We start from the raw sequence: 71,461 nt of genomic DNA on the forward strand, positions 1-71,461 counted from the left end.
TAAAATGGGTCATTTTAGAGCTAACTTAGGTAAAATGGATCGTTTATGAGCTAACTAAGCTAATTATGCAATTTTTGACATAAGTAAGCTAAGTACAGATCGTTTTCGAGCTAACTTAGGTAAAATGGATGGTTTTGGAGGTCAGTAAGCTTATTAAGTCATTTTGGAGGAGAAGAAGCTAAGTCTAGGTCATTATGGTAAGCATTGGAGGAAATAAAGCTAAGTCTAGGTCTTTATGCATGTGTTAAGCAAAACACTAGATAAACTTACCATGATCCAGGAGGTGTAGGAGCGGGCTGGCTCGTGTCGGTAGCTGGAGAAGGATCGTGCGATGCTTGTCTGGAGTTACGCTGCACCAAAGATCATTTCCAATGTCTTTTTAGCATGATGACACTCAAATGTTAAGACTAGCAAGTAATGTCCTTTCCTTTTTCCTCTTCTTCTTCTCCTCCTCTCCTCTTTTTTCTTCTTCTTCTTCCTCTTCTTCTTTTTTCTTCCCCTCCTCCTCTTCTTCTTCTTCCTTTCTTTTTTCCTCTTCTTCTTCTCCTCCTCTCCTCTTTTTTTCTTCTTCTTCTTCTTTCCTCAAACTAAACTAAACCTAAAACTAAACCTAAATCTAAAACTAAAACTAAAACTAAATCTAAACTAAACATAAACCTAAAACTAAAAAAACGGAAAAAAGGAAAAAACTAAATTTAAACCTAAAACTAAACTAAACCTACAACTAAAACGAAAACTAAATCTAAACTAAACATAAACCTAAAACTAAAAAAACAGAAAAAAGGAAAAAAAGAGGAGGTAGAGCTCACCTGGGGCAGGGCCGGTGGAGGAGGTGGCCGGTGGAGGAGGGGGGCGGGGCGGCATGGGGCGGCGGCGCCGGGCCCGGGGCGGTGGGGCGCGGGGGGGCCGGGGCGCGGCGGCGCCGAGACGGTAGGGCGGCGGGGGCGACGGGGCGGGGGGCCGGTGGGGCTACGGGGTGGTGGGGCGACCGGGCGGCAGCGAGTGGTGGGGGCGGCGGCGCGCGTGTGAAGAGCAGGGAGAGAAACAGGGGAGGTGGGGCGCGGCCGTTAGATATGTTAAATCTTTGCCGTCCGCCTCCTTTGTCGTCCGCTTTTTTGCTCTTTGCCGTCTGCTAGCAGACGGCAAAGAGGGCGGCCGTTAAGTTTTTCTTAAGCAGCTCGTCAGTGGGGCCCCCTCCCTCTTTGCCGTCAGCTAGCCAACGGCAAAGAATCTTTGCCGTTAGCTAGCGGACGGCAAAGAACTGGCTGATGGCAAAGAAAGTCTTTGCCATCAGCCAGTTCTTTGCCGTCAGCTTTTGGGTAGCTGATGGCAAAGAGCTTCTTTGCCGTTTGCTAGCTGACGGCAAAGAGGTGGCAGATGGCAAAGTAGCTGATTCCAGTAGTGTCATTATGATCATGATGACTTATTATATAAGTAGGTGAAAGAAATGCAGATTATATTTAAATGGATGGATCCAAAGAGGCCAAGTTGGGTTAGTAGGATGACCCGTTTTTCTTCCACTCAATGATATAATAGCTCATCATGATCATAATAACAACTCATCATCATCATCATAATAATAACTCATCATCATCATCATCATCATCATAACAAGTCCTCGTCCTCATCATCATAGTCATATAACAACTCATCGTTCTAGCACATTCTAGCACATAACTCATCATCATCACCATAATAAGAACTCCTCCTCATCATCATCATAGTCATAATCAACACTAGCTAATAGTTCTTAGCACATGTACTAGTTAGGATCTACTTCTCTCTCTAAAGTAAAATAGCATAAAATAGAGATAAACCTGTCTCCAATTTGTGGGTTGTTCACCATGTTGCCTCCATGTAGTTCCCTGCGATCATTCTTAACTTTTCTCCATCCTTTGATTGTGAGCTCTTCACCTCTTCGAGAAATCAGGTATGGACGGCGTGAATCGTAGGCAGACTTGGCCATAAGCTAATAATATCCATGTCACCTTTCGTATACATCAGATGAGGCACACAATCCTTCGTGAGTTTCTGTTGAAGAACATAATAATAACATAGTTAGCAATGTAGTTTAGCTTAAGAAGAATGTATGCAAAATATGCACTGGTGACATAGTAGTAAAAAAATCGTACCATGCTATTTCCATGGATGTTACCGTAGTTCAATACGTGGACTAGTGGCACGTGTTGAGCATAATTTGGGTTAATTACTAAATTAAAGTCTCAACATCAATAATAAACGAGACAAGATGATTTTCCTCCTCGCAAGTTAGTTCAGAGCCATAACTGTAGTAGGTATTGTCTACTACCTTCCATACATTTCTTGAGGAATGAAAAGAAGTTGTGAACTATTTTAAAAAATAATATAAATTACTTAACAAATTTATTTGACAAAATCAAATAGTGGTAGAACTAGAAGCATATCCACATCCGCCCAAATGTCGATATTATCGTCAATATCATCTTCAAGACGAATATCGAAGGTTATTTGCATATCCTCCTGAAATCCATAGGCCTTGCATAAAGCTCTCCAATTTGAGCAACCAAAATATAAGTGATTAACTGTATTGTAGAGGTTAACCCGAAAAGCATAACCATATTGAGTCCTAAGGTGAGCTTTCCTCGTCTTCATATTCTCACTATCTTGGAAACCGAGCTTCTCCAAGACATACCGTCTTGCATGGCAGGTGATGGACAAGTCGAATTGTAAAAAAAACGGAAATTACATGTTGAAGAAAAGAAGCACAAGTCATGATTAATTACGAAAAAATACTAGTCGTTGTTAGATACCGTAAAAACATCAAAGGCCTCGTCCATCTTGATGGTGAAGAACCTACTATTTTCCAGGTGAGGCCGGTCGCACATACCTTGGTCATCGCTGCAGCAATCGCACTCAAGGATCCTATCATCGTCAGACATTTCCTGTGTTCATGATTCAAAGATTATAAACGGACGACAATTTCCAGGAACTCAACACACATATCACTATTCTGCATGGGTTGACTTTCGGTCTGTCGAGTGTTCCTTGAAAACTCTCATCTCAGGTGGTGTATATGGTAGGCACTACCTATTTGAAACATTCGACCATCGGTGAGGGTCACTCCTCCCTTCGTTCCCGAGTGCATTACACCAAAAATGTCTAATACACAGAATGAAGGAGAAGCGACCCCACGACAACAGTCGGGATTCTTCCTCTCTGATATTTTGATAATAATATGGTGGATACTCCCTCATAGATATTTCGACTGTCAGTGCTGGTCGCTTCCCCTCCTCTCGTGCATTACGAAGGTATATCACGCGAATGAGGAGAGGAACCGACCCCCACAAAAAATGTTGACATCCTTCCTTCGAGAACAGACAGAAAGTCACATAAGGAGCCCTGACAGAATGACTGTCAGCCTGTTACATGTATCGAGTAATGTGATACGTCTCCATCGTATCTACTTTTCCAAACACTTTTGCCCTTGTTTTGGACTCTAACTTGCATGATTTGAATGGAACTAACCCGGACTGATGCTGTTTTCAACAGAACTGCCATGGTGTTATTTTTGTGCAGAAATAGAAGTTCTCGGAATGACCTGAAACTTCACGGAGAATATTTTTGGAATTTATAAAAAATACTGGCGAAAGAATCAAGACCAGGGGGCCCACACCCTGTCCACGAGGGTGGGGGCGCGCCTACCCCCCTGGGCGCGCCCCCTGTCTCGTGGGCCCCCTGAGGCTCCACCGACCTCAACTCCAACTCTATATATTCACTTTCGGGGAGAAATAAATCAGAGAGAAGGATTCATCGCGTTTTACCAAACGGAGCCGCCACCAAGCCCTAAACTCTCTCGGGAGGGCTAATCTGGAGTCCATTCGGGGCTCCGGAGAGGGGAATCCGTCGCCGTCGTCATCATCAACAATCCTCCATCACCAATTTCATGATGCTCACCAACGTGCATGAGTAATTCCATCGTAGGCTTGCTGGACAGTGATGGGTTGGATGATATTTATCATGTAATCGAGTTAGTTTTGTTAGGGTTTGATCCCTAGTATCAACTATGTTCTGAGATTGATGTTGCTATGACTTTGCTATGCTTAATGCTTGTCAGTAGTGCCCGAGTGACATGATTTCAGATCTGAACCTATTATGTTTTCATCAATATGTGTGAGTTCTTGATCCTATCTTGCAAGTCAACAGTCACCTATTATGTGTTATGATCCGGTAACCCCGAAGTGACAATAATAGGGACCACTTCCGGTGATGACCCTAGTTTGAGGAGTTCATGTATTCACTAAGTGTTAATGCTTTGGTCCGGTACTCTACTAAAAGGAGGCCTTAATATCGCTTAGTTTCCAATAGGACCCCGCTGCCACGGTTGGGTAGGACAAAAGATGTCATGCAAGTTCTTTTCCATAAGCACGTATGACTATATTCAGAATACGTGCCTACATTACATTGATGAACTGGAGCTAGTTCTGTGTCACCCTATGTTATAACTGTTGCATGAGGAATCGCATCCGACATAATTATCCATCACTGATCCAATCCCTACGAGCTTTTCACATATTGATTTTTGCTTAGTTACTTTTCTGTTGCCACTCTTACAATTACTACAAAACTGCTACTATTACCTTTGCCACTGTTACCGTTACTTCCATAGTACTTTGCTACTGAGTACTTTGGTACAGATATTAAGTCTTACAGGTGTGGTTGAATTGACAACTCAACTTCTAATACTTGAGAATATTCTTTCGCTCCCCTTGTGTCGAACGAATAAATTTGGGTTGAATACTCTACCCTCAAAAACTGTTGCGATCCCCTATCCTTGTTGCTTATCAAGACTATTTTCCGGCACCGTTGCTGGGGAGCATAGCTCTATTCTTTGAGTCACTTGGGATTTATATCTGTTGATCACTATGAGGAACATGAAAGACGATAAAACCAAAATTTATCCCTCAACTACGAGGGGAGGTAAGGAACTGCCATCTAGCTCTGCACTTGATTCTCCTTCTGTTTTGAGTAAACTCGCGACACCTAAACCTGCTTCTGCTATTAATTCTGATATGTTGCATGTTATTGATGATGCCACTTCTGCTATGCATGATACTTATGATGAAACTACTTTTATGCTTGATAATACTATGCCACTACGTGAATTTCTTGATGAAAAACTTGCTAGGGCTAGAGAGAATGAAATTATTGAAACTGATAATATTGATGAAAGTGATGATGAAGATTCTCCCCCTAGATATGAATTGCCTGTTGTGCCTGAGGGTTATGTTATGGATGAAGAAACTGCTAGAGATTTTCTTGCTTGCAATGATAGATATGATCTTAAGAAATTATTAGCTAAGCTGAAAGAAAAATCTTTGAATGGTAGAATGAAATATGACCCTGCTTTTGCTACTTCACCTATTTGTATTACTGATGAGGTTTATGATTTCTCTGTCGATCCTGAGATAATTACTTTGGTTGAATCTGATCCTTTTTATGCTATCAATCTGAAACTGTTGTGGCACATCTTACTAAATTAAATGATATAGCCACCCCATTCACTCATGAGGAAAAAATTCGTTACTACTATATCCTTAAGCTATTTCCGTTCTCACTAAAGGGTGATGCTAAAACATGGTTTAATTCTCTTGATCCTGGTTGTGTGCGTAGTCCCTTGGATATGATTTATTACTTCTCTGCTAAATATTTCCCTGCTCATAAGAAACAAGCTGCTTTAAGGGAAATATATAATTTTGTGCAAATTGAAGAAGAGAGTCTCCCACAAGCTTGGGGGAGGCTTCTCCAATTACTTAATGCTTTGCCTGATCATCCTCTCAAGAAAAATGAAATACTTGATATCTTTTATAATGGACAAACCGATGCTTCCAGAGACCACCTGGATAGTTGTGCTGGTTGTGTTTTCAGGGAAAGAACTGTTGATCAAGCTGAATTGCTATTGAATAATATGTTGAGTAATGAAAATAGTTGGACGCTTCCTGAACCAATTCCTAAGCCAACTCCGAAGAAAAGGGGTATTCTATTTCTCGGTCCTGAAGATATGCAAGAGGCAAAGAAATATATGAAAGAAAAGGGTATTAAAGCTGAAGATGTCAAGAATTTACCACCTATTGAAGAAATACATGGTCTTGATAACCCGACACAGGTTGTAAAGGTAAATTCTCTCTATAGATATGATAAAGCGGAAATCCCGTCTACTAAGTTTGCTAGACAATGCTTGGATGAGTTTGATGACTTTATGGTTAAAGAAGAAAACTTCAATGCTTATGTTGGTAGACAATTGAAACGTAATTCTTATATGATCGAACACTTGAGTGATTATATGTCTAGAGTTAAAGGTGAACTCAAACTTATTAGTAAACATGCTTCTATGGTCACCACTCAAGTTGAACAAGTGCTTAAAGCTCAAAATGATTTGCTCAATGAATTAAATAATAAGAAAAATGATAATGTTGTTAGAGTTATGACTAGACGGGGTAAAATGACTCAGGAACCTTTGTATCCTGAGGGCCACCCTAAGAGAATTGAGCAAGATTCTCAGAGAACTAATGTTGATGCACCTGGTCCTTCTAAGAGGAAGAAAAAGAAAAATTATAGGACTTTGCATGCTTCTAGTGAACCTGTTGTTGACACACCTGAGAATCCCAATGATATTTCTATTTCTGATGCTGAAACACAATCTGGTAATGAACATGAATCTAGTGATAATGTTAATGATGATGTTCGTGTTGATGCTCAACCTAGCTATAATAATGATATAGAGATTGAACCTGCTGTTGATCTTGATAATCCACAATCAAAGAATCAACGTTATGATAAGAGAGACTTTGTTTCTAGGAAGCATAGTAAAGGAAGAGAACCATGGGTTCAGAAACCCATGCCTTTTCCTCCTACACCATCCAAGAAAAAGGATGATGAGGATTTTGAACACTTTGCTGAAATGATTAGACCTATCTTCTTGCGTCTGCGTTGACTGATATGCTTAAAATGAATCCTTATGCTAAGTATATGAAAGATATTGTTACAAATAAAAGAAAGATACCGGAAGCTGAAATTTTCACCATGCTTGCTAATTATACTTTTAAGGGTGGAATACCTAAGAAACTAGGAGATCCAGGAGTACCAACTATACCATGCTCCATAAAAAGAAACTATGTTAAAACTGCTTTATGTGATCTTGGAGCCGGTGTTAGTGTTATGCCTCTCTCTTTATATCGTAGACTTGATTTGAATAAGTTGACACCTACTGAAATATCTTTGCAAATGGCCGATAAATCAACTGCTATACCTGTCGGTATTTGTGAGGATGTGCATGTTGTGGTTACAAACGTTACTATTTTAATGGACTTTGTTATTCTTGATATTCCCGAGGATGATAGTATGTCGATTATCCTTGGTAGACCCTTTTTGAATACGGCAGGGGCTGTTGTTGATTGCAAAAAAGGCAATGTCACCTTTCATGTTAATGGTAATGAGCATACGATACACTTTCCGAGGAAACAACCTCAAGGCCATAGTATCAATTCTATTGGAAAAACTCCAACGATTACTATTGGTGGTTTCGAATTTCCTCTTCCTATTGTCAAGAAGAAATATGATATTCTTATTATTAGGAACGTGCATATCCCCGTTGAGGTAACCTAGTGCTATTAGAAAATTCTTTGGTTTCATGCAATTCGGAATGAGTTTGTTAACAGGACTTGATCAACCTTGCTAGTGGATTCCTTTTGATGAGCATGAGATGGATGAAGTTAGAAATCACAACTTTCTGTACCCTCCTTTTACTTTCTGTTATTTAGATTAAATAAAGCAAAAATAGTATTTTCTGTCAGTTTTCTAAATTATCCGTGCAATAAAAAATACCCCAAAAATAAAAGTTCTCCAAATGCCCTGAAATTGAAATATGATTTTTTCTAGAATATTTAAGAATATCTGGCACTGAGAACACAACAGAGGGGGCAACCACCTGGCCACGAGGGTCCAGGGCGCGCCCACCCCCTTGGGTGCGCCCCCTGCCTCATGGGCCCCACGTGGCTCCCTCCACTTATTCCAGCACCCACACACTTCTTCTTCCTTCAGAAAAAACCCCACATACCTCAAACCCGTGTTCTAGCTTGTTTTGCTGTGATTTTTCATCTCCTTGCTCAAAGCTCCATTCACAAAACTGCTTTGGGGGATTGTTCTTCGGTATGTGACTCCTCCAATGGTCCAATTAGTTTTTGTTCTAGTGCTTTATTTATTGCAAATTTTTGCTGCTTAGGTGACCCTGTTCTTGAGCTTGCATGTCAAATTTATTTGGTCCCAAGTAGTTCTAATGCATGATATAGTCTCTAGGCACTTGTGGGAGTAGTTGCTATCAATTTTGTTGAGTTTAGTTCACTTTTATTTTGAGTGACTAAAAATTTCAGAAATTTTCAGAGAAAGAAAATGATGAAGAGATTGTTAAGAGGCTCTTCGAGCCGAAGCTCGAAGGATAAGTAAAGTGAAGAGAATAAGAAGCCCAAATATAATCTTCCTCGCACCGCGGAAGTTTGTCTGTGTGAATGGCCTTGCGATGAGTTCTTGAAGGCAGCTGGGATTCATGATGATTTTTATTATTTGGCTGAGAATGTAGGCCTCACTGACTTCCTCTGTGACCAGCGTGAATAGTATCTCTGACTCACTAATATTTTTGTACAAAACTTTCATTTCCATGCTAGGAGATCACCATCTTCAATGGAGTTTCATTTATATGATGAAGTTAAGGAGATGTCCATATATGATTTTTGTCGGGTATGCAAGATACCTTTTGAGGGCAGCATAGAGGAACCACACCGTAATGATGTGGAGGGATTTATTAATGAAATTGCTGCATGGGAAACGAGGAAAGTTTCAGGTGCAAGAATTACTAGCGTACATTTTCCTATTCTACGTCACTTTGCAATATTTTCTAGTAGATGCTTAATTGGTCGTGGGAACAGTGGAAACCTTAGTGCTCCTGATATTCTTATGTTGCTCCATGCCTTGTTTCGTGATACTACTTTCAGTTTACGCGCTATTGTTGCTGAACGGTTAAATCTGAACCATACAAAGGTCCCATCTTTGGAGGCATCTTTGCTTCGCGCCTTGCTGCACATTTTAACATACCTATTAGGCATTATGAGAAAGAGGAAAAGTTGTTGCCTCCTATTTTTCTGGACTATAAGAGTATGGTAGCACATGATTTTATTGTTAAAGATAAGAAGAAGATGCTTAAGTATAAATTGATATTTGATAAAAATTACTGTGAGATTATTACCTTGCCTGCACCCTCTCTGTTTAACATACTTTCAGGCACATACCTCATCTTGCCGGAGGCCATTTATGCCTACTGGAACCTGATCCAGAGCCTGATCCCGAGCCACCACTTGACCCTTATCGGCAGTCTGTTTATCAGTGGGATCCGGTGGAGATCACCAACCAATGGCACCCCGAGGATCCTTCTCAGTACCCCGGAGAGAGCAGCTTTGATCCATGGGCATAGACCAACTTAGGCCAAAAGCCTAAGCTTGGGGGAGTACGTATTCCTCACCGATATTACATTCATGTTCACACACTCATTCTAGTTATTGGTGCTCATACTTTTTCATTGTACTATCCATGCTAGTTTATTTTCTGTTTTAAGCTTCTTCTTGTGTGTTTGAAAAACCTTAAGAAAAACCAAAAAATTAGTTGTAGCTTTTAGCTAGTTTAGTTTCCATGCCTGTAGTAGTAGTAATTAAAAAGAAAACCCAAAAAGATTTCTTGTTCTTCTTTTGCTGGTTGGAGCTTTCCCATGTAAATAGTTTTATTTCTTTTCTTTTCTTTGGGGGTCGAGAGGAGAAGACCATAATGAAAATGTTGAAGTGGCTCTTATATGCGTTGTTGTTGATTTAACCAAGAGCCCATATTACCTTCTCTCCTCCCTTGAATTAAATGCTTGTAGATTCCAGCTTAGTCCAATGCACGTGCACTATTATTATTATCCACACCGTTCGGTCGTGCAAGTGAAAGGCAATAATGACGATATATGGTGGACTGATTGAGATGAGAGAAGCTGGTATGAACTCGACCTCCCATGTTTTTGTAAATATGATTAGTTCATCGTTCCTGATTCAGCCTATTATGAATGAAACAAGTTTGCCATGACAATTAGAGATTATAGTTACTTATGCCATGCTTAATTAGCTAGGAGTTTATAATGGTTAACCTTGCGTGCCAACATGCTATTAAAATGGTTGTGATGTGGTATGATAGGATGGTATCCTCCTTTGAATGATTCGAGTGGCTTGACTTGGCACATGTTCACGCATGTAGTTGAAACAAAATCAACATAGCATCCACGATATTGATGTTCATGGTGAATTATATCCTCCTCATGCTTGCACTCATTGTTGATTAATTTTAATGCATGTTCATGACTATTGTCCCTCTCTAGCCTTCACTTGTACTAAGCGGGAATACTACTTGTGCATCCAGTTCCATAAACCCCAAAGTTATTCCATATCAGTCCACCATACCTTCCTATATGTGGTATCTACCCGCCGTTCCAAGTAAATTTGTATGTGCCAAACTCTAAACCTTCAAATGAAATTCTATTTTGTATGCTCGAATAGCTCAGGTATCAACTAGGGTTGTCTGTATCTTCCATGCTAGGCAGGTTATTCTCAAGAGGAGTGGACTCCACTCCTCACTCACGAGAAAATGGCTGGTCACCGGGATGCCCAGTCCCATGCTCAATCCAAATCAAAATAATTGCAAACAAAACTTCCCCAGGACTGTTGTTAGTTGGAGGCACCCGTTGTTTCGGGCAAGCCATGGATTGATGCTTGTTGGTGGTGGGGGAGTATAAACTTTACCATTCTGCTTGGGAACCGCCTATAATGTGTGTAGCATGGAAGATATCGAGATCTCTCGGTTGTTATGTTGACAATGAAAGTACGCCACTCAAAATATTATTTATCTCTATTTCAAAATCGAGCTCTGGCACCTTACAAATCCCTGCTTCCCTCTGCGATGGGCCTATCTATTTACTTTTCTGCTGAGTCATCATCCTCTTATTAAAAAGCACCAGTTGGAGAGCACCGCTGTCATTTGCATCCATTACTATTAGTTTATATTGAGTATGACTATGAATGTATCTCTTTTACCATGAATTACAATGTCTAGTCAGTCCTAGATCTTTAAAGGTGCTCTGCATTTATGTTTTGCGATCTTAGAAAGGACTAGCGAGATACCATCTTGTTATATCATATTATGATTGTTTTGAGAAAGTGTTGTTATCCGAGATTTATTATTATTGCTCGCTAGTTGATTATGCCATTGATATGAGTAAATATGAGACCTAAATGTTATTGTGAAAATGGTTAGTTCATAATTCTTGCTAAACACTTGAATGCTGGCTTAACATATTTACAACAACAAGAGCAAACAGAGTTTGGAAAAGTTTTTCTTTATCAATTTTAGTTTGTCAACTAAATTGCTTGAGGACAAGCAAAGGTTTAAGCTTGGGGGAGTTGATACGTCTCCATCGTATCTACTTTTCCAAACACTTTTGCCCTTGTTTTGGACTCTAACTTGCATGATTTGAATGGAACTAACCCGGACTAACGCTGTTTTCAGCAGAATTGCCATGGTGTTATTTTTGTGCAGAAATAAAAGTTCTCGGAATAACCTGAAACTTCACGGAGAATATTTTTGGAATTTACAAAAATACTAGCGAAAGAATCAAGACCGGGGGGCCCACACCCTATCCACGAGGGTGGGAGGCGCGCCTGCCCCCTGGGCGCGCCCCCCTATATCGTGGCCTCCTGAGGCTCCACCGACCTCAACTCCAACTCTATATATTCACGTTTGGTGAGAAAAAAATCAGAGAGAAGGATTCATCGCATTTTACGATACGGAGCCGCCGCCAGGCCCTAAACTCTCTCGGGAGGGCTGATCTGGAGTCCGTTTGGGGCTCCGGAGAGGGGAATCCATCGCCGTCGTCATCATCAACCATCATCCATCACCATTTTCATGATGCTCACCACCGTGCATGAGTAATTCCATCGTAGGCTTGCTGGACGGTGATGGGTTGGATGAGATATCATGTAATCGAGTTAGTTTTGTTAGGGTTTGATCCCTAGTATCCACTATGTTCTGAGATTGATGTTGCTATGACTTTGCTATGCTTAATGCTTGTCACTAGGGCCTGAGTGCCATGATTTCAGATCTGAACCTATTATGTTTTGTTGAATATATGTGAGTTCTTGATCCTATCTTGCAAGTCAACAGTCACCTATTATGTGTTATGATCCGGTAACCCCAAAGTGACAATAATCGGGACCACTCCCGGTGACGACCGTAGTTTGAGGAGTTCATGTATTCACTAAGTGTTAATGCTTTGGTCCGGTACTCTACTAAAAAGAGGCCTTAATATCCCTTAGTTTCCAATAGGACCCCGCTGCCACGGGAGGGTAGGACAAAAGATGTCATGCAAGTTCTTTTCCATAAGCACATATGACTATATTCAGAATACGTGCCTACATTACATTGATGAACTGGAGCTAGTTCTGTGTCACCCTATGTTATAACTGTTGCATGAGGAATCGCATCTGAAATAATTATCCATCACTGATCCAATGCCTACGAGCTTTTCACATATTGATCTTTGCTTAGTTACTTTTCCGTTGCCACTGTTACAATTACTACAAAACTGCTACTGTTACCTTTGCCACTGTTACCATTACTTTCATACTACTTTCCTACTAAATACTTTGCTGCAGATATTAAGTCTTACATGTGTGGTTGAATTGACAACTCAACTTCTAATACTTGAGAATATTCTTTGGCTGCCCTTGTGTCGAATCAATAAATTTGGGTTGAATACTCTACCCTTGAAAACTGTTGCGATCCCTTATACTTGTGGGTTATCGTAATGACATAAAAAATGGCCCATGGTTTGTAGGAATGTCGTTTAATTCATGTTCTGATAAATCACGGGACTCGATGTTTCCTACTTTATAGCACAAGTCATGCTGAAATCCATGGGAAATTCCATCATGACCTTTGGTAAAATAGGACATATCGGGCACCTGAAATTTGCCGGAACACAAAGGAATCAACATTCTGGCAAAACTGTCACATCCCTAGCTCAGTCATTGCTTTTCATTGCATAATCATACATGCATCATGTCTAAATTTAATTGAAGTTGGAATGGGGATGATAAAAACCCTAGAACTAAATCAACTCAAATAGGTTCAATTCCAAATAATTTTCAATGAACCCAAAATGCCTTCAAAAATGTTCATGATTTATTGAAAAAGGTGTAAACCTATACCAGAGATGATGCATATTTTTTTAGGATATATTGGGATTGGAATTAACTCACTAAGTATTTGGATTGGAGCAAATAAATGGCCATAAAATTATTCTTAGCTCCAATAATTCTGAAACTTTTTGTGGGGTTTTGGAACAATCCATATTGCATCCATAATTATTTTCAGAAGCAACAAAAAAATATTTGGTTAGCTAACCAAATTCAAAGATACTCCAGAAAATAGCAAAACAGAAACAAAAGAGAAATAAAAAAAGAAAGAGAGAGAGAGATAGAATACCTAGCGGCCCACTTACCTGGTGGCCCAGCCGAGCCGGCCCAGTCCACCTCCTCAGCACCAGTCGTCCTCAACGTCATGCCAGAAGGCACGGGGGTGCGTGTTGGACGTGCGCGGCCATGCGCGAGGCCACCTCCTACCTCTCTGCTAGTTCCCTGACACCCTGGACACTTCTATGCATGCCACACAACCCCTGGAACCCCTTTGACCTCCCCCTCGTGCTCCCCCCATCCTCGGCTCTCTCCCTCGCACACAGGCGAGCGCACTCGTCGCCACCGCTCACTTTCCTCGTAGCCACCGACCACCCCTAGCGACACCGCCGTGTCCAGGCGCTTCGGCTCCGTCGCCCATATCGTCCCCACCGAGTCCCGCGACTGGACGAGCCCCGAAGCGCCGTCCACGATGTTTTCTTACTCCTCGGGTCACCGAGATTGCCACCGCCGCTCCGCTCGATCCGGCCCTTCCCCGAGCCCGCTACGATGCCCACTGCAACCACCATGAGCCCGTGCCCCGAACCCCCCTCTCCTCTGCCTCGATTGCTCGCCGTAGCCATTGATTCACCGAAGACGAAAACGTGCCGCCGCCTGCACTTGTCGCCGACGACGCTCCGGTGACCATTTGGTACCGGGCGTGCGTTCATTGAGCTCGCCGCAACGCATAGTGCCCGCTAGCGCTCTAGTTCGTGCCTTTTGCACGCCGTAGCAGCCTTCCTGCACGCACTCGAACACCGGCCACCACTTTCGATCTCGCCACCGTCAGGTCCGTCCACCACCACCGTTCGAAGCGCGCCGGTGAGAGCTCTCCAACTAGCCAAGTCGCGCCTCGAACCATGCCCCATAGCCGGTTTTCGCGGCTCGCCGCCACGTCTGACCCCGCCGGTGGCTAAACACCGGTGGGTTTGACCCCATTTGACCGGGGGTTTGACTCCCCTGGGTCACTGACGTGTGGGCCTAGGGCCCTAACTAAATTACATTATGATTAAGTTTAGTGTTAATTAACACTATTAATTAGTCTAGACACTGACGTGCGGGTCCCTCTGGTTAGTTTGACCTGGACGTCCCAGTTGACTTAGTGACGTCATAGTGACGCAATGTTGAGGCATTAAATCATTTTCTAGATTTAGATTAACTTAAATAACGAGGAAATTCCAAAAAATGATATAAACTTGAAAAATTCATAATAAATCAACCATTGGTCAGATGGAAATGATTTATATATGACAATTATCAGAAAAATATGTGTTTGTGGCATTTTCATGCATGTCAGAACAACTTATACTCCTTGGTTAGGACAAATCAAATAAATGGCATTTGATTAACCATAGTAATCGGTGTGTTGAGGTACTCCGGTGCCTCGACATATATGTTGAAGTTATTAGGACTCGAGGGTATCTTATAGAACCACCAAGTAACCCAACCTTGTGTTGTGTTCTTAGTGTGATGATTCTGGCCACCCTTGTGGAAAGCATCTTGTGATGCCATTTAGTTAGTATGTATTCTATTTCTGGGTTATTGAACCCAAGATTCATTCTGTCCATTCTTGTTGATAGTATTTGCTCGTCCCATTAGAATATTAATTAGTAACCTTGTGATAGTCTTCGAGGTCTGTGGTATATCATTCTTCCAATACCATGAACCGTCATGGAGGAAGTTCTCGTTCTCGTGAACCAAAAGAACACAACTAGAATGCTCCTGAGGAGTTCTCCATTATACAGTGTGACTCTGCCAATCCTACCTTTTTGCATGGGTAATACAAAATAAATATGTTGAGCCATGTTCAACATGCTAATCTTGAAGGAAATATGCCCTAGAGGCAATAATAAAGTTGTTATTTATATTTCCTTATATCATGATAAATGTTTATTATTCATGCTAGAATTGTATTAACCGGAAACTTGATACATGTCTGGATACATAGACAAAACACAGTGTCCCTAGTAAGCCTCTACTAGACTAGCTTGTTAATCAAAGGTGGTTAAGTTTCCTAACCATAGACATGTATTGTCATTTGATGAACGGGATCACATCATTAGGAGAATGACGTGATGGACAAGACCCATCTGTTAGCTTAGCATAATGATCATTATGTTTTATTGCTATTTCTTTCTTCATGTCATATACATATTCCTTTGACTATGAGATTATGCAACTCCCCGGATACCGGAGGAATACCTTTTGTGCTATCAAACGTCACAACGTAACTGGGTGATTATAAAGATGCTCTATAGGTATCTCCAAAGGTGTTTGTTGGGTTGGAATAGATCGAAATTAGGATTTGTCACTCTGAGTATCAGAGAGGTATCTCTGGGCCCTCTCGGTAATGCACATCATAATAAGCCCTGCAAGCAATGTGACTAATGAGTTAGTTGTGGGATGATGTATTACGGAACGAGTAAAGAGACTTGCTGGTAACGAGATTGAACTAGGTATGAAGATACCGATGATCGAATCTCGGGCAAGTACATACCAATGACAAAGGGAATTGCGTATGTTGTCATTGCGGTACGACCGATAAAGATCTTCATAGAATATGTAGGAACCAATATGAGCATCCAGGTTCCGCTGTTGGTTATTGACTAGAGAGGTGTCTCAGTCATGTCTACATAGTTCTCGAACCCGTATGGTCCGCACGCTTAACGTTCGATGACGATTTTGTATTATATGAGTTATATGATTTGGTGACCGAATGTTGTTTGGAGTCTCGGATGAGATCAACGGACATGACGAGGAGTCTCGAAATGGTCGAGATGTAAAGATTCATATATAGGATGATAGTATTCGGACACCGGAAGTGTTCTGGGGGTACCAGGTACGTATCGGGTCACCGGAAGGGGTTCAGGGCATCCCCCTGACAACTGCATGGGCCTAATGGGCCAAGAAGGGGACAGACCAGCCCCTAGGGGGCTGGTGCGCCCCATGTAGGCCGAAATAAGGGGGAAGGAAAGAGGAGAAGAGGGAAAGGAAGGTGAGGAATTCGACCTCCCCCTTCGTTCTCTCCTCCCTCCTCCTTCCTTCCTCCTCCGGATGAATATGGAAGGGGGGGTGCGAATTGGGAGGTGCCCAAGTAGGATTCCTCCTACTTGGGGCGCCCCCTTGGCTGCCTCTCCTTCCCTCCGACCTATATATATGAGGGGGGGACACCTCTAGAACACACACCATTGATTCCTAGCAGTGTGCGGCGCCCCCTCACTACTAGGGAAAACCTTATACACAGAATCTTAGCAGCAGCGCTGCACAAAAAGAGGCGCTATTGCTAATTAGCAGCAGCGAGGTTAGTAAAAGCGCGCTACTGATGTAAATTTAGCAGTAGCGCGTGATGTGTAAACCGCGCTGCTACAAAAATCCACCGACAGTACACAACAACCTAAGTTTACCAGCAGCGTGGCGTCATGAAGCACGCTATTGCTAATGCAATAGGAGTAGCGCGCTTTTTAGTCACGTCGCTCCTGCTAATTTTGAAATTGTCCACACGGTTGGCCCCGTTTAGCAGTAGCGCGTGTGAGAAAACCGCGCTGCTGCTATACGCTATTATCAGTAGCGCGTTTTTCCTCCCGCGCTACTGCTAAGACGCGGGACCCCACCACCTTTTTCCACCCTCCCCCATATCCTCTCCTTTCCCCTACCTCCCACATCCTCCCTCTCTCACTCTTCTTCTTCCTCAATACTTCTCCCCCCATTACTCTCCCTCTTCTACCTAACTTTCTCTCTCTTCATTACTCCTAGCTAACTACACCACCTCCATTAATGCATCTACTTTCTCTTTTGCCTTCCCCCTCCACTAGTTGAAGTTGTCTCCTGCCAAATTAGCTAGCTAGGTAGATGTAGCATTTAGTTAAGGGACCTATTTGCCCCGTAACTAGATCTATCTTTGTCAAGAAGATCTTTGTGCACTTTTGATCTCCCTACATCATCACCTCCACCGTGTGCTCGATCTCGAGATAGAGGTGATTAAAATTTCATGCTTTTGCAAAATGGAAATATGTGTATGTGTGTGTGATATGATAATTGGGCAATATGATGGAAATTCTGTGTGTGGCATGTGTTGATGCAAAATTGTGCTTTCGAGTTGCCTATGTTTTGCCGAAATGTCGATTTATTTCCGTTTCAGCGAATTCCGGGCAAACTTTGGATCTATATATGTCCTATTTTTAGGGAAGGTCATGACGAATTTTTGTATGACTTTGATGCATGCACGCATTTTTATAATCAATTTTTTTATTATTACCGTGCAGACGTTTATGATGGTCAGTGGAATGATGGTGGATAGCTGGTTGCGGTCGGCGGTGCAGGACATGAAAGAAAATAACCGGACAGAGGTTTTATGTCCGTGTCGAAAATGCAAAGGAATAGTTTGGCTCGACCCCTATGACGATGGTCTTGTCGAAGCGCACCTGCTCATGACTGGTTTCATGGATGGCTATACTCGGTGCATAATTGAAGATGAGGATGACGATGTTGAGGATGCCGATGGGGCAGGCAATGACGACACGGGGCAAGACGAAGAGATGATCGATAATGGCGGCGGGGAGGAGGCCGGACATGGCGGCGGAGAAGGGGCCGGACATGGCAGAGTAGAAGGGCCGGACATGGCAGCAGAGAGAACGTGGACTCCACGCAGCAGAGTTCGTCGGTACTAAGTTCAAATGTGTGGGACCCTCATGTTTAAGCACTGCTTCACAAGGAGATGAATACTGAGAGAGCTGCTTCTAGAGAGGAGGCTAAGCTGGAGCAACTGGTGGTAGACTCGAACACTCCATTGTATGATGGTTGCAATCCTGAGGTGACCCGCTTGAGTTTCACGCTCCAACTCCTGAAGCCAAAGGCTAAAAACAAATGGACCGACACTAGCCTCGATGAGCATCTCAAGTACCTACAGGATGTTCTTCTCGTGGGGAATCTATGTCCTACTAGTGTTGATGAGGCCAAGAAGATCGTGTGCCCTCTTGATCTGCCGCATGTTAGATACCATGCATGCATCAACGATTGCATAATTTATCGAATGGAGCATGCGGAGAAAACAAGTTGTCCGGTGTGCAATGCTTCTCGATACAAGTAGGCCGGGAAGAAATGTCCCCAGAAAGTTGTATGGTACTTACCGATCACTCCCCGTCTCTAGCGGTATTTCGTAGATCCCAAGCAAGCAAAGCTATTGCGCTGGCACGCGGAGAGGAAGAAGCCCAACGATGGAGATGATCCGAAGCTGAGACACGTCAAGGATGGAAGCCAGTGGAGAGCGTTGAACAACTTCTATCGGTATTTCGAATGTGATGCAAGGAACATCGTGCTCGGCGCGTGTACTGATGGCATGAATCCGTTTGGCAACCTGAACACCAACCATAGCACATGGCCCGTGTTTGTATGGATGTACAACCTCCCCCCTGGTTGTGCATGAAGTCGAAGTACATTCACATGAGCATGCTTATTCAAGGGCCGAAACAATCAGGAAATAATATTAATTTGTATCTGGGGCTACTTCAAGAGGAGTTAGAAACTTTATGGAAAACACCGGCCAAGACATGGGACGCCAGCAAAGGCGAGTATTTCTACATGAGAGCCGCGCTGATCACGACGGTGCACGACTATCTTGGTTACGGATATGTTGCAGGCCAGGTGTGCCATGGATATTACGGATGCATGCAGTGCATGGATGATACGACGTCTCAGCAGCTAACGTCAAGGAAAGATGGCGGGTCAGGGAAAATTGTGTACATGGGGCATCGAAGATGGCTCGAACAGGACGACCCGTGGAGAAACCGTGGAGATCTATTCAATGGTCACGCTGAGCATCGAGGACCTCCACGTAAGCGGAGCGGTGCCAAAATCGATGAGCTGTTGAAAAACTGGAAGGATTGCCCCGTGCCGGGAAAGACGATGAAAAATGCGCCGGAGCCGCTGCTGAAGGTATGGGAACAAGGTCTGTGTTCTGGGACTTGGACTACTGGCACAAACTCGATACACCTCATTGCCTTGATCGAATGCACATCTGTAAGAATGTCCTTGAGAGTTTGCTCGCGACACTGATGAACATGCCGGATAAGACCAAGGATGGGCCGAAGGCAAGAAAAGACTTGCAAGATTTGAAAATCAGGGAAGATCTGCACATGCCACCCCGTAAACAGTCAGACGAGACAGAGACGGAGACAGAGGCGCGGGATTATTACCCCCTTCTTGCTTCACCTTAAGTCAGGCTGAGATCGATCAATTCTATAAGTGCCTTACCGGAGTCAAAGTTAGTTCCGGTTACGGTGGCAAGATAAGCAGATATCTAGACACGGACAAGAAAAGGTTCAGCGGGATGAAGTCCCATGACTGTCATGTGATGATGATGCTGAGGGAGTCTTGGATTAGGGGGTCCTTGGACAGTCAGACTATATACTTTAGCCGGACTGTTGGACTATGAAGATACAAAATTGAAGACTTCGTCCCGCGTCCGGATGGGACTCTCCTTAGCGTGGAAGGCAAGCTTGGCAACACGGATATGTAGATCTCCTCCCTTGTAACCGTCTCTGTGTAACCCTAGCCCCCTCCGGTGTCTATATAAACCGGAGGGTTTAGTCCGTAGGACAACAACAATCATACCAGAGGCTACCTTCTAGGGTTTAGCCTCTACGATCTCGTGGTAGATCAACTCTTGTAATACTCATACCATCAAGATCAATCAAGTAGGAAGTAAGGTATTACCTCCATCGAGAGGGCCCAAACCTGGGTAAACATCGTGTCCCCCGCCTCCTATTACCATCCGCCTTAGACGCACAGTTCGGGACCCCCTACCCAAGATCCGCCGATTTTGACACCGACATTGGTGCTTTCATTGAGAGTTCCACTGTGCCGTCATCATAAGGAGGGATGGCTCGTCTCGTTGTCAAGGACAACATCACCTCTGGGGGAGCCCTGGCTGTAGGCCAAACTCTCCGACTAGGCGGTTTCGTCATGACCGCCCGTTCGGCCGCTGCGACGCCGATGACTTCTCGGGTCATCGAAAACAGCCTCCACATCGGCTCGGAATTCACCGAGCAGATGGATCCAATGGAGATCTCCTCTTTGAACGAGCTCTTGGATCGCATCGCCGCTTTGGGAGCCGCTACAGACTATGATCGGATTGGGTTTAAACCCGACCAAAGGGAGATTAACTCTCCGCCGGTCACCCATCAGATAGCGGTGGTGGAGGAGCAATGCGGCGATTCTTCCTCTATCTTGAGGACAAACTATGTCTGGATTCCCGAGCTCTCCGAGCCGGATACCCGTCTACGGGAGGACATCGCCCAAACCCTGAACCTAGAATCAGGCAGCGGGCCAGACCTATTGGGCAACATCCCGGAGCCCGAACTTCCAAGATCGGAAACTCCTCCGCCCCTGGGTCTCAGATCGGGTCAGGGTTCGGACTTAAATCCACCCACCCACCCGGATATAGCGATCTTTCCCACATTAGACAAGAGCCACAGGAAATAGTACACCACTATTGGGCCAGATTCCTCCTTGTAATGAACAAGGTCAAGGACTATCGCGAGGAAGATGCAATTTCATTCTTTGGCAATAATTGCACGGACAAGGGAATCCTCAACGCCATAAGTCGCCATGACATAGCACACTTCGCTGACTTGGCGGCCATAGTACGGAAGTACTGCGCGATGGAAAGCGCCTGGAAAACTCAAACAAATTTTTGGGATCCTCCGGCTCTGACAAAACTCCCAGTCCGAACTAAAAGGTGCACTCTTGTAAGTCACCCTACCCAATTACAAAGAACCAAAGCCCACTACAGGGCGTGGAACCGTATTGGAGGGATGGCTCAACAGGCCATGCAAAATTCACAGTACAGTGGATACCATACCAACACACAACCTTAGAGCATGTTGGGTACTCCGGCAGGTGGTCAAGAGCGGTGAGGATATCCTCATCAACAATACTGCAGAGCACCATCCCGTGGAGAACCACAGTACAGTATTGACAATCTTCGAGACCTTCGCCTCAAATATTAGGCGTAAGCGAGCGCTCCGCAGCCTTGCCGAAGTCTGCCACGTAGCAGCAATAAATCCATGGAGCGACACGGCTATCACCTTCAATGCCAGTGACGAACCTAAATTCCGAACAGTCCGAGCACCAGCCGCCTTAGTCCTTAGTCCAATTGTGGACGGCTTCCGGCTTACTAAAGTGCTCATGGACGGCGGCAGCGGACTAAACATCATCTATGAGGAGACCCTTCGAAAAATGGAAATAGACAGAGGAATCATCCCTAGTCGGGAGGCAGCACACCCTTCAGAGGAATCATCCCTAGTCGGGAGGCACGATGTGCTGGCAAAATCACACTAGATGTGGTATTCGGCACGCCGCAGAATTATAGGTCCGAAGATATCACATTCCAAGTGGCCCCGTTCAATAGCGGATACCACGTCCTTCTAGGGCGGGAGGCATTCACGATCTTCCAAGCTATACCCCATTACGGATACATGATGCTCAAAATGCCCGGACCCAATGGAATCATCACTCTAGCTAGTGATCCGGACATAGCACTCCGCGCCGAAAATAAAACAGCCGCACTGGCCCTCGAGGCGTTATCCGAAGCTCTCGCGGCCGAGGAATTAACTGCGCTGCGCTCCACAGTGGACAGGGACGACGTGATACTCGATAAAAGATCCAAGTCCACCTCTTTTAAACCAGCGGATGAAATAGTAAAATTACAAGTCCATCAAACGGACCCTACAAAAACAGCATCTATCGGGTCACAGTTAAAGCCCACAGTAGACGCCGGACTACAGGAGTTCTTGCACGAGAATTGGGACATCTTCGCCTGGCATCCTTCAGACATGCCAGGAATCCCATGCAGGCTGGCCGAGCATAGCCTTAACATCCTAAAGGGATTTAAGCCGGTCAAGCAAACTCTTCAGCGCTTCTTTGAGCCTAAGCGACAAGCCATGGGAGAGGAGCTAGTCAAGTTACTGGAGGCCGGATTCATTCGAGAAATAAAACATCCGGACTGGCTAGCAAACCTGGTGATGGTACCAAAGAAGGACAAATCCTGGCGCCTATGCGTCGACTTCAAGGACATTAATAACGCTTGCCCAAAGGATCCCTTCCCCCTCCCTCGCATCGATCAAATTATCGACGCTACCGCAGGACACGACTCATTGTGCTTCCTCGACGCATACTCCGGATACAACCAAATTAAGATGGCGGAGTCCGATCAAGCCGCAACGACATTTATCACTCCATACGGCCCCTTCTGTTTTAACACCATGCCTTTCGGGCTCAAAAACGCCGGTGCAACCTATCAACGCATGATTCAGACATGCTTGGAGACATAGATTGGCAAAACAGTGGAGGCATACGTAGACGATGTGGTCATTAAAACCAGACACATCGAATCCATAATAGACGACTTGAGGCTCACGTTCGACAATCTCTGAACATGCGACATTAAGCTCAATCTGGAAAAATGCGTCTTCGGCGTGCCCGCCGGAAAGCTATTAGGCTTCATCGTCTCCAACAGAGGAATCAAAGCAAATCCGGCTAAAATCCGAGCTCTGTCACAGTGGGCCATCCCAACGGACCTCAAGCAAATCCAGAAACTAACTGGATGCGTGGCTGCTTTAAGCCGCTTCATCTCCCGATTAGGAGAAAAGGCACTACCTGTTTATCGCCTCCTGCGACGCACTGAACACTTCGAGTGGACGGACGCGGCCACGGCCGGATTAGAAGAAATAAAAGCCGTTTTGGCCACAAACCCAATCCTGGCTGCACCTAACGTCGGCGAACCAATGCTGCTATATATAGCGGCAACACACCAAGTTGTAAGCGCAGTGCTCGTCGTCGAATGAGAGATGGACGGACATAAATTCCCGCTTCAAAAGCCGGTATACTATGTATCCACCGTCCTTACTCCGTGCAAATAACGGTACCCACATTATCAAAAGATAGCATATGCGGTCTTCATGGCATCCCGGAAACTACGACACTACTTTCAAGAGTGTTCAATTACGGTGGCCTCTGAAGTGCCACTCAACGACATAATAAACAACCGCGAGGCCATCGGCCGGATGGCTAAATGGGCTATTGAGCTCCTCCCGTTCGACATAATATACAAACCACGACGAGCCATTAAGTCTCAAGTACTGGCCGATTTTGTCGCCGAATGGACAGAAGCCGAACTCCCTAAAGAGTACGGCGCGTACTCTAATTGGATTATGCACTTCGACGGCTCTAAGATGCTGGCTGGTCTGGGGGCTGGCGTCGTCCTGATGTCCCCCACCGGAGATATAGTCCAATACATACTCCAAATACTTTACACAGACTCCAACAACGCAGCCAAATACGAGGCCCTGTTACATGGTCTCCGGATGGCAGTCTCCATGGGCATTCAACGCCTGGAGGTGCATGGGGACTCGAACCTCGCAATATCTCAAATAAATGGAGACTTCGACGCCAAGGATCCGAAAATGACGGCTTATCACAACGCCGTACTCAAAATGTCAGCTCGGTTCGAGGGGCTTGAATTCCACCATGTGGCTCAGCAAAACAATCAGGCGGCGGATATCCTCGCCCGTATCGGCGCTAAGCGCGACCCTGTCCCACCTAACATCTTCTTGGAAAGGCTATTTAAGCCATCCGTGGTATGGGAAGGGGACACCGGTAACAATAGTCTAGACCCGGCCACAACACCAGATACCGAACAATCTGACACAATCGGAGGCTCTGCCACCGAAATAACACCTTCAGCCCACGTGATAATGGCTGTCATCGCCCCGTGGACAGAACCATTCCTGGCCTACCTAACTAGGCAGGAGCTAGCCGAGGACCAAAATGAGGCACGCTGCATAGTGCGGCGGTCTAAAGCCTACAAGGTCCACGAGGGAGAGCTTTATAAGAAAAGCACTACCGGAGTCCTTCAAAGGTGCATCTCCGAAGAGGAAGGGCGGAAACTTTTGGCAGAAATCCATGCTGGACTCGGCGGCCACCACGCCGCAGCCCGGGCCCTTGTCAGCAAGGCCTTCCGTACAGGTTTCTATTGGCCGACGGCACGAGCAGACGCACAAGACCTTGTTCAACGTTGCGTCAGTTGCCAACTTTTTGCAAATCAAAACCATCCGGAGATGCACCTTTGAAGGACTCCGGTAGTGCTTTTCTTATAAAGCTCTCCCTCGTGGACCTTAGGGCCGGCGTCTTAGCGACTTGTTGGAGAAGTTGTGATTTTTCCGATCCCCATCAGCATTGTTTCAGGCGGAGGATTGGCCGAGGACCGCGAGATCCGTTTCGGCGTGCTCCTGTTCGTTACCGACGATTCCGCTTGGCTCCAAGAAGCTCCACTCGACGTCGAGGCGCTCCCCGTCCGCGGGGCAACACACTTTCGCGCGTGCGTCCGTGGCGTCCTCCTGCGGCAGTCGTGGACTCAGTATCGGTCGGTTCCGGTGGTGTCTTCACTCCCTGCTGCCCGCCGGCACAAGCGTTCCGGTCGGTCGAGGCTCCAGTGGTGGGTGAGGCACGCGGTGGCTCGCCAATCGGCCGCCCCCCAAGTCGCGGCAATCGAGCCCGACGAAACTCAATACAGCCTGTTCAACCTGTCGACTGGCTCCGTTGAGACTGCGTCCGAGTGCGATAGTAGTGACCCCGCGGCGGAAGTCCTGATGGTCAACGGACCGCGCAGTCCTCCTGGCTTCCCCGCGAGGATGGTGGCGACGGCGGAGGCGATCCGTCGCGTGCCCACGATAAGTACCGCCCCGAGCCCCTCTCTTCACAGCAGAGGGAAGAGCTGCGCCGCCGCAACATGGATACACTTCACACTCCTATCGTTGGAGAGACCCCCGAGGCCCGGGCCTTGGAGGAGGTGCGCCTGGCCAACTCGGCTGAGCGCACTCGACTGGAGAATCTCCAGCACGCACTCGACGAGCGTGCTCGGTAGCGGATTCCTGAGTCCAGTCGACGACAACTTTTTCCGCCTCCAACTCAGGTATACCAAACTCCGATTCAGAATCTCACACCTGCAGCCCGAATAGCAGAGTCGATTCAGCCCTTCTAGTCAGAAGCTGGCAGAGGTTTGATGCAGATCAGGGCTTTACTCCGGGCAGCAGGGGAACAAAACACAGCAGTATCTCAGTCGCGGAATAGGATCCATAGCAGATCCGTGGTAGCAGACATAGTCCAGTCGGCTCACAGTCCAAGATCGCCCCCGAGGCATGAGGGACGTGGGGACCGACGAGATCAGTACAGAAACCGTGAGCAGTATGATCACCGACTCGACCACGATGATCGTCGTCGAGTGCCCACGCCTCCCCCAAGGAGTGGGTCAAACGCGCCTCGGCAACACGATGACAGGCGCCCTCACAGTGGTGGGCGAAGGATTCCAGTCGACCCCCGGGAGCCAGGCTTTGACGCGAGATCCATTCTCGTTCAAGGTTTGGTTGACAGGAACAGAGCACATAGAGATGGCCACGATAGAGATTACCCAACCGGCAACAGGGTGCATGTTTCAGGTCCCGAGTGTTTCAGCAGAGCCATCAGAGCAGCAGTGATTCCTCCCAACTTCAGGTTGGCGACTGGAGTCAGCAAATTCACTGGTGAGTCCAAGCCTGACACTTGGCTTGAGGACTACTGAGTGGCTGTGCAGATCGGTGGTGTCAATGACGAAGTGGCCATGAAGCACCTGACTCTGATGTTAGAGGGTTCGGCTACAGCGTGGTTGAATCAGTTAGCGCCTGTTAGTATTTACAGCTAGGAAGAGCTTGCCCGAGTGTTTGTCAGAACATTTGAGGGTACGTGCAAACGGCCAGCGGGGCTAACTGAGCTACAGTCTTGTGTGCAGAAGTCGAATGAAACTTTGAGAGATTATATCCAGAGGTGGATCACGTTGCACCACACGGTGGAAAATGTGTCTGATCACCAAGCAGTTTGTGCCTTTAAGGAAGGTGTTAAGTATCGAGAATTGAATCTGAAGATCGGTCGGACCAGAGATATGTCTCTGAGTTGAATGATGGAAATTGCCACCAAGTATGCTAACGGAGAAGAGGAGGATCGGCTCCTGAGTGGCAACCACAAAGCAGTCACCCACAAAACCGGGGGAGGGAACTCCAGTCGGAAGCAGAAGCGCAAAGCCGAGCCAGGTGCTCCTGGAGAAACCATAGCCGTGACTCAAGGAAAGATCAAAGGGAAGCCCAAAGGGCCATGGAACCCCAAGAAAGTAAAAGATCAAGATGGAAATGATGTGTTGGATTTACCATGCCACATTCACATCAAAAAAGATGAGGAGGGTAATCTCATTTACCCAAAACATACCACTCGACAATGTCGGCTCCTAATCCAGAAGTTCCGAGAGAAACAACCCAAAGAAAAGGAGAAAAATCGGACAAAGTTGAGGATAAGGAAGAGGACGATGATGGTTACCCCCACGTCAATTCCACTCTGATGATTTTTGCTGATGTTGAGAGCAAGAGTCGACTGAAAGTCATCAACAGAGAAGTGAACATGGTCGCTCCGGCGACGCCCAGTTATCTAAAGTGCTCCCAGACTGCCATTACATTCGACCAGTCTGATCACTTGACACACATAGCCACCCCTGGGAGGCAAGCATTGGTGGTCGACCCAGACGTCGAAGGCACTCGGTTGACTAAGGTTTTGATGGATGGTGGCAGTGGCCTGAATATACTGTATGCGGAGACCTGAAAGGGATGGGCATTCCGATGTCTAGACTCAGTGAAAGCAATATGAGTTTCCATGGGGTTATTCCTGGCAAGAAGGCTAAGTCACTCGGCCAGATCGCCCTCGATGTGGTTTTCGGTGATTCCAAGAATTACCGCAAAGAAAAGTTGACGTTTGAAGTTGTCGATTTCCAGAGTGCTTATCATGCTATTCTGGGCCGGCCAGCTTATGCACGTTTCATGGCTCCACCATGTTATGTTTACCTTAAATTGAAGATGCCTGGTCCTAAAGGAGTGATCACTATCACTAGCAATCGGAAGAAGGCAGAAGAGTGCTTCCAGAAGGGCTCAAAGATCGCCGATGCACAAATGGCAGTCATGGAATTACAGGAGTATCAAAAAAATGCAGATCCGAGTGATTTGTTGCGAGCTAAGAAGCCTGCCACGGATTCAGCATTTCAGTCGTCTTGTGAAACGAAGCCGATTCCAAATAGGAAGAAGCGCTCATCCAGTTCCTCCGTGAGAACTAGGACATCTTTGCATGGAAACCTTCTGACATGCCGGGTGTTCCCAGGGGGCCGGCTGAGCACCGTTTACGAGTCGACCCAAAAGTGAAACCGGTCAAAGAACATCTTCGACGGTCCGCCGTGCAGAAGAGAAAAGCAATCGGTGAAGAAGTGGCTCGGCTCCTAGTAGCTGAGTTTATCCGAGAGATTTACCACTCCAAGTGGCTAGCCAATGTTGTCATGGTCCCCAAGAAGGACGACTCACTTCGCATGTGCATTCACTTCAAGCATATCAATCGGGCCTGCCCGAAAGATCACTTTCCTCTCCCCTGCATCGATCAAATAGTCGACTCGACTGCAGGGTGTGAGCGCTTGTCCTTTTTGGACGCTTATTCTGGGTATCATCAGATCCGACTGTATGGACCCGATGAGAAAAAAACAGCTTTCATCACTACTTTTGGGTGCTTCTGTTATGTCACCATGCCATTCGGCCTGAAGAATGCTGGAGCCACATTCATGAGGATGATTCAGAAGTGTTTACACACTCAAATCAGTCGAAATGTAGAAGCATACATGGATGACATTGTGGTCAAGTCACGTAAAGGTTCCGACCTGTTGGCTGACCTTGCTGAAACTTTTGCCAACCTCAGAAGGTATGATATCAATCTTAATCCATCAAAGTGCACATTCGGAGTTCCGGGCGGAAAATTACTCGGTCTCCTCGTTTCCGAACGAGGGATCGACGCTAACCCAGAGAAAGTTGGTGCCATTCTCCGAATGAAACGCCCTATGCGTGTGCACGATGTCCAGAAGCTTACAGGTTGTTTTCCTATAATTATGAAACCCATGTGAGATACAGAGGAATAAGCTATTCTTTTTTTGAAATTTCGTTGACCAAGAGAAGTTGAAGCTGCATAGATTATTTGGATTGCTCCTATTATTACTAACCATGGCAAAAATAGATAATGAGCATGAGGTAACAATTCCATGTTGATCCGAATCAATCCATTCCATCTTAGTGTCCGTCCGCCTCAACGTCTATATAAAGGATTACGTATGGGCAATATTGAAACTGTACTTTCCAGTAGTATCGCTGCTGTTTTTTTTCCGCCTTGAGTCAATTCATTTCTCGCCTCGGTGAAAAGGCATTGCCTCTTTACCGACTAATGAAGAAGTCTGATAAGTTCGAGTTGACTCCTGAAGCTGATGCAGCATTTGCAGAGCTCAAAGCCCTGCTTTCCAACCAGCCGGTGCTTGCTGCCCCAAACAGCAAAGAGCCTTTACTGCTTTACATTGCAGCCACTGGACAAGTTGTCAGTACGGTACTCACAGTCGAGCGAGAAGAGGAAAGAAAAGCCTATAAAGTTCAGCGCCCAGTATATTATGTTTCTGAAGTTTTGACTCCATCAAAGCAAAGATACCCACATTATCAGAAGCTTGTTTATGGGATTTATGTGACCACGAAGAAGGTTGCACATTATTTCTCTGATCACTCCATTACAGTCATCAGCGACGCTGCATTATCAGAGATTTTGAACAATAGAGATGCAACTGGTCGAGTGGCAAAGTGGGCGATTGAACTCCTTCCCTTGGATATTATGTTTGAGGCAAAGAAAGCTATCAAGTCCCAAGCAATAGCAGATTTCCTTGCCGAGTGGATCGAACAGCAACTGCCAACTCAAATCCACTCAGAGCGCTGGACCATGTTCTTTGATGGTTCCAAGATGTTGAATGGTTCCGGTGCTGGGGTGGTACTGGTATCCCTCCGAGGAGACAAGCTCAGATATGTTCTCCAGATTCACTTTGATACCTCCAATTACGAAGCAGAATATGAAGCACTCTTATATGGGTTACGTATGGCCATCTCGCTCGGCGTCCGTCGCCTCATGGTCTACGGCGACTCAGATTTGGTAGTCAATCAAGTGATGAAGGAGTGGGACGTCAGAAGCCCAGCTATGATTGGTTACTGCAATGCGGTGAGGAAGTTGGAAAAGAAATTTGAGGGGTTAGAGCTCCATCATATACCCCGCCTGAAAAATCAAGCAGCCGATGATTTGGCAAAGATAGGTTCCAAGAGGGAAGCCATTCCCAGCAATGTGTTTTTAGAACACATTCATACACCTTCAGTTCAAGAAGATCCTTTCACTGAAGGACCCCCACAGCCTAAGAGTGCCACAGATCCGACTAAAGTCGAAGTCCCAGCCGTGGTCGACCTGATCATGGAGGTTTTAGTCATCACTCCCGACTGGACAGTGCCATACATTGCGTATATCCTGAGGAAGGAACTCCTAGAGGATGGAGAAGAGGCTCGACAGATCATCCGTCGATCCAAAGCCTTCACTGTGATAAGAGGACAACTGTTCAGGGAAAGCGTAACTGGAGTCAGCCAGAAATGCATAACACCAGAAGAAGGTCGAATGATCCTGAACGACATCCACTCGGGGACCTGTGGTCACCATGCATCCTCTTGGACCATTGTGGCCAAAGCATACCGAGCTGGATTTTATTGGCCACAAGCAAATGAAATGGCGAAATATATAGTCGACAAATGCGAAGGCTGCCAATTTTACTCCAATATGTCCGAAAAGCCTGCGTCTGCCCTGAAGACTATTCCACTCATCTGGCCCTTTGCTGTTTGGGGATTGGATATGGTTGGACCCCTGAGGACTGGTAGGAGTGGCTTCACTCATGTGCTTGTAGCAGTCGACAAGTTTACCACATGGATTGAAGCCAAGGCTATCAAGAATCTTGAGGCCAGTACTGCCGTCAGTTTCATCAGAGAATTGACATTCAGATATGGAGTTCCGCACAGCATCATCACTGACAACGGGTCGAACTTCGATTCTGATGAGTTCAGAGCCTTCTGTGCTTCCCAAGGCACAGGAGTCGACTATGCTTCGGTCGCCCACCCTCAGTCGAATGGCTTGATTCTCAAAGGACTAAAACCCCAACTGATGCGTGATCTCAAGCACGCAGCAGGCGCCTGGGTCGATGAACTTCCATCAGTTCTTTGGGGATTGAGGACAACTCCCAATCGGTCGACTGGCCGAACTCCATTCTTCTTGGTTTATGGAGCAGAAGCAGTTCTACCGAGTGACTTGCTTCACAATGCACCCCGAGTCGAGCTCTTCTCTGAAGATGAAGCAGAACAGGCCCGGCAGGACGCAGTCGATCTGCTGGAGGAGAAAAGAGAGATGGCCTTAATCCGGTCGACCATTTATCAGCAAGACTTGCGTCGATTCCACGCCAGAAACGTGAGAGGCCGAGCCTTTCAAGAGGGAGACTTGGTTCTTCGAGTGGATCAGCAGAAACCACACAAGCTCGCCCCTTCTTGGGAAGGTCCCTTTATTGTCACCAGAGTTCTCCACAATGGAGCATACCATCTTTACAATGTTGAGCATCAGAAAGACGAGCCACAGGCTTGGAACGCGGAGCTGCTCCGCCCCTTTTATACTTAAGTACTCATTCGGATGAGATGTAATAAGAAATACCTTTGTAGTCTGTTTATCAAAGACAAGAGCTTTACAGTCTTCCTAAATGGTTGTTGTTACTTTTGTTTGCGTCTGAAATCCCCCAGTGGGTGACTTTGCCGTGAATCCGTTTCGCCTAAAGTTTGAAAAATCCTACCGAGTGATGAGCAAGCCTCTCACTCGGGGGCTTAGCCAAGAATCCATTTCGCCTAAGTTTAAAAAATCCTACCGAGTGGTGAGCAAGCCTCTCACTCGGGGGCTTAGCTACAGTCCAGTACTCGCCTAAGTGTGAAAAAATCCTACCGAGTGGTGAGCAAGCCTCTTACTCGGGGGCTTAATTAGCTGCAGTCCAGTAGTCGCCTAAGTGTGAAAAAATACTACCGAGTGGTGAGCAAGCCTCTCACTCGGGGGCTTAGCTGCAGTCCAGTACTCGCCTAAGTTTGAAACATCCTACCGAGTGGTGAGCAAGCCTCTCACTCAGGGGCTTAGCTGGAGTCCAGTACTCGCCTAAGTGTGAAAAAATCCTACCGAGTGGTGAGCAAGTCTCTCACTCGGGGGTTTAGATGCAGTCCTGTACTCGCCTAAGTGTGAAAAAATCCTACCGAGTGGTGAGCAACCGTCCCACTCGGGGGCTTAGCTGCAGTCTAGCACTGGCCTAAGTTTGAAAAATCCTACCGAGTGGTGAGAAACCCTCCCACTCGGGGGCTTAGCTGCAGTCCAGTACTCGCCTAAGTTTGAAAAATCCTACCGAGTGGTGAGCAAGCCACTCACTCGGGGGCTTAGCTGCAGTCCAGTACTCGCCTAAGTGTGAAAAAATCCTACCGAGTGGTGAGCAACCCTCCCACTCGGGGGCTTAGCTGCAGTCCAGTACTCGCTTATGTTTGAAAAATCCTACCGAGTGGTGAGCAACCCTCCCACTCAGGGGCTTAGCTGCAGTCCAGTACTCGCCTAAGTTTGAAAAATACTACCGAGTGGTGAGCAACCCTCCCACTCGGAGGCTTAGCTACAGTCCAGTACTCGCCTATGTGTGAAAAATCCTACCGAGTGATGAGCAACCCTCCCACTCGGGGGCTTAGCTGTAGTCTAGTACTCGCCTAAGTGTGAAAAAATCATACCGAGTGGTGAGCAAGCCTCTCACTCGTGGGCTTAGCTGCAGTCCACTACTAGCCTAAGTTTGAAAAATCCTACCGAGTGGTGAGCAACCCTCCCACTCGGGGGCTTAGCTGCAGTCCAGTACTCGCCTGAGTTTGAAAAATCCTACCGAGTGGTGAGCAAGCCTCTCACTCGGGGGCTTAGCTGCAGTCCAGTACACGCATTAGTGTGAAAAAATCCTACCGAGTGGTGAGCAACCCTCCCACTCGGGGGCTTAGCTGCAGTCCAGTACTCGCCTAAGTTTGAAAAATCCTACTGAGTGGTGAGCAAGCCTCTCACTCGGGGGCTTAGCTACAGTCCAGTACACGGCTAAGTGTGAAAAAATCCTACCAAGTGGTGAGCAACCCTCCCACTCGGAGGCTTAGCTGCAGTCCAGTACTCGCATTAGTGTGAAAAAATCCTACCGAGTGGTGAGCAACCCTCCCACTCGGGGGCTTAGCTGCAGTCCAGTACTCGCCTATGTTTGAAAAATCCTACCGAGTGGTGAGCAACCCTCCCACTCGGGGGCTTAGCTGCAGTCCAGTACTCGCCTAAGTTTGAAAAATCCTACCGAGTGGTGAGAAACCCTCCCACTCGGGGGCTTAGTTGCAGTCCAGTACTCGCCTAAGTTTGAAACATCCTACCGAGTGGTGAGCAAGCCTCTCACTCAGGGGCTTACCTGGAGTCCAGTACTCGCCTAAGTGTGAAAAAATCCTACCGAGTGGTGAGCAAGTCTCTCACTCGGGGGTTTAGATGCAGTCCTGTACTCGGCTAAGTGTGAAAAAATCCTACCGAGTGGTGAGCAACCGTCCCACTCGGGGGCTTAGCTGCAGTCTAGCACTCGCCTAAGTTTGAAAAATCCTACCGAGTGGTGAGAAACCCTCCCACTCGGGGGCTTAGCTGCAGTCCAGTACTCGCCTAAGTTTGAAAAATCCTACCGAGTGGTGAGCAAGCCTCTCACTCGGGGGTTTAGCTGCAGTCCAGTACTCGCCTAAGTGTGAAAAAATCCTACCCAGTGGTGAGCAAGCCTCTCACTTGTGGGCTTAGCTGCAGTCCACTACTAGCCTATGTTTGAAAAATCCTACCGAGTGGTGAGCAACCCTCCCACTCGGGGGCTTAGCTGCAGTCCAGTACTCGCCTAAGTTTGAAAAATCCTACCGAGTGGTGAGCAAGCCTCTCACTCGGGGGCTTAGCTGCAGTCCAGTACTCGGCTAAGTGTGAAAAAATCCTACCGGGTGGTGAGCAACCCTCCCACTCGGAGGCTTATCTGCAGTCCAGTACTCGCCTATGTTTGGAAAATCCTACCGAGTGATGAGCAACCCTCCCACTCCGGGGCTTAGCTGTAGTCCAGTACTCGCCTAAGTGTGAAAAAATCCTACCGAGTGGTGAGTAAGCCTCTCACTCGTGGGCTTAGCTGCAGTCCACTACTAGCCTAAGTTTGAAAAATCCTACCGAGTGGTGAGCAACCCTCCCACTCGGGGGCTTAGCTGCAGTCCAGTACTCGCCTAAGTTTGAAAAATCCTACCGAGTGGTGAGCAAGCCTCTCACTCGGGGGCTTAGCTGCAGTCCGGTACACGGCTAAGTGTGAAAAAATCCTACCGAGTGGGGAGCAACCCTCCCACTCGGAGGCTTAGCTGCAGTCCAGTACTCGCATTAGTGTGAAAAAGTCCTACCGAGTGGTGAGCAACCCTCCCACTCGGGGGCTTAGCTGCAGTCCAGTACTCGCCTATGTTTGAAAAATCCTACCGAGTTGTGAGCAACCCTCCCACTCGGGGGCTTAGCTGCAGTCCAGTACTCGCCTAAGTTTGAAAAATCCTACCGAGTGGTGAGAAACCCTCCCACTCGGGGGCTTAGTTGCAGTCCAGTACTCGCCTAAGTTTGAAACATCCTACCGAGTGGTGAGCAAGCCTCTCACTCAGGGGCTTAGCTGGAGTCCAGTACTCGCCTAAGTGTGAAAAAATCCTACCGAGTGGTGAGCAAGTCTCTCACTCGGGGGTTTAGATGCAGTCCTGTACTCGCCTAAGTGTGAAAAAATCCTACCGAGTGGTGAGCAACCGTCCCACTCGGGGGCTTAGCTGCAGTCTAGCACTCGCCTAAGTTTGAAAAATCCTACCGAGTGGTGAGAAACCCTCCCACTCGGGGGCTTAGCTGCAGTCCAGTACTCGCCTAAGTTTGAAAAATCCTACCGAGTGGTGAGCAAGCCTCTCACTCGGGGGCTTAGCTGCAGTCCAGTACTCGCCTAAGTGTGAAAAAATCCTACCGAGTGGTGAGCAACCCTCCCACTCGGGGGCTTAGCTGCAGTCCAGTACTCGCTTATGTTTGAAAAATCCTACCGAGTGGTGAGCAACCCTCCCACTCAGGGGCTTAGCTGTAGTCCAGTACACGCCTAAGTTTGAAAAATACTACCGAGTGGTGAGCAACCCTCCCACTCGGAGGCTTAGCTACAGTCCAGTACTCGCCTATGTGTGAAAAATCCTACCGAGTGATGAGCAACCCTCCCACTCGGGGGCTTAGCTGTAGTCTAGTACTCGCCTAAGTGTGAAAAAATCCTACCGAGTGGTGAGCAAGCCTCTCACTCGTGGGCTTAGCTGCAGTCCACTACTAGCCTAAGTTTGAAAAATCCTACCGAGTGGTGAGAAACCCTCCCACTCGGGGGCTTAGCTGCAGTCCAGTACTCGCCTAAGTTTGAAAAATCCTACCGAGTGGTGAGCAAGCCTCTCACTCGGGGGTTTAGCTGCAGTCCAGTTCTCGCCTAAGTGTGAAAAAATCTTATCGAGTGGTGAGCAACCCTCCCACTCGGGGGCTTAGCTGCAGTCCAGTACTCGCTTATGTTTGAAAAATCCTACCGAGTGGTGAGCAACCCTCCCACTCAGGGGCTTAGCTGCAGTCCAGTACTCGCCTAAGTTTGAAAAATACTACCGAGTGGTGAGCAACCCTCCCACTCGGAGGCTTAGCTACAGTCCAGTACTCGCCTATGTTTGAAAAATCCTACCGAGTGATGAGCAACCCTCCCACTCGGGGGCTTAGCTGTAGTCTAGTACTCGCCTAAGTGTGAAAAAATCCTGCCGAGTGGTGAGCAAGCCTCTCACTCGTGGGCTTAGCTGCAGTCCACTACTAGCCTAAGTTTGAAAAATCCTACCGAGTGGTGTGCAACCCTCCCACTCGGGGGCTTAGCTGCAGTCCAGTACTCGCCTAAGTTTGAAAAATCCTACCGAGTGGTGAGCAAGCCTCTCACTCGGGGGCTTAGCTGCAGTCCAGTACACGGCTAAGTGTGAAAAAATCCTACCGAGTGGTGAGCAACCCTCCCACTCGGAGGCTTAGCTGCAGTCCAGTACTCGCATTAGTGTGAAAAAATACTACCGAGTGGTGAGCAACCCTCCCACTCGGGGGCTTAGCTGCAGTCTAGTACTCGCCTATGTTTGAAAAATCCTACCGAGTGGTGAGCAACCCTCCCACTCGGGGGCTTAGCTGCAGTCCAGTACTCGCCTAAGTTTGAAAAATCCTACCAAGTGGTGAGAAACCCTCCCACTCGGGGGCTTAGTTGCAGTCCAGTATTCGCCTAAGTTTGAAACATCCTACCGAGTGGTGAGCAAGCCTCTCACTCAGGGGCTTAGCTGGAGTCCAGTACTCGCCTAAGTGTGAAAAAATCCTACCGAGTGGTGAGCAAGTCTCTCACTCGGGGGTTTAGATGCAGTCCTGTACTCGCCTAAGTGTGAAAAAATCCTACCGAGTGGTGAGCAACCGTCCCACTCGGGGGCTTAGCTGCAGTCTAGCACTCGCCTAAGTTTGAAAAATCCTACCGAGTGGTGAGAAACCCTCCCACTCGGGGGCTTAGCTGCAGTCCAGTACTCGCCTAAGTTTGAAAAATCCTACCGAGTGGTGAGCAAGCCTCTCACTCGGGGGCTTAGCTGCAGTCCAGTACTCGCCTAAGTGTGAAAAAATCCAACCGAGTGGTGAGCAACCCTCCCACTCGGGGGCTTAGGTGCAGTCCAGTACTCGCTTATGTTTGAAAAATCCTACCGAGTGGTGAGCAACCCTCCCACTCGGGGGCTTAGCTGCAGTCCAGTACTCGCCTAAGTTTGAAAAATACTACCGAGTGGTGAGCAACCCTCCCCCTCGGAGGCTTAGCTACAGTCCAGTACTCGCCTATGTGTGAAAAATCCTACCGAGTGATGAGCAACCCTCCCACTCGGCGGCTTAGCTGTAGTCCAGTACTCGCCTAAGTGTGAAAAAATCCTACCGAGTGGTGAGCAAGCCTCTCACTCGTGGGCTTAGCTGCAGTCCACTACTTGCCTAAGTTTGAAAAATCCTACCGAGTGGTGAGCAACCCTCCCACTCGGGGGCTTAGCTGCAGTCCAGTACTCGCCTATGTTTGAAAAATCCTACCGAGTGGTGAGCAAGCCTCTCACTCGGGGGCTTAGGTGCAGTCCAGTACTCGGCTAAGTGTGAAAAAATCCTACCGAGTGGTGAGCAACCCTCCCGCTCGGAGGCTTAGCTGCAGTCCAGTACTCGCCTACGTTTGAAAAATCCTACTGAGTGATGAGAAACCCTCCCACTCGGGGGCTTAGCTGTAGTCCAGTACTCGCCTAGGTGTGAAAAAATCCTACCGAGTGGTGAGCAAGCCTCTCACTCGTGGGCTTAGTTGCAGTCCACTACTAGCCTAAGTTTGAAAAATCCTACCGAGTGGTGAGCAACCCTCCCACTCGGGGGCTTAGCTGCAGTCCAGTACTCGCCTAAGTTTGAAAAATCCTACCGAGTGGTGAGCAAGCCTCTCACTCGGGGGCTTAGCTGCAGTCCAGTACTCGGCTAAGTGTGAAAAAATCCTACCGAGTGGTGAGCAACCCTCCCACTCGGAGGCTTAGCTGCAGTCCAGTAATCGCATTAGTGTGAAAAAATCCTACCGAGTGGTGAGCAACCCTCCCACTCGGGGGCTTAGCTGCAGTCCAGTACTCGCCTATGTTTGAAAAATCCTACCGAGTGGTGAGCAACCCTCCCACTCGGGGGCTTAGCTGCAGTCCAGTACTCGCCTAAGTTTGAAAAATCCTACCGAGTGGTGAGCAACCCTCCCACTCGGAGGCTTAGCTGCAGTCCAGTACTCGCCTATGTTTGAAAAATCCTACCGAGTGATGAGCAACCCTCCCACTCGGGGGCATAGCTGCAGTCCAGTACTCGCCTAAGTGTGAAAAAATCCTACTGAGTGGTGACCAAGCCTCTCACTCGTGGGCTTAGCTGCAGTCCAGTACTCGCCTAAGTTTGAAAAATCCTACCGAGTGGTGAGCAACCCTCCCACTCGGGGGCTTAGCTGCAGTCCAGTACTCGCCTAAGTTTGAAAAATCCTACCGAGTGGTGAGCAAGCCTCTCACTCGGGGGCTTAGCTGCAGTCCAGTACTCGGCTAAGTGTGACAAAATCCGACCGAGTGGTGAGCAAGCCTCTCACTCGGGGCTTAGCTGCAGTCCAGTACTCGCCTAAGTGTGAAAAAATCCTACCGAGTGGTGAGCAACCCTCCCACTCGGGGGCTTAGTTGCAGTCCAGTACTCGCCTAAGTTTGAAAAATCCTACCGAGTGGTGAGCAAGCCTCTCACTCAGGGGCTTAGCTGGAGTCCAGTACTCGCCTAAGTGTGAAAAAATCCTACCGAGTGGTGAGCAAGTCTCTCACTCGGGGGCTTAGCTGCAGTCATGGACTCGCCTAAGTGTGAAAAAATCCTACCGAGTGGTGAGCAACAGTCCCACTCGGGGGCTTAGCTGCAGTCTAGCACTCGCCTAAGTTTGAAAAATCCTACCGAGTGGTGAGAACCCCTCCCACTCGGGGGCTTAGCTGCAGTCCAGTACTCGCCTAAGTGTGAAAAAATCATACCGAGTGGTGAGCAACCCTCCCACTCGGGGGCTTAGCTGCAATCCAGTACTCGCTTATGTTTGAAAAATCCTACCGAGTGGTGAGCAACCCTCCCACTCAGGGGCTTAGCTGCAGTCCAGTACTCGCCTATGTTTGAAAAATACTACCGAGTGGTGAGCAACCCTCCCACTCGGAGGCTTAGCTACAGTCCAGTACTCGCCTATGTTTGAAAAATCCTACCGAGTGATGAGCAACCCTCCCACTCGGAGGCTTAGCTGCAGTCCAGTACTCGCCTATGTTTGAAAAATCCTACCGAGTGATGAGCAACCCTCCCAATCGGGGGCTTAGCTGTAGTCCAGTACTCGCCTAAGTGTGAAAAAATCCTACCGAGTGGTGAGCAAGTCTCTCACTCGGGGGTTTAGATGCAGTCCTGTACTCGCCTAAGTGTGAAAAAATCCTACCGAGTGGTGAGCAACCGTCCCACTCGGGGGCTTAGCTGCAGTCTAGCACTCGCCTAAGTTTGAAAAATCATACCGGGTGGTGAGAAACCCTCCCAATCGGAGGCTTAGCTGCAGTCCAGTACTCGCCTAAGTTTGAAAAATCCTACCAAGTGGTGAGCAAGCCTCTCACTCGGGGGCTTAGCTGCAGTCCAGTACTCGCCTAAGTGTGAAAAAATCCTACCGAGTGGTGAGCAACCCTCCCACTCGGGGGCTTAGCTGCAGTCCAGTACTCGCTTATGTTTGAAAAATCCTACCGAGTGGTGAGCAACCCTCCCACTCGGGGGCTTAGCTGCAGTCCAGTACTCGCCTAAGTTTGAAAAATACTACCGAGTGGTGAGCAACCCTCCCACTCGGAGGCTTAGCTACAGTCCAATACTCGCCTATGTTTGAAAAATCCTTCCGAGTGATGAGCAACCCTCCCACTCGGGGGCTTAGCTGTAGTCCAGTACTCGCCTAAGTGTGAAAAAATCCTACCGAGTGGTGAGCAAGCCTCTCACTCGTGGGCTTAGCTGCAGTCCGCTACTAGCCTAAGTTTGAAAAATCCTACCGAGTGGTGAGCAACCCTCCCACTCGGGGGCTTAGTTGCAGTCCAGTACTCGCCTAAGTTTGAAAAATCCTACCGAGTGGTGAGCAAGCCTCTCACTCGGGGGCTTAGCTGCAGTCCAGTACTCGGCTAAGTGTGAAAAAATCCTACCGAGTGGTGAGCAACCCTCCCACTCGGAGGCTTAGCTGCAGTCCAGTACTCGCCTATGTTTGAAAAATCCTACCGAGTGATGAGCAACCCTCCCACTCGGGGGCTTAGCTGTAGTCCAGTACTCGCCTAGGTGTGAAAAAATCCTACCGAGTGGTGAGCAAGCCTCTCAATCGTGGGCTTAGTTGCAGTCCACTACTAGCCTAAGTTTGAAAAATCCTACCGAGTGGTGAGCAACCCTCCCACTCGGGGTCTTAGGTGCAGTCCAGTACTCGCCTAAGTTTGAAAAATCCTACCGAGTGGTGAGCAAGCCTCTCACTCGGGGGCTTAGCTGCAGTCCAGTACTCGGCTAAGTGTGAAAAAATCCTACCGAGTGGTGAGCAACCCTCCCACTCGGAGGCTTAGCTGCAGTCCAGTACTCGCATTAGTGTGAAAAAATCATACCGAGTGGTGAGCAACCCTCCCACTCGGGGGCTTAGCTGCAGTCCAGTACTCGCCTATGTTTGAAAAATCCTACCGAGTGGTGAGCAACCCTCCCAATCGGGGGCTTAGCTGCAGTCCAGTACTCGCCTAAGTTTGAAAAATCCTACCGAGTGGTGAGCAACCCTCCCACTCGGAGGCTTAGCTGCAGTCCAGTACTCGCCTATGTTTGAAAAATCCTACCGAGTGATGAGCAACCCTCCCACTCGGGGGCTTAGCTGCAGTCCAGTACTCGGCTAAGTGTGGAAAAATCCTACCGAGTGGTGACCAAGCCTCTCACTCGTGGGCTTAGCTGCAGTCCAGTACTCGCCTAAGTTTGAAAAATCCTACCGAGTGGTGAGCAACCCTCCCACTCGGGGGCTTAGCTGCAGTCCAGTACTCGCCTAAGTTTGAAAAATCCTACCGAGTGGTGAGCAAGCCTCTCACTCGGGGGCTTAGCTGCACTCCAGTACTCGGCTAAGTGTGATAAAATCCGACCGAGTGGTGAGCAAGTCTCTCACTCGGGGGCTTAGTTGCAGTCCAGTACTCGCCTAAGTGTGAAAAAATCCTACCGAGTGGTGAGCAACCCTCCCACTCGGTGGCTTAGTTGCAGTCCAGTACTCGCCTAAGTTTGAAAAATCCTACCGAGTGGTGAGCAAGCCTCTCACTCAGGGGCTTAGCTGGAGTCCAGTACTCGCCTAAGTGTGAAAAAATCCTACCGAGTGGTGAGCAAGTCTCTCACTCGGGGGCTTAGCTGCAATCCTGTACTCGCCTAAGTGTGAAAAAATCCTACCGAGTGGTGAGCAACAGTCCCACTCGGGGGCTTAGCTGCAGTCTAGCTCTCGCCTAAGTTTGAAAAATCCTACCGAGTGGTAAGAACCCCTCCCACTCGGGGGCTTAGCTGCAGTCCAGTACTCGCCTAAGTTTGAAAAATCCTACCGAGTGGTGAGCAAGCCTCTCACTTGGGGGCTTAGCTGCAGTCCAGTACTCGGCTAAGTGAGAAAAAATCCTACCGAGTGGTGAGCAACCCTCCCACTCGGAGGCTTAGCTGCAGTCCAGTACTCGCATTAGTGTGAAAAAATCATACCGAGTGGTGAGCAACCCTCCCACTCGGGGGCTTAGCTGCAGTCCAGTACTCGCCTATGTTTGAAAAATCCTACCGAGTGGTGAGCAACCCTCCCAATCGGGGGCTTAGCTGCAGTCCAGTACTCGCCTAAGTTTGAAAAATCCTACCGAGTGGTGAGCAACCCTCCCACTCGGAGGCTTAGCTGCAGTCCAGTACTCGCCTATGTTTGAAAAATCCTACCGAGTGATGAGCAACCCTCCCACTCGGGGGCTTAGCTGCAGTCCAGTACTCGGCTAAGTGTGAAAAAATCCTACCGAGTGGTGACCAAGCCTCTCACTCGTGGGCTTAGCTGCAGTCCAGTACTCGCCTAAGTTTGAAAAATCCTACCGAGTGGTGAGCAACCCACCCACTCGGGGGCTTAGCTGCAGTCCAGTACTCGCCTAAGTTTGAAAAATCCTACCGAGTGGTGAGCAAGCCTCTCACTCGGGGGCTTAGCTGCAATCCAGTACTCGGCTAAGTGTGATAAAATCCGACCGAGTGGTGAGCAAGTCTCTCACTCGGGGGCTTAGCTGCAGTCCAGTACTCGCCTAAGTGTGAAAATATCCTACCGAGTGGTGAGCAACCCTCCCACTCGGGGGCTTAGTTGCAGTCCAGTACTCGCCTAAGTTTGAAAAATCCTACCGAGTGGTGAGCAAGCCTCTCACTCAGGGGCTTAGCTGGAGTCCAGTACTCGCCTAAGTGTGAAAAAATCCTACCGAGTGGTGAGCAAGTCTCTCACTCGGGGGCTTAGCTGCAGTCCTGTTCTCGCCTAAGTGTGAAAAAATCCTACCGAGTGGTGAGCAATAGTCCCACTCGGGGGCTTAGCTGCAGTCTAGCACTCGCCTAAGTTTGAAAAATCCTACCGAGTGGTGAGAACCCCTCCCACTCGGGGGCTTAGCTGCAGTCCAGTACTCGCCTAAGTTTGAAAAATCCTACCGAGTGGTGAGCAAGCCTCTCACTCGGGGGCTTAGCTGCAGTCCAGTACTCGCCTAAGTGTGAAAAAATCCTACCGAGTGGTGAGCAAACCTCCCACTCGGGGGCTTAGCTGCAGTCCAGTACTCGCTTATGTTTGAAAAATCCTACCGAGTGGTGAGCAACCCTCCCACTCAGGGGCTTAGCTGCAATCCAGTACTCGCCTAAGTTTGAAAAATACTACAGAGTGGTGAGCAACCCTCCCACTCGGAGGCTTAGCTGCAGTCCAGTACTCGCCTATGTTTGAAAAATCCTACCGAGTGATGAGCAACCCTCCCACTCGGAGGCTTAGCTGCAGTCCAGTACTCGCCTATGTTTGAAAAATCCTACCGAGTGATGAGCAACCCTCCCACTCGGGGGCTTAGCTGTAGTCCAGTACTCGCCTAAGTGTGAAAAAATCCTACCGAGTGGTGAGCAACCCTCCCACTCGGGGGCTTAGCTGCAGTCCAGTACTCGCTTATGTTTGAAAAATCCTATCGAGTGGTGAGCAACCCTCCCACTCGGGGGCTTAGCTGCAGTCTAGCACTCGCCTAAGTTTGAAAAATCCTACCGAGTGGTGAGAAACCCTCCCACTCGGGGGCTTAGCTGCAGTCCAGTACTCGCCTAAGTTTGAAAAATCCTACCGAGTGGTGAGCAAGCCTCCCAATCGGGGGCTTAGCTGCAGTCCAGTACTCGGCTAAGTGTGAAAAAATCCTACCGAGTGGTGAGCAACCCTCCCACTCGGAGGCTTAGCTGCAGTCCAGTACTCGCCTAAGTTTGAAAAATCCTACCGATTGGTGAGCAACCCTCCCACTCGGGGGCTTAGCTGCAGTCCAGTACTCAGCTAAGTGTGAAAAAATCCTACCGAGTGGTGAGCAACCCTCCCACTCGGAGGCTTAGCTGCAGTACAGTACTCGCCTAAGTTTGAAAAATCCTACCGAGTGGTGAGCAACCCTCCCACTCGGGGGCTTAGCTACAGTCCACCACTCGCCTAAGTTTGAAAAATCCTACCGAGTGGTGAGCAACCCTCCCACTCGGGGGCTTAGCTGCAGTCCAGCACTCGCCTAAGTTTGAAAAATCCTATCGAGTGGTGAGCAACCCTCCCACTCGGGGGCTTAGCTACAGTCCAGTACTCGCCTAAGTGTGAAAAAATCCTACCGACTGGTGAGCAGGCCTCTCACTCGTGGGCTCACCTGCATTCCAGTACTCGCCTAAGTTTGAAAAATCCTACCGAGTGGTGAGCAACCCTACCACTCAGGGGCTTAGCTGCAGTCCAGTACTCGCCTAAGTTTGAAAAATACTACCGAGTGGTGAGCAACCCTCCCACTCGGAGGCTTAGCTGCAGTCCAGTACTCGCCTATGTTTGAAAAATCCTACCGACTGATGAGCAACCCTCCCACTCGGAGGCTTAGCTGCAGTCCAGTACTCGCCTAAGTTTGAAAAATCCTACCGAGTGGTGAGCAACCCTCCCACTCGGGGGCTTAGCTACAGTCTAGCACTCGCCTAAGTTTGCAAAATCCTACCGAGTGGTGAGAAACCCTCCCTCTCGGGGGCTTAGCTGCAGTCCAGTACTTGCCTAAGTGTGAAAAATCCTACCGAGTGGTGAGCAACCCTCCCACTCGGGGGCTTAGCTACAGTCTAGCACTCGCCTAAGTTTGCAAAATCCTACCGAGTGGTGAGAAACCCTCCCTCTCGGGGGCTTAGCTGCAGTCCAGTACTTGCCTAAGTGTGAAAAATCCTACCGAGTGGTGAGCAACCCTCCCACTTGGGGGCTTAGCTACAGTCTAGCACTCGCCTAAGTTTGCAAAATCCTACCGAGTGGTGAGAAACCCTCCCTCTCGGGGGCTTAGCTGCAGTCCAGTACTTGCCTAAGTGTGAAAAATCCTACCGAGTGGTGCGCAACCCTCCCACTCGGGGGCTTAGCTACAGTCTAGCACTCGCCTAAGTTTGCAAAATCCTACCGAGTGGTGAGAAACCCTCCCTCTCGGGGGCTTAGCTGCAGTCCAGTACTTGCCTAAGTGTGAAAAAATCCTACCGAGTGGTGAGCAAGCCTCTCACTCGTGGGCTTACCTGCAGTCCAGTACTCGCCTAAGTTTGAAAAATCCTACCGAGTGGTGAGCAAGCCTCTCACTCGGGGGCTTAGCTGCAGTCCAGTACTCGGCTAAGTGTGAAAAAATCCTACCGAGTGGTGACCAAGCCTCTCACTCGTGGGCTTAGCTGCAGTCCAGTACTCGCCTAAGTTTGAAAAATCCTACCGAGTGGTGAGCAACCCTCCCACTCGGGGGCTTAGCTGCAGTCCAGTACTCGCCTAAGTTTGAAAAATCCTACTGAGTGGTGAGCAAGCCTCTCACTCGGGGGCTTAGCTGCAGTCCAGTACTCGGCTAAGTGTTACAAAATCCGACCGAGTGGTGAGCAAGTCTCTCACTCGGGGGCTTAGCTGCAGTCCAGTACTCTCCTAAGTGTGAAAAATTCCTACCGAGTGGTGAGCAACCCTCCCACTCGGGGGCTTAGTTGCAGTCCAGTACTCGCCTAAGTTTGAAAAATCCTACCGAGTGGTGAGCAAGCCTCTCACTCAGGGGCTTAGCTGGAGTCCAGTACTCGCCTAAGTGTGAAAAAATCCTACCGAGTGGTGAGCAAGTCTCTCACTCGGGAGCTTAGCTGCAGTCCTGTACTCGCCTAAGTGTGAAAAAATCCTACCGAGTGGTGAGCAACCGTCCCACTCGAGGTCTTAGCTGCAGTCTAGCACTCGCCTAAGTTTGAAAAATCCTACCAAGTGGTGAGAACCCCTCCCACTCGGGGGCTTAGCTGCAGTCCAGTACTCGCCTAAGTTTGAAAAATCCTACCGAGTGGTGAGCAAGCCTCTCACTCGGGGGCTTAGCTGCAGTCCAGTACTCGCCTAAGTGTGAAAAAATCCTACCGAGTGGTGAGCAACCCTCCCACTCGGGGGCTTAGCTGTAGTCCAGTACTCGCTTATGTTTGAAAAATCCTACCGAGTGGTGAGCAACCCTCCCACTCGGGGGCTTAGCTACAGTCTAGCACTCGCCTAAGTTTGCAAAATCCTACCGAGTGGTGAGAAACCCTCCCTCTCGGGGGCTTAGCTGCAGTCCATACTTGCCTAAGTGTGAAAAATCCTACCGAGTGGTGAGCAACCCTCCCACTTGGGGGCTTAGCTACAGTCTAGCACTCGCCTAAGTTTGCAAAATCCTACCGAGTGGTGAGAAACCCTCCCTCTCGGGGGCTTAGCTGCAGTCCAGTACTTGCCTAAGTGTGAAAAATCCTACCGAGTGGTGAGCAACCCTCCCACTCGGGGGCTTAGCTACAGTCTAGCACTCGCCTAAGTTTGCAAAATCCTACCGAGTGGTGAGAAACCCTCCCTCTCGGGGGCTTAGCTGCAGTCCAGTACTTGCCTAAGTGTGAAAAAATCCTACCGAGTGGTGAGCAAGCCTCTCACTCGTGGGCTTAGCTGCAGTCCAGTACTCGCCTAAGTTTGAAAAATCCTACCGAGTGGTGAGCAAGCCTCTCACTCGGGGGCTTAGCTGCAGTCCAGTACTCGGCTAAGTGTGAAAAAATCCTACCGAGTGGTGACCAAGCCTCTCACTCGTGGGCTTAGCTGCAGTCCAGTACTCGCCTATGTTTGAAAAATCCTACCGAGTGGTGAGCAACCCTCCCACTCGGGGGCATAGCTGCAGTCCAGTACTCGCCTAAGTTTGAAAAATCCTACTGAGTGGTGAGCAAGCCTCTCACTCGGGGGCTTAGCTGCACTCCAGTACTCGGCTAAGTGTTACAAAATCCGACCGAGTGGTGAGCAAGTCTCTCACTCGGGGGCTTAGCTGCAGTCCAGTACTCTCCTAAGTGTGAAAAATTCCTACCGAGTGGTGAGCAACCCTCCCACTCGGGGGCTTAGTTGCAGTCCAGTACTCGCCTAAGTTTGAAAAATCCTACCGAGTGGTGAGCAAGCCTCTCACTCAGGGGCTTAGCTGGAGTCCAGTACTCGCCTAAGTGTGAAAAAATCCTACCGAGTGGTGAGCAAGTCTCTCACTCGGGGGCTTAGCTGCAGTCCTGTACTCGCCTAAGTGTGAAAAAATCCTACCGAGTGGTGAGCAACCGTCCCACTCGAGGTCTTAGCTGCAGTCTAGCACTCGCCTAAGTTTGAAAAATCCTACCAAGTGGTGAGAACCCCTCCCACTCGGGGGCTTAGCTGCAGTCCAGTACTCGCCTATGTTTGAAAAATCCTACCGAGTGGTGAGCAAGCCTCTCACTCGGGGGCTTAGCTGCAGTCCAGTACTCGCCTAAGTGTGAAAAAATCCTACCGAGTGGTGAGCAACCCTCCCACTCGGGGGCTTAGCTGTAGTCCAGTACTCGCTTATGTTTGAAAAATCCTACCCAGTGGTGAGCTACCCTCCCACTCAGGGGCTTAGCTGCAGTCCAGTACTCGCCTAAGTTTGAAAAATACTACCGAGTGGTGAGCAACCCTCCCACTCGGAGGCTTAGCTGCAGTCCAGTACTCGCCTATGTTTGAAAAATCCTACCGAGTGATGAGCAACCCTCCCACTCGGAGGCTTAGCTGCAGTCCAGTACTCGCCTATGTTTGAAAAATCCTACCGAGTGATGAGCAACCCTCCCACTCGGGGGCTTAGCTGTAGTCCAGTACTCGCCTAAGTGTGAAAAAATCCTACCGAGTGGTGAGCAACCCTCCCACTCGGGGGCTTAGCTGCAGTCCAGTACTCGCTTATGTTTGAAAAATCCTACCGAGTGGTGAGCAACCCTCCCACTCGGGGGCTTAGCTGCAGTCTAGCACTCACCTAAGTTTGAAAAATCCTACCGAGTGGTGAGAAACCCTCCCACTCGGGGGCTTAGCTGCAGTCCAGTACTCGCCTAAGTTTGAAAAATCCTACCGAGTGGTTAGCAAGCCTCTCACTCGGGGGCTTAGCTGCAGTCCAGTACTCGGCTAAGTGTGAAAAAATCCTACTGAGTGGTGAGCAACCCTCCCACTCGGAGGCTTAGCTGCAGTCCAGTACTCGCCTAAGTTTGAAAAATCCTACCGAGTGGTGAGCAACCCTCCCACTCGGGGGCTTAGCTACAGTCTAGCACTCGCCTAAGTTTGCAAAATCCTACCGAGTGGTGAGAAACCCTCCCTCTCGGGGGCTTAGCTGCAGTCCAGTACTTGCCTAAGTGTGAAAAATCCTACCGAGTGGTGAGCAACCCTCCCACTTGGGGGCTTAGCTACAGTCTAGCACTCGCCTAAGTTTGCAAAATCCTACCGAGTGGTGAGAAACCCTCCCTCTCGGGGGCTTAGCTGCAGTCCAGTACTTGCCTAAGTGTGAAAAATCCTACCGAGTGGTGAGCAACCCTCCCACTCGGGGGCTTAGCTACAGTCTAGCACTCGCCTAAGTTTGCAAAATCCTACCGAGTGGTGAGAAACCCTCCCTCTCGGGGGCTTAGCTGCAGTCCAGTACTTGCCTAAGTGTGAAAAAATCCTACCGAGTGGTGAGCAAGCCTCTCACTCGTGGGCATAGCTGCAGTCCAGTACTCGCCTAAGTTTGAAAAATCCTACCGAGTGGTGAGCAAGCCTCTCACTCGGGGGCTTAGCTGCAGTCCAGTACTCGGCTAAGTGTGAAAAAATCCTAGCGAGTGGTGACCAAGCCTCTCACTCGTGGGCTTAGCTGCAGTCCAGTACTCGCCTAAGTTTGAAAAATCCTACCGAGTGGTGAGCAACCCTCCCACTCGGGGGCTTAGCTGCAGTCCAGTACTCGCCTAAGTTTGAAAAATCCTACTGAGTGGTGAGCAAGCCTCTCACTCGGGGGCTTAGCTGCAGTCCAGTACTCGGCTAAGTGTTACAAAATCCGACCGAGTGGTGAGCAAGTCTCTCACTCGGGGGCTTAGCTGCAGTCCAGTACTCTCCTAAGTGTGAAAAATTCCTACCGAGTGGTGAGCAACCCTCCCACTCGGGGGCTTAGTTGCAGTCCAGTACTCGCCTAAGTTTGAAAAATCCTACCGAGTGGTGAGCAAGCCTCTCACTCAGGGGCTTAGCTGGAGTCCAGTACTCGCCTAAGTGTGAAAAAATCCTACCGAGTGGTGAGCAAGTCTCTCACTCGGGGGCTTAGCTGCAGTCCTGTACTCGCCTAAGTGTGAAAAAATCCTACCGAGTGGTGAGCAACCGTCCCACTCGAGGTCTTAGCTGCAGTCTAGCACTCGCCTAAGTTTGAAAAATCCTACCAAGTGGTGAGAACCCCTCCCACTCGGGGGCTTAGCTGCAGTCCAGTACTCGCCTAAGTTTGAAAAATCCTACCGAGTGGTGAGCAAGCCTCTCACTCGGGGGCTTAGCTGCAGTCCAGTACTCGCCTAAGTGTGAAAAAATCCTGCCGAGTGGTGAGCAACCCTCCCCCTCGGGGGCTTAGCTGTAGTCCAGTACTCGCTTATGTTTGAAAAATCCTACCCAGTGGTGAGCAACCCTCCCACTCAGGGGCTTAGCTGCAGTCCAGTACTCGCCTAAGTTTGAAAAATACTACCGAGTGGTGAGCAACCCTCCCACTCGGAGGCATAGCTGCAGTCCAGTACTCGCCTATGTTTGAAAAATCCTACCAAGTGATGAGCAACCCTCCCACTCGGAGGCTTAGCTGCAGTCCAGTACTCGCCTATGTTTGAAAAATCCTACCGAGTGATGAGCAACCCTCCCACTCGGGGGCTTAGCTGTAGTCCAGTACTCGCCTAAGTGTGAAAAAATCCTACCGAGTGGTGAGCAACCCTCCCACTCGGGGGCTTAGCTGCAGTCCAGTACTCGCTTGTGTTTGAAAAATCCTACCGAGTAGTGAGCAACCCTCCCACTCGGGGGCTTAGCTGCAGTCTAGCACTCGCCTAAGTTTGAAAAATCCTACCGAGTGGTGAGAAACCCTCCCACTCGGGGGCTTAGCTGCAGTCCAGTACTCGCCTAAGTTTGAAAAATCCTACCGAGTGGTGAGCAAGCCTCTCACTCGGGGGCTTAGCTGCAGTCCAGTACTCGGCTAAGTGTGAAAAAAATCCTACCGAGTGGTGAGCAACCCTCCCACTCGGAGGCTTAGCTGCAGTCCAGTACTCGCCTAAGTTTGAAAAATCCTACCGATTGGTGAGCAACCCTCCCACTCGGGGGCTTAGCTACAGTCCAGTACTCGCGTAAGTTTGAAAAATCCTACCGAGTGGTGAGAAAGCCTCTCACTCGGGGGCTTAGCTGCAGTCCAGTACTCAGCTAAGTGTGAAAAAACCCTACCGAGTGGTGAGCAACCCTCCCACTCGGAGGCTTAGCTGCAGTACAGTACTCGCCTAAGTTTGAAAAATCCTACCGAGTGGTGAGCAACCCTCCCACTCGGGGGCTTAGCTACAGTCCACCACTCGCCTAAGTTTGAAAAATCCTACCGAGTGGTGAGCAACCCTCCCACTCGGGGGCTTAGCTGCAGTCCAGCACTCGCCTAAGTTTGAAAAATCCAACCGAGTGGTGAGCAACCCTCCCACTCGGGGGCTTAGCTGCAGTCCAGTAGTCGCCTAAGTGTGAAAAAATCCTACCGACTGGTGAGCAGGCCTCTCACTCGTGGCTTAGCTGCATTCCAGTACTCGCCTAAGTTTGAAAAATCCTACCGAGTGGTGAGCAACCCTACCACTCGGGGGCTTAGCTGCAGTCCAGTACTCGCCTAAGTTTGAAAAATCCTACCGAGTGGTGAGCCAGCCTCTCACTCGGGGGCTTAGCTGCAGTCCAGTACACGGCTAAGTGTGAAAAAATCCTACCGAGTGGTGAGCAAGTCTCTCACTCGGGGGCTTAGCTGCAGTCCAGTACTCGCCTAAGTGTCAAAAAATCCTACCGAGTGGTGAGCAACCCTCCCACTTGGGGGCTTAGCTACAGTCTAGCACTCGCCAAATTTGCAAAATCCTACCGAGTGGTGAGAAACCCTCCCTCTCGGGGGCTTAGCTGCAGTCCAATACTTGCCTAAGTGTGAAAAATCCTACCGAGTGGTGAGCAACCCTCCCACTCGGGGGCTTAGCTGCAGTCCAGTACTCGCCTAAGTTTGAAAAATCCTACCGAGTGGTGAGCAAGCCTCTCATTCGGGGGATTAGCTGCAGTCCAGTACTCGGCTAAGTGTGAAAAAATCCTACCGAGTGGTGAGCAACCCTCCCACTCGGAGGCTTAGCTGCAGTCTAGTACTCGCCTAAGTTTGAAAAATCCTACCGATTGGTGAGCAACCCTCCCACTCGGGGGCTTAGCTGCAGTCCAGTACTCGCGTAAGTTTGAAAAATCCTACCGAGTGCTGAGCAAGCCTCTCACTCGGGGGCTTAGCTGCAGTCCAGTACTCCAGCTAAGTGTGAAAAAATCCTACCGAGTGGTGAGCAACCCTCCCACTCGGAGGCTTAGCTGCAGTACAGTACTCGCCTAAGTTTGAAAAAACCTACCGAGTGGTGAGCAACCCTCCCACTCGGGGGCTTAGCTGCAGTCCAACACTCGCCTAAGTTTGAAAAATCCTACCGAGTGGTGAGCAACCCTCCCACTCGGGGGCTTAGCTGCAGTCCAGTACTCGCTTATGTTTGAACAATCCTACCGAGTGGTGAGCAACCCTCCCACTCGGGGGCTTAGCTGCAGTCTAGCACTCGCCTAAGTTTGAAAAATCCTACCGAGTGGTGAGAAACCCTCCCACTCGGGGGCTTAGCTGCAGTCCAGTACTCGCCTAAGTTTGAAAAATCCTACCGAGTGGTGAGCAAGCCTCTCACTCGGGGGCTTAGCTGTAGTCCAGTACTCGGCTAAGTGTGAAAAAATCCTACCGAGTGGTGAGCAACCCTCCCACTCGGAGGCTTAGCTGCAGTCCAGTACTCGCCTAAGTTTGAAAAATCCTACCGATTGGTGAGCAACCCTCCCACTCGGGGGCTTAGCTACAGTCCAGTACTCGCGTAAGTTTGAAAAATCCTACCGAGTGGTGAGAAAGCCTCTCACTCGGGGACTTAGCTGCAGTCCAGTACTCAGCTAAGTTTTAAAAAACCCTACCGAGTGGTGAGCAACCCTCCCACTCGGAGGCTTAGCTGCAGTACAGTACTCGCCTAAGTTTGAAAAATCCTACCGAGTGGTGAGCAACCCTCCCACTCGGGGGCTTAGCTACAGTCCACCACTCGCCTAAGTTTGAAAAATCCTACCGAGTGGTGAGCAACCCTCCCACTCGGGGGCTTAGCTGCAGTCCAGCAGTCGCCTAAGTTTGAAAAATCCTACCGAGTGGTGAGCAACCCTCCCACTCGGGGGCTTAGCTGCAGTCCAGTAGTCGCCTAAGTGTGAAAAAATCCTACCGACTATTGAGCAGGCCTCTCACTCGTGGGCTTAGCTGCATTCCAGTACTCGCCTAAGTTTGAAAAATCCTACCGAGTGGTGAGCAACCCTACCACTCGGGGGCTTAGCTGCAGTCCAGTACTCGCCTAAGTTTGAAAAATCCTACCGAGTGGTGAGCAAGCCTCTCACTCGGGGGCTTAGCTGCAGTCCAGTACACGGCTAAGTGTGAAAAATTCCTACCGAGTGGTGAGCAAGTCTCTCACTCGGGGGCTTAGCTGCAGTCCAGTACTCGCCTAAATGTGAAAAAATCCTACCGAGTGGTGAGCAACCCTCCCACTTGGGGGCTTAGCTACAGTCTAGCACTCGCCTAAGTTTGCAAAATCCTACCGAGTGGTGAGAAACCCTCCATCTCGGGGGCTTAGCTGCAGTCCAATACTTGCCTAAGTGTGAAAAATCCTACCGAGTAGTGAGCAACCCTCCCACTCGGGGGCTTAGCTGCAGTCCAGTACTCGCCTAAGTTTGAAAAATCCTACCGAGTGGTGAGCAAGCCTCTCACTCGGGGGATTAGCTGCAGTCCAGTACTCGGCTAAGTGTGAAAAAATCCTACCGAGTGGTGAGCAACCCTCCCACTCGGAGGCTTAGCTGCAGTCTAGTACTCGCCTAAGTTTGAAAAATCCTACCGATTGGTGAGCAACCCTCCGACTCGGGGGCTTAGCTGCAGTCCAGTACTCGCGTAAGTTTGAAAAATCCTACCGAGTGGTGAGAAAGCCTCTCACTCGGGGGCTTAGCTGCAGTCCAGTACTCAGCTAAGTGTGAAAAAACCCTACCGAGTGGTGAGCAACCCTCCCACTCGGAGGCTTAGCTGCAGTACAGTACTCGCCTAAGTTTGAAAAATCATACCGAGTGGTGAGCAACCCTCCCACTCGGGGGCTTAGCTACAGTCCACCACTCGCCTATGTTTGAAAAATCCTACCGAGTGGTGAGCAACCCTCCCACTCGGGGGCTTAGCTGCAGTCCAGCACTCGCCTAAGTTTGAAAAATCCTACCGAGTGGTGAGCAACCCTCCCACTCGGGGGCTTAGCTGCAGTCCAGTAGTCGCCTAAGTGTGAAAAAATCCTACCGACTGGTGAGCAGGCCTCTCACTCGTGGGCTTAGCTGCATTCCAGTACTCGCCTAAGTTTGAAAAATCCTACCGAGTGGTGAGCAACCCAACCACTCGGGGGCTTAGCTGCAGTCCAGTACTCGCCTAAGTTTGAAAAATCCTACCGAGTGGTGAGCAAGCCTCTCACTCGGGGGCTTAGCTGCAGTCCAGTACACGGCTAAGTGTGAAAAAATCCTACCGAGTGGTGAGCAAGTCTCTCACTCGGGGGCTTAGCTGCAGTCCAGTACTCGCCTAAGTGTGAAAAAATCCTACCGAGTGGTGAGCAACCCTCCCACTTGGGGGCTTAGCTACCATCTAGCACTCGCCAAAGTTTGCAAAATCCTACCGAGTGGTGAGAAACCCTCCCTCTCGGGGGCTTAGCTGCAGTCCAATACTTGCCTAAGTGTAAAAAACCTACCGAGTGGTGAGCAACCCTACCACTCGGGGGCTTAGCTGCAGTCCAGTACTCGCCTAAGTTTGAAAAATCCTACCAAGTGGTAAGCAAGCCTCTCACTCGGGGGCTTAGCTGCAGTCCAGTACTCGGCTAAGTGTGAAAAAATCCTACCGAGTGGTGAGCAACCCTCCCACTCGGAGGCTTAGCTGCAGTCTAGTACTCGCCTAACTTTGAAAAATCCAACCGATTGGTGAGCAACCCTCCCACTCGGGGGCTTAGCTGCAGTCCAGTACTCGCGTCAGTTTGAAAAATCCTACCGAGTGGTGAGCAAGCCTCTCACTCGGGGGCTTAGCTGCAGTCCAGTACTCAGCTAAGTGTGAAAAAATCCTACCGAGTGGTGAGCAACCCTCCCACTCGGAGGCTTAGCTGCAGTACAGTACTCGCCTAAGTTTGAAAAATCCTACCGAGTGGTGAGCAACCCTCCCACTCGGGGGCTTAGCTACAGTCCACCACTCGCCTAAGTTTGAAAAATCCTACCGAGTGGTGAGCAACCCTCCCACTCGGGGGCTTAGCTGCAGTCCAGCACTCGCCTAAGTTTGAAAAATCCTACCGAGTGGTGAGCAACCCTCCCACTCGGGGGCTTAGCTGCAGTCCAGTACTCGCCTAAGTGTGAAAAAATCCTACCGACTGGTGAGCAAGCCTCTCACTCGTGGGCTTAGATGCATTCCAGTACTCGCCTAAGTTTGAAAAATCCTACCGAGTGGTGAGCAACCCTACCACTCGGGGGTTAGCTGCAATCCAGTACTCGCCTAAGTTTGAAAAATCCTACCGAGTGGTGAGCAAGCCTCTCACTCGGGGGCTTAGCTGCAGTCCAGTACACGGCTAAGTGTGAAAAAATCCTACCGAGTGGTGAGCAAGTCTCTCACTCGGGGGCTTAGCTGCAGTCCAGTACTCTCCTAAGTGTGAAAAAATCCTACCGAGTGGTGAGCAACCCTCCCACTCGGGGGCTTAGCTACAGTCTAGCACTCGCCTAAGTTTGCAAAATCCTACCGAGTGGTGAGAAACCCTCCCTCTCGGGGGCTTAGCTGCAGTCCAGTACTTGCCTAAGTGTGAAAAAATCCTACCGAGTGGTGAGCAAGCCTCTCACTCGTGGGCTTAGCTGCAGTCCAGTACTCGCCTAAGTTTGAAAAATCCTTACGAGTGCTGAGCAACCCTCCCACTCGGGGGCTTAGCTACAGTCTAGCACTCGCCTAAGTTTGAAAAATCCTACCGAGTGGTGAGCAAGCCTCTCACTCGGGGGCTTAGCTGTAGTCCAGTACTCGCCTAAGTGTGAAAAAATCCTACCGAGTGGTGAGCAACCCTCCCACTCGGAGGCTTAGCTTTAGTCCAGTACTCGCCTAAGTTTGAAAAATCCTACCGAGTGGTGAGCAACCCTCCCAGTCGGGGGCTTAGCTGCAGTCCAGCACGCGCCTAAGTTTGAAAAATCCTACCGAGTGGTGAGCAACCCTACCACTCGGGGGCTTAGCTGCAGTCCAGTACTCGCCTAAGTTTGAAAAATCCTACCGAGTGGTGAGCAAGCCACTCACTCGGGGGCTTAGCTGCAGTCCAGTACTCGGCTAAGTGTGAAAAAATCCTACCGAGTGGTGAGCAAGTCTCTCACTCGGGGGCTTAGTTGCAGTCCAGTACTTGCCTAAGTGTGAAAAATCCAACCGAGTGGTGAGCAAGCCTCTCACTCGGGGGCTTAGGTGCAGTCCAGTACTCGCCTAAGTGTGAAGAAATCCTACCGAGTGGTGAGCAAGCCTCTCACTCGTCGGCTTAGCTGCAGTCCACTACTAGCCTAAGTTTGAAAAATCCAACCGAGTGGTGAGCAACCCTCCCACTCGGGGGCTTAGCTGCAGTCCAGTACTCGCCTAAGTTTGAAAAATCCTACCGAGTGGTGTGCAAGCCTCTCACTCGGGGGCTTAGCTGCAGTCCAGTACTCGGCTAAGTGTGAAAAAATCCTACCGAGTGGTGAGCAACCCTCCCACTCGGAGGCTTAGCTGCAGTCCAGTACTCGCATTAGTGTGAAAAAATCCTACCGAGTGGTGAGCAACCCTCCCACTCGGGGGCTTAGCTGCAGTCCAGTACTCGCCTATGTTTGGAAAATCCTACCGAGTGGTGAGCAACCCTCCCACTCGGGGGCTTAGTTGCAGTCCAGTACTCGCCTAAGTTTGAAAAATCCTACCGAGTGGTGAGCAACCCTCCCACTCGGGGGCTTAGTTGCAGTCCAGTACTCGCCTAAGTTTGAAAAATCCTACCGAGTGGTGAGCAAGCCTCTCACTCAGGGGCTTAGCTGGAGTCCAGTACTCGCCTAAGTGTGAAAAAATCCTACCGAGTGGTGAGCAAGTCTCTCACTCGGGGGCTTAGCTGCAGTCCTGTACTCGCCTAAGTGTGAAAAAATCCTACCGAGTGGTGAGCAACCGTCCCACTCGGGGGCTTAGCTGCAGTCTAGCACTCGCCTAAGTTTGAAAAATCCTACCGAGTGGTGAGAAACCCTCCCACTCGGGGGCTTAGCTGCAGTCCAGCACTCGCCTAAGTTTGAAAAATCCTACCGAGTGGTGAGAAACCCTCCCACTCGGGGGCTTAGCTGTAGTCTAGTACTCGCCTAAGTTTGAAAAATCCTACCGAGTGGTGAGCAACCCTCCCACTCGGGGGCTTAGCTGCAGTCCAGTACTCGCTTATGTTTGAAAAATCCTACCGAGTGGTGAGCAACCCTCCCACTCGGGGGCTTAGCTGCAGTCTAGCACTCGCCTAAGTTTGAAAAATCCTACCGAGTGGTGAGAAACCCTCCCACTCGGGGGCTTAGCTGCAGTCCAGTACTCGCCTAAGTTTGAAAAATCCTACCGAGTGGTGAGCAAGCCTCTCACTCGGGGGCTTAGCTGCAGTCCAGTACTCGGCTAAGTGTGAAAAAATCCTACCGAGTGGTGAGCAACCCTCCCACTCGGAGGCTTAGCTGCAGTCCAGTACTCGCCTAAGTTTGAAAAATCCTACCGATTGGTGAGCAACCCTCCCACTCGGGGGCTTAGCTACAGTCCAGTACTCGCGTAAGTTTGAAAACTCCTACCGAGTGGTCAGAAAGCCTCTCACTCGGGGGCTTAGCTGCAGTCCAGTACTCAGCTAAGTGTGAAAAAACCCTACCGAGTGGTGAGCAACCCTCCCACTCGGAGGCTTAGCTGCAGTACAGTTCTCGCCTAAGTTTGAAAAATCCTACCGAGTGGTGAGCAACCCTCCCACTCGGGGGCTTAGCTACAGTCCACCACTCGCCTAAGTTTGAAAAATCCTACCGAGTGGTGAGCAACCCTCCCACTCGGGGGCTTAGCTGCAGTCCAGCAGTCGCCTAAGTTTGAAAAATCCTACCGAGTGGTGAGCAACCCTCCCACTCGGGGGCTTAGCTGCAGTCCAGTAGTCGCCTAAGTGTGAAAAAATCCTATCGACTGGTGAGCAGGCCTCTCACTCGTGGGCTTAGCTGCATTCCAGTACTCGCCTAAGTTTGAAAAATCCTACCGAGTGGTGAGCAACCCTACCACTCGAGGGCTTAGCTGCAGTCCAGTACTCGCCTAAGTTTGAAAAATCCTACCGAGTGGTGAGCAAGCCTCTCACTCGGGGGCTTAGCTGCAGTCCAGTACACGGCTAAGTGTGAAAAAATCCTACCGAGTGGTGAGCAAGTCTCTCACTCGGGGGCTTAGCTGCAGTCCAGTACTCGCCTAAGTGTGAAAAAATCCTACCGAGTGGTGAGCAACCCTCCCACTTGGGGCCTTAGCTACAGTCTAGCACTCGCCTAAGTTTGCAAAATCCTACCGAGTGGTGAGAAACCCTCCCTCTCGGGGGCTTAGCTGCAGTCCAATACTTGCGTAAGTGTGAAAAATCCTACCGAGTGGTGAGCAACCCTCCCACTCGGGGGCTTAGCTGCAGTCCAGTACTCGCCTAAGTTTGAAAAATCCTACCGAGTGGTGAGCAAGCCTCTCACTCGGGGGATTAGCTGCAGTCCATTACTCGGCTAAGTGTGAAAAAATCCTACCGAGTGGTGAGCAACCCTCCCACTCGGAGGCTTAGCTGCAGTCTAGTACTCGCCTAAGTTTGAAAAATCCTACCGATTGGTGAGCAACCCTCCCACTCGGGGGCTTAGCTGCAGTCCAGTACTCGCGTAAGTTTGAAAAATCCTACCGAGTGGTGAGCAAGCCTCTCACTCGGGGGCTTAGCTGCAGTCCAGTACTCAGCTAAGCGTGAAAAAATCCTACCGAGTGGTGAGCAACCCTCCCACTCGGAGGCTTAGCTGCAGTACCGTACTCGCCTAAGTTTGAAAAATCCTACCGAGTGGTGAGCATCCCTCCCACTCGGGGGCTTAGCTGCAGTCCAGCACTCGCCTAAGTTTGAAAAATCATACCGAGTGGTGAGCAACCCTCCCACTCGGGGGCTTAGCTGCAGTCCAGTACTCGCTTATGTTTGAAAAATCCTACCGAGTGTTGAGCAACCCTCCCACTCGGGGGCTTAGCTGCAGTCTAGCACTCGCCTAAGTTTGAAAAATCCTACCGAGTGGTGAGAAACCCTCCCACTCGGGGGCTTAGCTGCAGTCCAGTACTCGCCTAAGTTTGAAAAATCCTACCGAGTGGTGAGCAAGCCTCTCACTCGGGGGCTTAGCTGCAGTCCAGTACACGGCTAAGTGTGAAAAATCCTACCGAGTGGTGAGCAAGTCTCTCACTCGGGGGCTTAGCTGCAGTCCAGTACTCGCCTAAGTGTGAAAAAATCCTACCGAGTGGTGAGCAACCCTCCCACTTGGGGCCTTAGCTACAGTCTAGCACTCGCCTAAGTTTGCAAAATCCTACCGAGTGGTGAGAAACCCTCCCTCTCGGGGGCTTAGCTGCAGTCCAATACTTGCCTAAGTGTGAAAAATCCTACCGAGTGGTGAGCAACCCTCCCACTCGGGGGCTTAGCTGCAGTCCAGTACTCGCCTAAGTTTGAAAAATCCTACCGAGTGGTGAGCAAGCCTCTCACTCGGGGGATTAGCTGCAGTCCAGTACTCGGCTAAGTGTGAAAAAATCCTACCGAGTGGTGAGCAACCCTCCCACTCGGAGGCTTAGCTGCAGTCTAGTACTCGCTTAAGTTTGAAAAATCCTACCGATTGGTGAGCAACCCTCCCACTCGGGGGCTTAGCTGCAGTCCAGTACTCGCGTAAGTTTGAAAAATCCTACCGAGTGGTGAGCAAGCCTCTCACTCGGGGGCTTAGCTGCAGTCCAGTACTCAGCTAAGTGTGAAAAAATCCTACCGAGTGGTGAGCAACCCTCCCACTCGGAGGCTTAGCTGCAGTACCGTACTCGCCTAAGTTTGAAAAATCCTACCGAGTGGTGAGCAACCCTCCCACTCGGGGGCTTAGCTGCAGTCCAGCACTCGCCTAAGTTTGAAAAATCATACCGAGTGGTGAGCAACCCTCCCACTCGGGGGCTTAGCTGCAGTCCACTACTCGCTTATGTTTGAAAAATCCTACCGAGTGCTGAGCAACCCTCCCACTCGGGGCTTAGCTGCAGTCTAGCACTCGCCTAAGTTTGAAAAATCCTACCGAGTGGTGAGAAACCCTCCCACTCGGGGGCTTAGCTGCAGTCCAGTACTCGCCTAAGTTTGAAAAATCCTACCGAGTGGTGTGCAAGCCTCTCACTCGGGGGCTTAGCTGCAGTCCAGTACTCGGCTAAGTGTGAAAAAATCCTACCGAGTGGTGAGCAACCCTCCCACTCGGAGGCTTAGCTGCAGTCCAGTACTCGCCTAAGTTTGAAAAATCCTACCGATTGGTGAGCAACCCTCCCACTCGGGGGCTTAGCTACAGTCCAGTACTCGCGTAAGTTTGAAAAATCCTACCGAGTGGTGAGAAAGCCTCTCACTCGGGGGCTTAGCTGCAGTCCAGTACTCAGCTAAGTGTGAAAAAACCCTACCGAGTGGTGAGCAACCCTCCCACTCGGAGGCTTAGCTGCAGTACAGTACTCGCCTAAGTTTGAAAAATCCTACCGAGTGGTGAGCAACCCTCCCACTCGGGGGCTTAGCTACAGTCTACCACTCGCCTAAGTTTGAAAAATCCTACCGAGTGGTGAGCAACCCTCCCACTCGGGGGCTTAGCTGCAGTCCAGCACTCGCCTAAGTTTGAAAAATCCTACCGAGTGGTGAGCAACCCTCCCACTCGGGGGCTGAGCTGCAGTCCAGTAGTCGCCTAAGTGTGAAAAAATCCTACCGACTGGTGAGCAGGCCTCTCACTCGTGGGCTTAGCTGCATTCCAGTACTCGCCTATGTTTGAAAAATCCTACCTTGTGGTGAGCAACCCTACCACTCGGGGGCTTAGCTGCAGTCCAGTACTCGCCTAAGTTTGAAAAATCCTACCGAGTGGTGAGCAAGCCTCTCACTCGGGGGCTTAGCTGCAGTCCAGTACACGGCTAAGTGTGAAAAAATCCTACCGAGTGGTGAGCAAGTCTCTCACTCGGGGGCTTAGCTGCAGTCCAGTACTCGGCTAAGTGTGAAAAACTCCTACCGAGTGGTGAGCAAGCCTCTCACTCGGGGGCTTAGCTGCAGTCCAGTACACGGCTAAGTGTGAAAAAATCATACCGAGTGGTGAGCAAGTCTCTCACTCGGGGGCTTAGCTGCAGTCCAGTACTCGCCTAAGTGTGAAAAAATCCTACCGAGTGGTGAGCAACCCTCCCACTTGGGGGCTTAGCTACAGTCTAGCACTCGCCAAAGTTTGCAAAATCCTACCGAGTGGTGAGAAACCCTCCCTCTCGGGGGCTTAGCTGCAGTCCAATACTTGCCTAAGTGTGAAAAAACCTACCGAGTGGTGAGCAACCCTCCCACTCGGGGGCTTAGCTGCAGTCCAGTACTCGCCTAAGTTTGAAAAATCCTACCGAGTGGTGAGCAAGCCTCTCACTCGGGGGCTTAGCTGCAGTCCAGTACTCGGCTAAGTGTGAAAAAATCCTACCGAGTGGTGAGCAACCCTCCCACTCGGAGGCTTAGCTGCAGTCTAGTACTCGCCTAAGTTTGAAAAATCCTACCGATTGGTGAGCAACCCTCCCACTCGGGGGCTTAGCTGCAGTCCAGTACTCGCGTAAGTTTGAAAAATCCTACCGAGTGGTGAGCAAGCCTCTCACTCGGGGGCTTAGCTGCAGTCCAGTACTCAGCTAAGTGTGAAAAAATCCTACCGAGTGGTGAGCAACCCTCCCACTCGGAGGCTTAGCTGCAGTACCGTACTCGCCTAAGTTTGAAAAATCCTACCGAGTGGTGAGCAACCCTCCCACTCGGGGGCTTAGCTGCAGTCCAGCACTCGCCTAAGTTTGAAAAATCCTACCGAGTGGTGAGCAACCCTCCCACTCGGGGGCTGAGCTGCAGTCCAGTAGTCGCCTAAGTGTGAAAAAATCCTACCGACTGGTGAGCAGGCCTCTCACTCGTGGGCTTAGCTGCATTCCAGTACTCGCCTAAGTTTGAAAAATCCTACCGAGTGGTGAGCAACCCTACCACTCGGGGGCTTAGCTGCAGTCCAGTACTCGCCTAAGTTTGAAAAATCCAACCGAGTGGTGAGCAAGCCTCTCACTCGGGGGCTTAGCTGCAGTCCAGTACACGGCTAAGTGTGAAAAAATCCTACCGAGTGGTGAGCAAGTCTCTCACTCGGGGGCTTAGCTGCAGTCCAGTACTCGGCTAAGTGTGAAAAAATCCTACCGAGTGGTGAGCAAGCCTCTCACTCGGGGGCTTAGCTGCAGTCCAGTACACGGCTAAGTGTGAAAAAATCCTACCGAGTGGTGAGCAAGTCTCTCACTCGGGGGCTTAGCTGTAGTCCAGTACTCGCCTAAGTGTGAAAAAATCCTACCGAGTGGTGAGCAACCCTCCCACTTGGGGGCTTAGCTACAGTCTAGCACTCGCCAAAGTTTGCAAAATCCTACCGAGTGGTGAGAAACCCTCCCTCTCGGGGGCTTAGCTGCAGTCCAATACTTGCCTAAGTGTGAAAAAACCTACCGAGTGGTGAGCAACCCTCCCACTCGGGGGCTTAGCTGCAGTCCAGTACTCGCCTAAGTTTGAAAAATCCTACCGAGTGGTGAGCAAGCCTCTCACTCGGGGGCTTAGCTGCAGTCCAGTACTCGGCTAAGTGTGAAAAAATCCTACCGAGTGGTGAGCAACCCTCCCACTCGGAGGCTTAGCTGCAGTCTAGTACTCGCCTAAGTTTGAAAAATCCTACCGATTGCTGAGCAACCCTCCCACTCGGGGGCTTAGCTGCAGTCCAGTACTCGCGTAAATTTGAAAAATCCTTCCGAGTGGTGAGCAAGCCTCTCACTCGGGGGCTTAGCTGCAGTCCAGTACTCAGCTAAGTGTGAAAAAATCCTACCGAGTGGTGAGCAACCCTCCCACTCGGAGGCTTAGCTGCAGTACAGTACTCGCCTAAGTTTGAAAAATCCTACCGAGTGGTGAGCAACCCTCCCACTCGGGGGCTTAGCTACAGTCCACCACTCGCCTAAGTTTGAAAAATCCTACCGAGTGGTGAGCAACCCTCCCACTCGGGGGCTTAGCTGCAGTCCAGCACTCGCCTAAGTTTGAAAAATCCTACCGAGTGGTGAGCAACCCTCCCACTCGGGGGCTTAGCTGCAGTCCAGTACACGCCTAAGTGTGAAAAAATCCTACCGACTGGTGAGCAAGCCTCTCACTCGTGGGCTTAGCTGCATTCCAGTACTCGCCTAAGTTTGAAAAATCCTACCGAGTGGTGAGCAACCCTACCACTCGGGGGCTTAGCTGCAGTCCAGTACTCGCCTAAGTTTGAAAAATCCTACCGAGTGGTGAGCAAGCCTCTCACTCGGGGGCTTAGCTGCAGTCCAGTACACGGCTAAGTGTGAAAAAATATTACCGAGTGGTGAGCAAGTCTCTCACTCGGGGGCTTAGCTGCAGTCCAGTACTCTCCTAAGTGTGAAAAAATCCTACCGAGTGGTGAGTAACCCTCCCACTCGGGGGCTTAGCTACAGTCTAGCACTCGCCTAAGTTTGCAAAATCCTACCGAGTGGTGAGAAACCCTCCCTCTCGGGGGCTTAGCTGCAGTCCAGTACTTGCCTAAGTGTGAAAAAATCCTACCGAGTGGTGAGCAAGCCTCTCACTCGTGGGCTTAGCTGCAGTCCAGTACTCGCCTAAGTTTGAAAAATCCTTACGAGTGCTGAGCAACCCTCCCACTCGGGGGCTTAGCTACAGTCTAGCACTCGCCTAAGATTGAAAAATCCTACCGAGTGGTGAGCAAGCCTCTCACTCGGGGGCTTAGCTGCAGTCCAGCACTCGCCTAAGTGTGAAAAAATCCTACCGAGTGGTGAGCAACCCTCCCACTCGGAGGCTTAGCTTCAGTCCAGTACTCGCCTAAGTTTGAAAAATCCTACCGAGTGGTGAGCAACCCTCCCACTCGGGGGCTTAGCTGCAGTCCAGCACTCGCCTAAGTTTGAAAAATCCTACCGAGTGGTGAGCAACCCTACCACTCGGGGGCTTAGCTGCAGTCCAGTACTCGCCTCAGTTTGAAAATTCCTACCGAGTGGTGAGCAAGCCACTCACTCGGGGGCTTAGCTGCAGTCCAGTACTCGGCTAAGTGTGAAAAAATCCTACCGAGTGGTGAGCAAGTCTCTCACTCGGGGGCTTAGCTGCAGTCCAGTACTCGCCTAAGTGTGAAAAAATCCTACCGAGTGGTGAGCAACCCTCCCACTCGGGGGCTTAGCTACAGTCTAGCACTCGCCTAAGTTTGAAAAATCCTACCGAGTGGGGAGAAACCCTCCCTCTCGGGGGCTTAACTGCTGTCCAGTACTTGCCTAAGTGTGAAAAATCCTACCGAGTGGTGAGCAAGCCTCTCACTCGGGGGCTTAGGTGCAGTCCAGTACTCGCCTAAGTTTGAATAAATCCTACCGAGTGGTGAGCAAGCCTCTCACTCGTGGGCTTAGCTGCAGTCCACTACTAGCCTAAGTTTGAAAAATCCTACCGAGTGGTGCGCAACCCTCCCACTCGGGGGCTTAGCTGCAGTCCAGTACTCGCCTAAGTTTGAAAAATCCTACCGAGTGGTGAGCAAGCCTCTCACTCGGGGGCTTAGCTGCAGTCCAGTACTCGGCTAAGTGTGAAAAAATCCTACCGAGTGGTGAGCAACCCTCCCACTCGGAGGCTTAGCTGCAGTCCAGTACTCGCATTAGTGTGAAAAATCCTACCGAGTGGTGAGCAACCCTCCCACTCGGGGGCTTAGCTGCAGTCCAGTACTCGCCTATGTTTGAAAAATCCTACCGAGTGGTGAGCAACCCTCCCACTCGGGGGCTTAGCTGCAGTCCAGTACTCGGCTAAGTTTGAAAAATCCTACCGAGTGGTGAGCAACCCTCCCACTCGGGGGCTTAGTTGCAGTCCAGTACTCGCCTAAGTTTGAAAAATCCTACCGAGTGGTGAGCAAGCCTTTCACTCAGGGGCTTAGCTGGAGTCCAGTACTCGCCTAAGTGTGAAAAAATCCTACCGAGTGGTGAGCAAGTCTCTCACTTGGGGGCTTAGCTGCAGTCATGTACTCGCCTAAGTGTGAAAAAATCCTACCGAGTGGTGAGCAACCGTCCCACTCGGGGGCTTAGCTGTAGTCTAGCACTCGCCTATGTTTGAAAAATCCTACCGAGTGGTGAGAAACCCTCCCACTCGGGGGCTTAGCTGCAGTCCAGCACTCGCCTAAGTTTGAAAAATCCTACCGAGTGGTGAGCAAGCCTCTCACTCGGGGGCTTAGCTGCAGTCCAGTACTCGCCTAAGTGTGAAAAAATCCTACCGAGTGGTGAGCAACCCTCCCACTCGGGGGCTTAGCTGCAGTCCAGTACTCGCTTATGTTTGAAAAATCCTACCGAGTGGTGAGCAACTTTCCCACTCGGGGGCTTAGCTGCAGTCCAGTACTCGCCTATGTTTGAAAAATCCTACCGAGTGATGAGCAACCCTCCCAGTCGGGGGCTTAGCTGTAGTCCAGTACTCGCCTAAGTGTGAAAAAATCCTACCGAGGGGTGAGCAAGCCTCTCACTCGTGGGCTTAGCTGCAGTCCAGTACGCGCCTAAGTGTGACAAATCCTACCGAGTGGTGCGCAACCCTCCCACTCGGGGGCTTAGCTGCAGTCCAGTACTCGCCTAAGTTTGAAAAATCCTACCGAGTGGTGAGAAACCATCCCTCTCGGGGGCTTAGCTGCTGTCCAGTACTTGCCTAAGTGTGAAAAATCCTACCGAGTGGTGAGCAAGCCTCTCACTCGGGGGCTTAGGTGCAGTCCAGTACTCGCCTAAGTGTGAAGAAATCCTACCGAGTGGTGAGCAAGCCTCTCACTCGTGGGCTTAGCTGCAGTCCACTACTAGCCTAAGTTTGAAAAATCCTACCGAGTGGTGCGCAACCCTCCCACTCGGGGGCTTAGCTGCAGTCCAGTACTCGCCTAAGTTTGAAAAATCCTACCGAGTGGTGAGCAAGCCTCTCACTCGGGGGCTTAGCTGCAGTCCAGTACTCGGCTAAGTGTGAAAAAATCCTACCGAGTGGTGAGCAACCCTCCCACTCGGAGGCTTAGCTGCAGTCCAGTACTCGCATTAGTGTGAAAAATCCTACCGAGTGGTGAGCAACCCTCCCACTCGGGGGCTTAGCTGCAGTCCAGTACTCGCCTATGTTTGAAAAATCCTACCGAGTGGTGAGCAACCCTCCCACTCGGGGGCTTAGCTGCAGTCCAGTACTCGCCTAAGTTTGAAAAATCCTACCGAGTGGTGAGCAACCCTCCCACTCGGGGGCTTAGTTGCAGTCTAGTACTCGCCTAAGTTTGAAAAATCCTACCGAGTGGTGAGCAAGCCTTTCACTCAGGGGCTTAGCTGGAGTCCAGTACTCGCCTAAGTGTGAAAAAATCCTACCGAGTGGTGAGCAAGTCTCTCACTTGGGGGCTTAGCTGCAGTCATGTACTCGCCTAAGTGTGAAAAAATCCTACCGAGTGGTGAGCAACCGTCCCACTCGGGGGCTTAGCTGCAGTCTAGCACTCGCCTAAGTTTGAAAAATCCTACCGAGTGGTGAGAAACCCTCCCACTCGGGGGCTTAGCTGCAGTCCACCACTCGCCTAAGTTTGAAAAATCCTACCGAGTGGTGAGCAAGCCTCTCACTCGGGGGCTTAGCTGCAGTCCAGTACTCGCCTAAGTGTGAAAAAATCCTACCGAGTGGTGAGCAACCCTCCCACTCGGGGGCTTAGCTGCAGTCCAGTACTCGCTTATGTTTGAAAAATCCTACCGAGTGGTGAGCAACTTTCCCACTCGGGGGCTTAGCTGCAGTCCAGTACTCGCCTATGTTTGAAAAATCCTACCGAGTGATGAGCAACCCTCCCACTCGGGGGCTTAGCTGTAGTCCAGTACTCGCCTAAGTGTGAAAAAATCCTACCGAGGGGTGAGCAAGCCTCTCACTCGTGGGCTTAGCTGCAGTCCACTACTAGCCTAAGTTTGACAAATCCTACCGAGTGGTGCGCAACCCTCCCACTCGGGGGCTTAGCTGCAGTCCAGTACTCGCCTAAGTTTGAAAAATCCTACCGAGTGGTGAGAAACCATCCCTCTCGGGGGCTTAGCTGCTGTCCAGTACTTGCCTAAGTGTGAAAAATCCTACCGAGTGGTGAGCAAGCCTCTCACTCCGGGGCTTAGGTGCAGTCCAGTACTCGCCTAAGTGTGAAGAAATCCTACCGAGTGGTGAGCAAGCCTCTCACTCGTGGGCTTAGCTGCAGTCCACTACTAGCCTAAGTTTGAAAAATCCTACCGAGTGGTGCGCAACCCTCCCACTCGGGGGCTTAGCTGCAGTCCAGTACTCGCCTAAGTTTGAAAAATCCTACCGAGTGGTGAGCAAGCCTCTCACTCGGGGGCTTAGCTGCAGTCCAGTACTCGGCTAAGTGTGAAAAAATCCTACCGAGTGGTGAGCAACCCTCCCACTCGGGGGCTTAGCTGCAGTCCAGTACTCGCCTATGTTTGAAAAATCCTACCGAGTGGTGAGCAACCCTCCCACTCGGGGGCTTAGCTGCAGTCCAGTACTCGGCTAAGTTTGAAAAATCCTACCGAGTGGTGAGCAACCCTCCCACTCGGGGGCTTAGTTGCAGTCCAGTACTCGCCTAAGTTTGAAAAATCCTACCGAGTGGTGAGCAAGCCTTTCACTCAGGGGCTTAGCTGGAGTCCAGTACTCGCCTAAGTGTGAAAAAATCCTACCGAGTGGTGAGCAAGTCTCTCACTTGGGGGCTTAGCTGCAGTCATGTACTCGCCTAAGTGTGAAAAAATCCTACCGAGTGGTGAGCAACCGTCCCACTCGGGGGCTTAGCTGTAGTCTAGCACTCGCCTAAGTTTGAAAAATCCTACCGAGTGGTGAGAAACCCTCCCACTCGGGGGCTTAGCTGCAGTCCAGCACTCGCCTAAGTTTGAAAAATCCTACCGAGTGGTGAGCAAGCCTCTCACTCGGGGGCTTAGCTGCAGTCCAGTACTCGCCTAAGTGTGAAAAAATCCTACCGAGTGGTGAGCAACCCTCCCACTCGGGGGCTTAGCTGCAGTCCAGTACTCGCTTATGTTTGAAAAATCCTACCGAGTGGTGAGCAACTTTCCCACTCGGGGGCTTAGCTGCAGTCCAGTACTCGCCTATGTTTGAAAAATCCTACCGAGTGATGAGCAACCCTCCCAGTCGGGGGCTTAGCTGTAGTCCAGTACTCGCCTAAGTGTGAAAAAATCCTACCGAGGGGTGAGCAAGCCTCTCACTCGTGGGCTTAGCTGCAGTCCACTACTAGCCTAAGTTTGACAAATCCTACCGAGTGGTGCGCAACCCTCCCACTCGGGGGCTTAGCTGCAGTCCAGTACTCGCCTAAGTTTGAAAAATCCTACCGAGTGGTGAGAAACCATCCCTCTCGGGGGCTTAGCTACTGTCCAGTACTTGCCTAAGTGTGAAAAATCCTACCGAGTGGTGAGCAAGCCTCTCACTCGGGGGCTTAGGTGCAGTCCAGTACTCGCCTAAGTGTGAAGAAATCCTACCGAGTGGTGAGCAAGCCTCTCACTCGTGGGCTTAGCTGCAGTCCACTACTAGCCTAAGTTTGAAAAATCCTACCGAGTGGTGCGCAACCCTCCCACTCGGGGGCTTAGCTGCAGTCCAGTACTCGCCTAAGTTTGAAAAATCCTACCGAGTGGTGAGCAAGCCTCTCACTCGGGGGCTTAGCTGCAGTCCAGTACTCGGCTAAGTGTGAAAAAATCCTACCGAGTGGTGAGCAACCCTCCCACTCGGAGGCTTAGCTGCAGTCCAGTACTCGCATTAGTGTGAAAAATCCTACCGAGTGGTGAGCAACCCTCCCACTCGGGGGCTTAGCTGCAGTCCAGTACTCGCCTATGTTTGAAAAATCCTACCGAGTGGTGAGCAACCCTCCCACTCGGGGGCTTAGCTGCAGTCCAGTACTCGCCTAAGTTTGAAAAATCCTACCGAGTGGTGAGCAACCCTCCCACTCGGGGGCTTAGTTGCAGTCTAGTACTCGCCTAAGTTTGAAAAATCCTACCGAGTGGTGAGCAAGCCTTTCACTCAGGGGCTTAGCTGGAGTCCAGTACTCGCCTAAGTGTGAAAAAATCCTACCGAGTGGTGAGCAAGTCTCTCACTTGGGGGCTTAGCTGCAGTCATGTACTCGCCTAAGTGTGAAAAAATCCTACCGAGTGGTGAGCAACCGTCCCACTCGGGGGCTTAGCTGCAGTCTAGCACTCGCCTAAGTTTGAAAAATCCTACCGAGTGGTGAGAAACCCTCCCACTCGGGGGCTTAGCTGCAGTCCAGCACTCGCCTAAGTTTGAAAAATCCTACCGAGTGGTGAGCAAGCCTCTCACTCGGGGGCTTAGCTGCAGTCCAGTACTCGCCTAAGTGTGAAAAAATCCTACCGAGTGGTGAGCAACCCTCCCACTCGGGGGCTTAGCTGCAGTCCAGTACTCGCTTATGTTTGAAAAATCCTACCGAGTGGTGAGCAACTTTCCCACTCGGGGGCTTAGCTGCAGTCCAGTACTCGCCTATGTTTGAAAAATCCTACCGAGTGATGAGCAACCCTCCCACTCGGGGGCTTAGCTGTAGTCCAGTACTCGCCTAAGTGTGAAAAAATCCTACCGAGGGGTGAGCAAGCCTCTCACTCGTGGGCTTAGCTGCAGTCCACTACTAGCCTAAGTTTGACAAATCCTACCGAGTGGTGCGCAACCCTCCCACTCGGGGGCTTAGCTGCAGTCCAGTACTCGCCTAAGTTTGAAAAATCCTACCGAGTGGTGAGAAACCATCCCTCTCGGGGGCTTAGCTGCTGTCCAGTACTTGCCTAAGTGTGAAAAATCCTACCGAGTGGTGAGCAAGCCTCTCACTCCGGGGCTTAGGTGCAGTCCAGTACTCGCCTAAGTGTGAAGAAATCCTACCGAGTGGTGAGCAAGCCTCTCACTCGTGGGCTTAGCTGCAGTCCACTACTAGCCTAAGTTTGAAAAATCCTACCGAGAGGTGCGCAACCCTCCCACTCGGGGGCTTAGCTGCAGTCCAGTACTCGCCTAAGTTTGAAAAATCCTACCGAGTGGTGAGCAAGCCTCTCACTCGGGGGCTTAGCTGCAGTCCAGTACTCGGCTAAGTGTGAAAAAATCCTACCGAGTGGTGAGCAACCCTCCCACTCGGGGGCTTAGCTGCAGTCCAGTACTCGCCTATGTTTGAAAAATCCTACCGAGTGGTGAGCAACCCTCCCACTCGGGGGCTTAGCTGCAGTCCAGTACTCGCCTAAGTTTGAAAAATCCTACCGAGTGGTGAGCAACCCTCCCACTCGGGGGCTTAGTTGCAGTCCAGTACTCGCCTAAGTTTGAAAAATCCTACCGAGTGGTGAGCAAGCCTTTCACTCAGGGGCTTAGCTGGAGTCCAGTACTCGCCTAAGTGTGAAAAAATCCTACCGAGTGGTGAGCAAGTCTCTCACTTGGGGGCTTAGCTGCAGTCATGTACTCGCCTAAGTGTGAAAAAATCCTACCGAGTGGTGAGCAACCGTCCCACTCAGGGGCTTAGCTGCAGTCTAGCACTCGCCTAAGTTTGAAAAATCCTACCGAGTGGTGAGAAACCCTCCCACTCGGGGGCTTAGCTGCAGTCCAGCACTCGCCTCAGTTTGAAAAATCCTACCGAGTGGTGAGCAAGCCTCTCACTCGGGGGCTTAGCTGCAGTCCAGTACTCGCCTAAGTGTGAAAAAATCCTACCGAGTGGTGAGCAACCCTCCCACTCGGGGGCTTAGCTGCAGTCCAGTACTCGCTTATGTTTGAAAAATCCTACCGAGTGGTGAGCAACTTTCCCACTCGGAGGCTTAGCTGCAGTCCAGTACTCGCCTATGTTTGAAAAATCCTACCGAGTGATGAGCAACCCTCCCACTCGGGGGCTTAGCTGTAGTCCAGTACTCGCCTAAGTGTGAAAAAATCCTACCGAGGGGTGAGCAAGCCTCTCACTCGTGGGCTTAGCTGCAGTCCACTACTAGCCTAAGTTTGACAAATCCTACCGAGTGGTGCGCAACCCTCCCACTCGGGGGCTTAGCTGCAGTCCAGTACTCGCCTAAGTTTGAAAAATCCTACCGAGTGGTGAGCAAGCCACTCACTCGGGGGCTTAGCTGCAATCCAGTACTCGGCTAAGTGTGAAAAAATCCTACCGAGTGGTGAGCAAGTCTCTCACTCGGGGGCTTAGCTGCAGTCCAGTACTCGCCTAAGTGTGAAAAAATCCTACCGAGTGGTGAGCAACCCTCCCACTCGGGGGCTTAGCTACAGTCTAGCACTCGCCTAAGTTTGAAAAATCCTACCGAGTGGTGAGAAACCCTCCCTCACGGGGGCTTAGCTGCTGTCCAGTACTTGCCTAAGTGTGAAAAATCCTACCGAGTGGTGAGCAACCCTCCCACTCGGGGGCTTAGCTGCAGTCCAGCACTCGCCTAAGTTTGAAAAATCCTACCGAGTGGTGAGCAACCCTACCACTCGGGGGCTTAGCTGCAGTCCAGTACTCGCCTAAGTTTGAAAAATCCTACCGAGTGGTGAGCAAGCCACTCACTCGGGGGCTTAGCTGCAGTCCAGTACTCGGCTAAGTGTGAAAAAATCCTACCGAGTGGTGAGCAAGTCTCTCACTCGGGGGCTTAGCTGCAGTCCAGTACTCGCCTAAGTGTGAAAAAATCCTACCGAGTGGTGAGCAACCCTCCCACTCGGGGGCTTAGCTACAGTCTAGCACTCGCCTAAGTTTGAAAAATCCTACCGAGTGGTGAGAAACCCTCCCTCTCGGGGGCTTAGCTGCTGTCCAGTACTTGCCTAAGTGTGAAAAATCCTACCGAGTGGTGAGCAAGCCTCTCACTCGGGGGCTTAGGTGCAGTCCAGTACTCGCCTAAGTGTGAAGAAATCCTACCGAGTGGTGAGCAAGCCTCTCACTCGTGGGCTTAGCTGCAGTCCACTACTAGCCTAAGTTTGAAAAATCCTACCGAGTGGTGCGCAACCCTCCCACTCGGGGGCTTAGCTCCAGTCCAGTACTCGCCTAAGTTTGAAAAATCCTACCGAGTGGTGAGCAAGCCTCTCACTCGGGGGCTTAGCTGCAGTCCAGTACTCGGCTAAGTGTGAAAAAATCCTACCGAGTGGTGAGCAACCCTCCCACTCGGAGGCTTAGCTGCAGTCCAGTACTCGCATTAGTGTGAAAAATCCTACCGAGTGGTGAGCAACCCTCCCACTCGGGGGCTTAGCTGCAGTCCAGTACTCGCCTATGTTTGAAAAATCCTACCGAGTGGTGAGCAACCCTCCCACTCGGGGGCTTAGCTGCAGTCCAGTACTCGCCTAAGTTTGAAAAATCCTACCGAGTGGTGAGCAACCCTCCCACTTGGGGGCTTAGTTGCAGTCCAGTACTCGCCTAAGTTTGAAAAATCCTACCGAGTGGTGAGCAAGCCTCTCACTCAGGGGCTTAGCTGGAGTCCAGTACTCGCCTAAGTGTGAAAAAATCCTACCGAGTGGTGAGCAAGTCTCTCACTTGGGGGCTTAGCTGCAGTCATGTACTCGCCTAAGTGTGAAAAAATCCTACCGAGTGGTGAGCAACCATCCCACTCGGGGGCTTAGCTGCAGTCTAGCACTCGCCTGAGTTTGAAAAATCCTACCGAGTGGTGAGAAACCCTCCCACTCGGGGGCTTAGCTGCAGTCCAGCACTCGCCTAAGTTTGAAAAATCCTACCGAGTGGTGAGCAAGCCTCTCACTCGGGGGCTTAGCTGTAGTCCAGTACTCGCCTAAGTGTGAAAAAATCCTACCGAGTGGTGAGCAACCCTCCCACTCGGGGGCTTAGCTGCAGTCCAGTACTCGCTTATGTTTGAAAAATCCTACCGAGTGGTGAGCAACTTTCCCACTCGGAGGCTTAGCTGCAGTCCAGTACTCGCCTATGTTTGAAAAATCCTACCGAGTGATGAGCAACCCTCCCACTCGGGGGCTTAGCTGTAGTCCAGTACTCGCCTAAGTGTGAAAAAATCCTACCGAGGGGTGAGCAAGCCTCTCACTCGTGGGCTTAGCTGCAGTCCACTACTAGCCTAAGTTTGAAAAATCCTACCGAGTGGTGCGCAACCCTCCCACTCGGGGGCTTAGCTGCAGTCCAGTACTCGCCTAAGTTTGAAAAACCCTACCGAGTGGTGAGCAAGCCACTCACTCGGGGGCTTAGCTGCAGTCCAGTACTCGGCTATGTGTGAAAAAATCCTACCGAGTGGTGAGCAAGTCTCTCACTCGGGGGCTTAGCTGCAGTCCAGTACTCGCCTAAGTGTGAAAAAATC

This window comes from Aegilops tauschii, chromosome 6 (assembly GCF_002575655.3).
Source record: "Aegilops tauschii subsp. strangulata cultivar AL8/78 chromosome 6, Aet v6.0, whole genome shotgun sequence".
NCBI lineage: Eukaryota > Viridiplantae > Streptophyta > Magnoliopsida > Poales > Poaceae > Aegilops > Aegilops tauschii.